The sequence below is a fragment of the Semicossyphus pulcher genome, unplaced genomic scaffold, assembly GCF_022749685.1.
Source record: "Semicossyphus pulcher isolate SPU_LCO1_2020_fin unplaced genomic scaffold, fSemPul1.0.p SCAF_10, whole genome shotgun sequence".
NCBI classification, from domain to species: Eukaryota; Metazoa; Chordata; class Actinopteri; order Labriformes; family Labridae; genus Semicossyphus; species Semicossyphus pulcher.
In genome coordinates, this window is record NW_027211604.1 from 22,764,324 (window position 1) to 22,815,043 (window position 50,720).

General features: G+C 39.3%; 3 protein-coding genes across 3 annotated transcripts; 2 read left to right on the forward strand and 1 right to left on the reverse strand.

The window, feature by feature from the left end:
• The first annotated feature begins 1,900 nt into the window (after positions 1-1,900).
• On the forward strand, positions 1,901-22,715 carry rsf1b.1 (remodeling and spacing factor 1b, tandem duplicate 1). Its single transcript, XM_069665210.1, has 16 exons — positions 1,901-2,054; positions 3,765-3,856; positions 5,047-5,139; positions 6,656-6,861; positions 7,007-7,104; positions 8,634-12,901; positions 13,019-13,300; positions 14,851-14,955; positions 15,044-15,123; positions 15,366-15,420; positions 15,508-15,620; positions 15,765-15,832; positions 16,218-16,431; positions 16,530-16,756; positions 16,947-17,126; positions 19,023-22,715. The coding sequence occupies exons 1-16, from the start codon at positions 1,901-1,903 to the stop codon at positions 19,577-19,579; spliced, it is 6,792 nt and encodes a 2,263-aa protein (XP_069521311.1). The 3' UTR covers positions 19,580-22,715.
• A 4,891-nt stretch (positions 22,716-27,606) lies between these two features.
• On the reverse strand, positions 27,607-29,309 carry LOC138604387 (aquaporin-11-like). Its single transcript, XM_069676315.1, has 3 exons — positions 28,718-29,309; positions 28,008-28,124; positions 27,607-27,713 (listed from the first exon to the last, which is right to left on the reverse strand). The coding sequence occupies exons 1-3, from the start codon at positions 29,307-29,309 to the stop codon at positions 27,607-27,609; spliced, it is 816 nt and encodes a 271-aa protein (XP_069532416.1).
• Positions 29,310-34,430: 5,121 nt separating this feature from the next.
• LOC138602053 (glycerophosphodiester phosphodiesterase domain-containing protein 5-like) lies at positions 34,431-49,571 on the forward strand. The gene is made up of 16 exons (XM_069673425.1): positions 34,431-34,503; positions 36,131-36,349; positions 37,335-37,438; positions 39,464-39,557; positions 41,107-41,166; positions 42,638-42,736; positions 42,823-42,916; positions 44,393-44,538; positions 44,997-45,079; positions 45,234-45,384; positions 45,707-45,931; positions 46,964-47,121; positions 47,212-47,359; positions 47,472-47,554; positions 47,657-47,736; positions 49,378-49,571. The coding sequence occupies exons 2-16, from the start codon at positions 36,176-36,178 to the stop codon at positions 49,455-49,457; spliced, it is 1,779 nt and encodes a 592-aa protein (XP_069529526.1). The 5' UTR covers positions 34,431-34,503; positions 36,131-36,175; the 3' UTR covers positions 49,458-49,571.
• The last annotated feature ends 1,149 nt before the right edge of the window (positions 49,572-50,720 follow it).

Below are 50,720 nucleotides of genomic sequence, written 5' to 3' on the forward strand. Positions count from 1 at the left end.
TGACTTTATAACCGCAAATCTTGGTTAATTTCCAAAGTACACTTATAAAGTTAACGAGATGTTAAATCTGATCAATATAATGTTCGTAAATAAAACTAAGAAGGGTTTCTGATTTTATATTGTTTAAATAGTACTTTATGTTGGCAGGAAATCGAGTTTGGTTTTTACTGTAACGTTATAGTAGGATGATATTTGTATGGACTACATGAGAAGAGTAATACATTTTATATAATATTAGGTATCGTACATGTTAAATCTTCCCTATTATTGTCAAGACGTCTATTGTTGTGCCGAACAGCCATCAACTTCTCCCGAAATGACACCTTTCGATGTCGAACCTAAGCGTGAAGTCGCCGAGGATCCTGTATAACTGTAGCTAACTGCAAGCTAGCTTTACCGCAAAGGCTTCTGGGCCATCGATTTCAACGTTGTGGTGCATTCTGGGTATCCTGCTTCTTCTTCTTTTTCTTTTCTTTTTTTTTACAGCGAGTTCTGTTTTGCTAATCCGAATATGCAATAAAAACAGGAGAAATAACCCAACATTACCTTGAAGAAAACTTTATATGTAATCATATTAAATGTCTTGTGTATTTCAGGAAATAATTCTAGCTTGAAACGTTTTTTTTTCTCTTACAGAGTAATCAAGAAACATTATTTCGACCCTGTTATGTAAATAGTTTTATTTTGGTCTTTGCCAGCCAACAAAACTAAATTTACTGTTCTCTTACAGACGTCTATGTCAAAAAAAATTCTGAAGCAATGTCATATTTAAATATACTGTTAAAACCATGAAACAATATCCATAAATTTTTCTTAAATAATTATCTTATATTGTGTTAATTTTTTTCTTTTTGATCACTAAATTATGTTCTCTAATTCAGTGACAATGTTTTCATGCTCTATACTTAAACTGTTTAAGAACTTGATTCATTTCAAACCCCAATCACCCAATTTACAAATATGGATAGATTAAAAAGATTGCAATCAAAATGTGATAATCAAATTCTTGGCAAATTGGCTAGAAAAATACTGCCTGATTGAAAGGGTAGTAAAAATTAACAAGATCAATAAAAAGCAGATATTGAAGAAGTACTTGATAAGTCACAATCATTTTTTATTTGTTAATTTGATTACAGCAAACAAAATACATAAACCGTAATCTGATCCAGGTCTATATAATTTTATGTCCAATTAGAATTAGTTATTATTAAGACATCTGATGATGCAAATGCGTTAAACTGTAAAAAAACCCAAAAAAAACAACAACTAAAGGTTGGGAATACATTTGGATAAAGCCGCAAAAATTTAAAATAGTTCTTAATTGTATTCACAGAATCTACTTCAGACCTGATAAAAATGGGTACACTGAACACTGACCTCTGCTGGCAAATTTAATGGTTTGGGGATGCCCAAAGATTACAATTTTTGTGTGAAATTTTGACAATATTCCCTGAGTTACAAGATAGGTCATACTGTTCATTCTGAGTCAAACCCTAATTAATGCTTACTTATCTATTGGCCAATACTAATATATTAAAAATACAGAAATGTGCTTAAGTGTTACTATTTTGCAAACATTACAAAAAAGAAAGTATCTATGGAATATGTACCAACTGTATCAGACTCAAAGCAACACAAGATAGGAAAAAAGCAATGAGTTAAAACAATAAAAAATGGGTTTTTTTCTCCTTTTTCTCTCTTTTAAAGTGATTATCTCTTTAACCTTTTGCAATATTGTCTCTATTACATTAATGCCAACAAAGCATATGGGGTTTAAATAATTAAAGACTCTTTAGACTTGAATTGGGGATTTAAAACCTGATTTCCTTCAACGCTTTATTTTGTTAACACCGGAAGTACTTTATTTGATTCCGGCTTGATTGACACTAGTGTGGAAAAGATGGCTGCTTCGGCGGCAACGGCGAGTTCTTCCCCCGGTTTGTGTCCAAATTACGCTGTGATTTGCTCCTTCCTGGAGCGGTACGGAGCGTTGCTGGATTTACCGGAGCTCACCTTTCCTCAGCTGGAGAGATACCTGCGGGACACATCCTCAGGTAGGGCACAAAACCACCCAGCTGCTGTCGGGAGGAGGAGATACTTCACCGTTGCATTAATGATAATGGTACCGTGCTAGCAGGCTAGCAGCTACGTTTGCTAGCCGTGTGTTATTGTGTGGTTTTCCAACCTTCTTGTGTACTTAAATATAAGTTAACTGCGTCCCAGAGCTACCGTTCGAGGAAGAAAATGCATCTATGCATAATTTCATAATCATTAGTGTGTAAAGGCGCCGAATTAATCGAGGTTTTCTCACACTTTTTAGCTTTTGAATTGGAGTTAATTTTTTCCAAGCAGCCTTTATCTGCCGTTGTAACGTTACTCGCAGCACAACACAGACCGAAATGTGTGTTGATATTAGTGTTTGTGAGGCCGTAAAGATGGCGATAATTCATGCAAGACGTCATGGATTTAGATTGTCTGTGGGGGAAGATGTCATTGTCTCTGGCGGGCACGTAATTGTGCACTTTATTTACAGTTAAAATATTTTGCCATGGAGTGGTTCGCATAGCTTAGGTCAAGGCACCCGTAACTTTAAAGCCATCCGGTGGCACCTTTCAAAATAAAAGCCCTTGTACGGATGAAAACATGGTCCTACCTGTGTAGAAGATGCAACGATACTCCCTCTATGCAAGAATAAGCTCTTGAATCTACAATTGTATTATTTTCACATATGAACAAGTATGTATTCCCACTTTGATCCAATTTCTCTTTAATGTTTATAAACACAAAATCGTCCTACTTCCGTTTGTGCTGCTAATTATAGCATACTTGACTTTTTCCTCCCATTTAATTGGGTAGATTTGCGCATGCGCTACTCTTTCCGAACTCTTCCTGATTGTATCTTGATATTCTCGCCTCACATTGACATCTGCTGCTCCTTCAATGTGTTTATAAAAGCCGTTTGCTAAACACACTTTCTTTTTGCATTAATTATGTTTATCGAAGGTTTATTTTATTTTCAGTGGCAAGCTTGAAGCAATATTAGTCTTTGCAGCCGTCTGCTATCGAATTATCAAAGTATTTCATGAAAAAAAAAGTTTCTCTAGCTTATCGGCAAGCTAGCGTAATTTGTATAGTCTCTCTTTTATTAAGCATCTATGCTAATCTAATGCATATCATAGAAAATATACAGTGGCTGGGGGCATTATTTTCCTCATCTGCACAGGCTTTTATTTTGAAGCGAGCGTACACAAAGGGAGACCTTTATTTCTTATTTCTTCGGTTTTAGTCAGTATTTTTGGTCATATTTTAGTACCGAGTCTCCCTGTTTTTTTCCTCGTTCAAATTTTTCATTTGTCTTGAACACTGATTTATACCTTTTTAACACTATTAATACAAACTCAACACTTTCCCTCTCATTTCAAATTAAAAGCCCTCGATTATTTCAATTGACAACCACGTTTTTTATACGTGCAGGTCTAAGGATGGAAATGTTCTTCTTTTAACAACAGGGAATATTTAAGAATCATGAAATCTGCAGTCAGTTCTGGTCATCAGTAGGAAACAGTGCAGTCCCCACACACTCTGCATGTTCTTGAGGTATTGACTAAAATAAGGCATTAGCAACATTAGAGGGCATTTTTAATAACCACAACTACGGATTCTCAGACTGCTAATGCTGTATTAGACATAATGCTGCAGCTATTATGTCTACAATGTTTGTGAGAGATGGAGTGACCACATTTTCTTTTCTGATCTTTCTTCAGTTCCAAAGCTGCTGGTTGAACTTCACGTCAAGTTGCTGAGGAAGATCGGCAAGTCAGTGTCAGCAGACAGATGGGAGAAGTATCTAATAAGGGTAAATTATTAACTTTGACCTTTTATTTTTATTTGCACATTTCTCTTTTGTTATAAAATATATATTAATGAATAGACAATGGATACAGATTTTGAAAGAAATGCTATCGGAATGCTATTTAGTGAAAAAAGAACCAATAAAAACAAACTTAAAGTTGCACTTATTTGTATTTTGGAAATATGTTTATTTCCCGGCCCTTGTGGGACATTGGAGTAAGCCATACAAACATATTGTCACCTTATAAACACGTTACATTTGACTTTCTTTCACATCCAGCAGAAACAGAACAGGATCAGCATTTATTTAGAGCTATGTTTTATGGCCTCCTGAAGAATAATGGTCCAATTTTAAGTCTTCTCCTCTGAAAAATATCCACTATTTGTTATCCACAATTCTGCAGGTAGTTGCTAACTTTGCTTACTTTTAGGTGTTGAGTGGGTGGTGTTAGGGAAGCTTTTTTGCTTCAAAGAATTGCCTGTTGGTGCAGGAAAAGGAGATGAGTTGCTGGCCAAAAAAACAAAATGATATGGGTCTATAGCTCTCTGCAGAGCTGAGAGGGATCTGCAGAGTTTGGTAATAAGAGCGTCATCTTGCACATCAGTCATTTGATCCTTCTTTAATTTGAGAAATATTGATTTGTGCTGCTTTACCACCAGCAGAAAAGCCTCTGAAATCACATCACGCCCCATCATGGGACTCTTAAACTGTCTGTTACAGGCCTGCAAGAGATTAATGTAATACTTAAGGATGCATTCATGAAATTAGTCAAAGATTCTCTTCACCACGTGGACGAAATATCAGAATCAATTCCAACCTTAAATGTTAAGTTTTGTCTGTCAGAAGGGGGATCTTAAATTTGGTAACAGTTAATGTAGCAGTTCATGATATGTCTCCACAACTTTCCTCTCATTGTTGGCATGTACAGGTTATTAAATTGATGTTGGAACTACGACAAAGATGGCAGACTCTCAACAGTTCACCTCTGACATACTCTCACTTTGTTGTCATGTGTAAAACCATAATTGACAACCAGGTTCGGACAAATGTATTGGTGCTTGCAGTTAAAAAGTTTGCAAGTTTAACCCCAGTAGATGTGTCAGTCAATACAAACTCTCTTGTACAAAAACAAAGTGAAGGATGTTTGATCAAATGCATTATTTCAGTGATTTAATTTCTCATTGTCTGTGCAGGTATGTCAGGAGTTCAACACAACGTGGGCATGGGAACTCGAACAAAAAGGATACAAGGAGATGACGGTGGAGTGCAAGACGGGGATACTTAAAGTAAGCATGATGTCATTTTGTTGTTTTAGTTTTTTAGAACACTGGTCTGGTTTGATCCCACATTTAACCAGATTTTTTTTATTGCTAAAGCAGATATTTAGTAACAGCAGGAAAAGCTCTGGTGTAATTTCCTGTTGACTATAAAGAGCACTATTTTACTCTCTCCAGTTCTGCTTATTGTCTGACTTGTGAGAGTTACATTTAATGCCTATATAGTGCCTTTTGAGTGATTTTGGACACCTCTGCCAGTTTCAGGGTCCAGATATTTGCAAGCTCACTCGTTGAGTCAATGATGCAGGGTTCAGACTAAGCGATATTACGATGTGACTGTGCCAGATTAGAAGATTATAGTGTGACAAAAACATGACGGACTACATGTTGCTTGCCGTCTTTCACGACCTGCATGATGTCATCAGGAAGGTGCTACTGTCTTACGTTTAGAAACGCTATGACCTTTCCTCTGTTTCACAGTTCCACCTCACAGCACCAACAAAGTTTTCCCTCTTTTTCTTGTCCATGTTTACATTTGAAGAACACTCTGTTCTCCTTCTGAATATACTGTATATATTGTGTTATTGGTTTGTCAGCACTTTTGCGCTTATATTATTTGTTCATGTTAATTTGGTGTTCTCCATAAAATTGTCAACATTTTTAACATTATTTAGGTGGAGACTTTAAATAACCCCACTGGGTTTTTGTCTTTCCCTGCGCTGTATATTGTTACATGTTATCTTGTCTTTTTGTGTTTTGTAAATTTGGTCAAAAATAGAAATTCTAATTCAACAATTCAAACTGATCAACGTCATGAGACACATTGTAGAATTTGTTGGGAAATGCGAGAAGGGGAAAAATAGATCTGGCACAGTAGTCATTGTCAGGTGTCCTAGATACAACAGTTGCCACCAAAGCTGCCAGCTGCTTTGATACTTGTTGTTTAACCCAATATTTGCTGGTGTCAGGTTGCTAAATGTGAGGATATGCAGCTTTTCTTTGTAACTGACGACGCTTAATGAAGAGTCGTTGGTTCTTGGACATGAAATTTAAAGATAAGTTATAATTATAGTGCCAGATAGCTCCAAAAATACAGTACAAATTAGAGAAATGCAAAAAAACCACTCAAATATAAATTAAAATATAAACTATATGGCTTAATAAACAAAAGACAAAAGACGACGAGGTGCGTCTCTAGCAGGCTGCCGCCTGGCAAACTTTGATGACCATTTTCCCCAATTTTTTGACACTTGAACAGCATGAACGATGAATTGTGTATATAATTTATACACATAATTGATGTTGATAACAATAGATAGTTGCAGCCGTATTGTGTCCTTTAATAAATGTTGCACCAGATCACCATTCACATTCCCTGCATCTTTTGGGGTCGGGCTTTTCGTAGGAAAGTGACTATCAATCCTCCGTTTTAATCAGCAACAGTAACAATTTATCACAGGACTTTATTATATAATGTTTTAACTTTTTTATATTGACACATCCTGTTACTTTCTCCTCTCTCCAGTATTTGTGCGAGTGTCAGTTTGATGACAACGTAAAGTTTAAAACTGCCATCAATGAGGAGGATCCTGATAAGATGCGGCTGCAGCCGATCGGCCGGGACAAAGACGGACAGATGTATTGGTTTCAACTGGACCAAGACGACAACGTGCGCGTTTACGTGGAGGAACAAGACGACTTAGACGGGTCGTCGTGGAAGTGCATCGTCAAGTTAGTAGCAAAATGTGATTGTGATGGGAGAAATAGGCTGCAGGCACTGTGAGATGAAATACAATTCAGATACTAATGCTCACTATAGAAGGAGGTCTGTTGTTATTTTCTGGTTTTATAATCATCCACTCTCTCCTCCCTGTAGAGATAGAAACGACCTGGCCGAGGTGGTGGCTCTGCTGAAGACGCAAATTGACCCCGAGCTGCTAAAGAGAGATCTGGAATCCAAAGACAAAACAGAAGGTAAAGTTTACATGTTAACAGATGTTGTTAATGTCTAAATATATTGTTATTCCAGAGTAGCACACAGACCAACCATAATCATCAAAAGATAGCACAGAACTTTATAAATCCTGAAGGAAATTCTAGCTTTAGATTCCTCCAAAAGTACAGAACAAAATAACAAAAAACTGAAGTGAAATATATCAAATATAGAGTGTATATAGCCATTGATGTTAATGCCATGTTTTAAAGAAAGTATTCTCAGTAACAATGAACCAAAGAGCACTTTTTTGTTTTATGTAATGCATGAACACTCAACCCCACTTTTGTTTTAGCAGTTGACACTTCAGCCTGTGGCTATAAAAGTCTATAAAAGGACCGTAAAATCAGTAATATAACTCGCACCAGAAGAGAAGACACAGCCACAGTGTTTTTGGGGGTGTCCCAGAGGGAAAAAGGTTTTCTATGTACACAAGTTATTTCAATTTGTCTTCATTTGAAACACATTCAAAACACACAAATTATAGCCTACCATCTGTTTTGGCCATGTCCAGTTTGTGATCCTGCTGGCTAGCGGGGCCGTAGTTGAGCTCAGCCTACGGTGATGTTGATTGTTGTGAGGAATCTCTCACTAGATTTAAGCGCCATCGTCTGGGTTAAATACCGTAACACAATAAAATACCTCTGCATTTTATACTGGTATATTGGTCACATCGTTATATAGGATGCTGCCCACTTTTTAGATGGAAAAAAGTATTAAAAGTGCAACTTCTACATCAAGTTTTACAGTAATTGTTAAGTCTTTTAATTTGGAAGCATTTTATACTTTTCTGTGTAAGAAGAATGAAATAAACGTGTCATTTACAGACAAACGTTACTGGCTAAATGTTTAAATAAAAACAGAAGTTGAGCTGGCTGCTCTGCAGTAGGAAGAGAAAGCAGATGCACAACAAGAAACCTGAGTTCTCTGCTGTTTTTCTTGTTCAAAAGTCTCCCTGCTGCCTTGTTAGTACTGTTGAAGGCTAACTTTCTATACAAGGTTATATTAAGGGCCAGCTGATTTCCAACCTCAGTCCTATCATGCTATTAAGGGGAGCTAATGCCATTATGGTAGAAAAAAATGCTGGGTGTTGTAGGAATGTAGAATGGGCGAAACCACAAGCTGTTTGTACAACTTTCTCCACAGCTGTGGCGCCAATTTAAAATATAATTGCTTCTATCGATGACAGAGAACACCAGCTTTGACTGACAGCGGCTTTTTCCAGGGGTGAATTGCTCCTTTAAATGCCAGAGTTTGTTGAAGTTTAGGGGTTAGGGTTAGTGCTGCAGTGTTTGTTGGTAAGCTGATCTTGTTGATAGGGTGCCGAATATTCTGACCTACGTCTTGCAGAGCTAATTATTAAGTTATGCAATTTTCAATGTGTAAACTTCTGCCCTTTTTGAAAGATAAACGACACTACAACTCTTGCCTGCGCAGCCCGTCCTCTATTTTACAGACACGTGTCATCTTTGATTTCTAGCGGTGATTTGATGTTTTATTTTCATCACAGGTGAAGTTAAAAAGACAGAGGACACATCAGATGAAGACAGCAAAGACTCCACCAAAGCTGTCTGTCCAAAAACAGAGAAAAACGAGAAAGAAAACTCGACATCAGAAACCCCTGAGGCCAAATCCTCCCTGAATGGCATCATTGAAGGTAAACCCGAAACAGACCTGCTCTCGGAAAAGCCCGCTGTGGATCACAGCGTCAGTACGAAAGTCCAGATCATCAAAGAAGAGCCGATGGAGGTTTCAGAAACGAAAACAAGCACAGCAACAAGTGAGCCCTCCTCTGAGACGCCGTGTTTATCAATAAAGTCAGAGAAGGGAGAGGAGGCCAAGAAGAGCAGCGCAGAGGAGATTCAGCAAGCTCTGAAGAACGACCAACAGGCCAAAATCCCCCTGAAGAAACGAGGGATGAAGTTCAGTGAAGACTTTGAAAAAAACAGCAGCATCATAGTGCAAAATCCATCCGTCGCTCAGCTAAAGGAAGCTCCTAAAGCGGACTCCACTCCTGAGCAGACAAAGAAAGCTCAGAGTGTTAATGATCATGTTAATGGAGAAGTTCAGCCCACGACAGAGAGAGAGCCAGAGAGTCGTTTGTGCGAGTCATTAAAAGACGCTGTGCCTGACAAAGAGCAGAAGACTGAACCAGCTGCAGGTAAATCTGTAGAAGTCAGAGAGAAAGACTCGTCAGCAGCGGAGAAGGACGGTGTGAAAGATAAAAAGGATGAAGGCTGCAGGGAAGAGAAGGTTCAAGCAGACTTGGACAAGAAAAGTCCTGATGTGCAGAGAGAAAAGGAAAGCGTTGCATCGAAAGAAAAGAAAGAAGCAAACAAGTCTCCCCCGGCACCGACCGAACTGCGACCTTTACAAAAAGACGTTAATAATGCACTCAAAGAGTCGTCTAATAATGAAAAAATTAAAGAATCTAAACCAGAAGATATAAAAGTGTCTTGTGCAGCAGACAAGACATCAAAGGAAACTGCTAAAACATTAATGACAGATGGGTCAAAGGAAGTTAAATCAAAAGATTCAGAGGGAAAGCCACCCTGTGAAGACATGGACACATCAGAGGCGAGGCACACGGAACAAAAGAAGTCTTCAGAGACAACAGAAATTAGAACAGAGAAGAAGAAAACAGAAACAAGCGTTGCTAAAGAAACAAAAACATGTGAAGCCAGTGTAGAGAAATCAGATAAATCAGACCTGACAGGGAAGCAAGGAGTCATCAAAACAACAGAGACACAGACTGCAGACAAAGATCCTGCAAAGGAATCTGTTGGAAAATCTGAATCATCGTCTGTTGTTGAAAAGACAGACAAGCTTAAAGACGGCGCTAATCAAGAGAAACAAGGACTCACACAAAGTCCTGCAGCCAATAAGACGGCAGAGAAACCATTAATCAGTGAGAAACCAGAAGAAGCATCCAACACTAAAGAGAGCGTGGAGTCTTCTGGTGTTAAAAAGCAAGACAAATCAGAAGCATGTAAACCAGTGGAGAAGAGCGAGAACATCAAAGACGCAAATAAAGACGATGCAGCCTCCGAGGCTAACGCTGAAAAGACGGAAAAGCCCAAGGACAAAGAAAAGTCTGAAGATGTAAAGAAATCTGTCAACTGTGATGACAGTACGAAACAAGATGATGGAAAGATAAGCAAATCTACATCCAGGCCTGTGCTGGAGGAGCCAACAGCTGTTAAACCTGATCTGACAAAGACACAAGAGGGCAACAATACTGAGACGAGCTCGGTTGCACATCAAATGAAAGAGAAGCAATCTAAAGCGACGGATAAACCATCCAGCCCTGTTGAGAAGACAAACGCCTCTGAAGGAGCTGTTAAGAAACTGAAGAGACCGGACACACAGCAGGAGAAGGTGTCAGAAGAACAGCCTGAGAAAGTTGATGCATCATCAGAAATCAAAAAGGATACCGAGAAGGAAAAAGAAAAGGTCTCTGACAAAGAACGACTTGAAAATGACAATAAGAAACGCTCGAGGCAAGATAAAGAAAGTAAAGACGATTCCCCGAAGGATAAACTATCGAAAATGGATGAAACAAAGGAGGAGAAAATGGCCCAAAAAGAGAGTAAAGCCTCAACTGAAGTGAAGGAATCTAGCCAAGAAAATCTGAACAAAGAACCTGTCGAGAAATCTTCAACCGAAGCTAAGAAAACAGGCAAAGAACCTGTCGAGAAATCTTCAACAGAGAGTAAGAAAACAGGCAAAGAACCTGACGAGAAATCTTCAACAGAGAGTACGAAAACAAGCAAAGAACAGGTAGAAAAATCCTCAACCGAAGCTAAGAAAACAGGCAAAGAACCTGTCGAGAAATCTTCAACAGAGAGTAAGAAAACAGGCAAAGAACCGGAAGAAAAATCCTCAATCGAAGCAAAGAAAACGGGCAAAGAACCGGAAGAAAAATCCTCAATCCAAGCAAAGAAAACAGGCAAAGAACCGGAAGAAAAATCCTCAATCCAAGCAAAGAAAACAGGCAAAGAACCGGAAGAAAAATCCTCAATCGAAGCTAAGAAAACGGGCAAAGAACCGGAAGAAAAATCCTCAATCCAAGCAAAGAAAACAGGCAAAGAACCGGAAGAAAAATCCTCAATCCAAGCAAAGAAAACAGGCAAAGAACCGGAAGAAAAATCCTCAATCGAAGCTAAGAAAACGGGCAAAGAACCGGAAGAAAAATCCTCAATCCAAGCTAAGAAAACGGGCAAAGAACCGGAAGAAAAATCCTCAATCGAAGCAAAGAAAACAGGCAAAGAACCGGAAGAAAAATCCTCAAATGAAGCTAAGAAAACAGGCAAAGAACCTGTCGAGAAATCTTCAATGGAAGCTAAGAAAACAGGCAAAGAACCTGTCGAGAAATCTTCAACAGAGAGTAAGAAAACAAGCAAAGAACAGGAAGAAAAATCCCCAACCGAAGCTAAGAAAACGGGCAAAAAAGATGAAGAAAAATCCTCAAATGAAACTAAGAAAACAGGCAAAGAACCCATCGAGAAATCTTCAACCGAGACAAAAAAAACAAGCAAAGAACAGGAAGAAAAATCCTCAACCGAAGCTAAGAAAACGGGCAAAGAACCTGTCGAGAAATCTTCAACAGAGAGTAAGAAAACAGGCAAAGAACAAGAAGAAAAATCCTCAACCAAAGCTAAGAAAATGGGCAAAGAACCTGTCGAGAAATCTTCAACAGAGAGTAAGAAAACAAGCAAAGAACAGGAAGAAAAATCCTCAACCGAAGCTAAGAAAACAGGCGAAAAACATGAAGAAAAATCTTCAAACAAAACTATGAAAACGGGCAAAGAAGCTGAAGAAAAATCCCTGACCGAAGCTAAGAAAACAAGCAAAGAACCTGAAGAAAAATCCCTAAACAAAACTGAGAACACAAGCAAACAATCTGAAGAAAAATCCTCAAATGAAGCTAAGAAAACAGGCAAAGAACCTATCGAGAAATCTTCAACAGAGACTAAGAAAACAAGCAAAAAACCTGAAGACAAATCCTCAACAGAAACAGAGAAAAGTAGCAAAGAATCTGAAGAAAAATCTTCAAACGAAGCAAAAAAACCAGCCAAACAACCTGACGAAAATTCCTCAAACGAAGCTAAGAAATTAGGCCAAGAGTCTGAAGAAAAATACTCAAACGAAACTAAGAAAACAAGCAAAAAACCTGTTGAGAAATCTTTAACTGAGACTAAGAAAACAAGCAAAAAACCCGAAGACAAATCGTCAACTGAAACAGAGAAAAGTAGCAAAAAACCCGAAGACAAATCATCAACTGAAACAGAGAAAACAAGCAAAGAACCTGAAGAAAAATCAACTGAAAAGGAGAAAACGATAAAAGAACCAGACTTTGAAAAGCCCACTGATGAGGAAAGTAAAAGTAAAAGTGAAGAGGAGGAGCCAGCGGCAAAGAAAAAGGTCACAAACGGCGAGGAAGCTTCGTCTAATGCTCGTGAGAAAAATACCCGTCGGAGGAAAAGGCTTCCAGCCCACAGAAGGAAAGCTGAGCTTCAAAGAGAGGAGAGACCAGGAGACTCTGAGTCTGATTCAAACATGGGAATGTCTCTTAGAAGATCACCGAGGATCTCCAGACCAACGCCAAAGGCTGTGGAGATCAACGACAGGAAGCTGGAGAAGTCACAGGCGGACAAGGATGAAAAGGGGGAGAAAGATAAAGAGGAGGAGGAGGAAGAAGAGGAGCAGGAGGTTAAAACTGTTCAGAAGAAACCAAGAGAGAAGAAAGCGGATCAGGAGGGTCAGCCTAAACCGAAGGTAGGATTGCTCACTACTATTGATGTCTTAGACACAGAGACAAGTAAGAAAGTAGTTAACATGTAATATTTAAACTGGTATCCTCTTTTGAATGTCAATCTGCTCTGCTTGTTCAAGGGGAGAAAGAGACGGAGGGTCCGGTGGTCCAACACAAGAACGCGTCGTAAAAAGAAAGGCTCTGAGGACGAAGAGGAAAACAGCGAGTCGTCGCCCAGTGAAGACGAGGAGACTGAGGAAGAGGACGACAGCGATGAGGACTACAAGGTGGAGCGAAGCAAAAAGAGGCGGAACCGCAACCGAGAAAGACGAAGCTCGGACTCGTCGACTTCCTCAGACGACGACCTACCTCCAAATGACGACCCCTGCAAACACTGTGGTCTTCCAAATCACCCGGAGCTGGTAGGTTGTCACAGGATCTCACAAAACATTCATCAATGTACCAACAAATATTTCACATTTTATTTTATTTCATTAAGTAGCAACAATTTTCAAAACAAGTGATTCACAGGGAGAAGAAAAGGGAAAGTCTGAATTAGTAGGAAACGAAATAACTGGATAACCAACAAAAGTTATTGAAATTAGGTAGAGCCAATGAAAAATTTATGTTTTTTTAAATGTGCATCGATTAAGCTTCTTTGGGACCTTCCCAGAGGCTGTTCTTGCAAAATCATTCACCTTTGTTTTTTTGCCTTCAAGGGCTAGTTCGCCAATTTCCAACCTCAGTCCTATCATGCTATTACAGGGAGCTAGTGCCTTTATGGTTGAAAAAAATATGCAATTTCGTTCTGTGCCTTTGGAGGACGCTATCCGCTTCTCCAATGGGCCCTGGAAAACTTCGGCCGGACTACGTAAAACGCGTCATCTGTCACAGGCCAGGGAGCTTGCTAAACTAGACTTCCTCAATCTAGGACATCCGTCTCCGATGTCATGTCTCATTCAAAATCACCAGGTTTGAAATGTAGACTGCAGACGATACACCGGGATATTCTCATCTTATTTCGCATTCTGTACCACTCTGAGTCATTGCCTGCAGTGAAATGGTCGTATTTCACTGCAGCATCTCTCGCTGGGCCGTTCCTTTCAGAGTGAGGGGCGCAATGCATGCTGGGTGTTGTAGGAATGTAGAATGGGCGAAACCCCAGGCTGTTTGTACAACTTTATCCACAGTTATGGCGTCAATTTCAAATATTGATTCTATCGATTACAGAGAACACCAGCTTTGACTGACAGTGGCTTTTTCCAGGGGTGAACTGCTCCTTTACACCTGGAAAGGCTTTCCTCAGAAGACCTGGGGCACCTCCTAGTGGACTAATTTAGATCAAAGGAATGTGTAAAATATTAAAAAATGAATTAACTTAAAAAGTTACTGGAGACAGACTACTACTGGAGTAGATTTTTGCAACATCCCCTGGCAGGAAGTTAGACAGAAAATAACCCTGCATTAATGGGGGCTTGCTGCTCAGGTGCTTTTGAGAAGATGAAATACAATCCAGGAAGAATAGTTCAAAGAGTTTAAAGGCTTATCGGGCTCCAAAACACTGAACAGCTGTTTATAATGCCATGAGATGGGGTCTTACAACTTTGGAAAGTCATCAGGGGGCCAAGCCAAAGCAGAGAAACTGCACTGTTGTCTGTCTGAACTAGGGCTGCAACTAATGATTATCTTCCGAACTAATTCATTTACAAATTGTTTTCTTGATAATTCCTTATAATAATTAATCAGACAATTTGAAAAATTGTAATCATCCCCGCTTCCTGAAGCCCAATGTGACGTCCTTATTGGCTTGTCTTGTTCGACCAACAGCCAAAATCTTATTTAAGTTATATGATGTATAACAGGAAAGCAACAAATACACATATTGGTGAAGTTGGACCCAGAAAAATGTGTGAAAATGATGTAAAGATTAGCTTCTCCTTAAGTTCATGTGCGTCATCATCTCCTCTTCCAGATCTTATTGTGTGATTCGTGTGACAGCGGGTACCACACAGCATGTCTGAGGCCTCCGCTCATGATCATCCCCGACGGAGAATGGTTCTGTCCACCCTGTCAGCACGTACGTACCAGTCAGAGCAACGAGTTACATAAAGAAAAAATGTATTAAAAAGTGATTATAGTTAGATGTTTGTTTATTCCCTCTGTAGAAGCAACTGTGTGACAAATTAGAAGAGCAGCTCACAAACCTTGACGCTGCTTTGAAGAAGAAAGAACGGGCAGAGAGAAGGTGAGACATGTTGGGCCTCAGCTGTTTATTTTTAGAGATTGCAACTAAAGTCATGTTTAATTTGTGTGTTTTTATTTTTAATTATCACAACGACAGATTCTGATAAAACTTCCTCAATTGGGCGAAACACGTTTAATACTCTCTTGAGGTGTTTTATGTTTCTGAGAGTTGATGAAGTTGTTGACTGTCACATGATAATTTCTTAGACTTGTTCCTTTCTTAACGTGTGTTATGTCCTTCAGGAAAGAGCGTCTGATTTACGTTGGAATCAGCCTTGAAAACATCATCACGCCCTCAGTAAGTACAAACTATGATTGTATATTTGTGCGAGATAAATACACTCATGTTGAGTTCATGATTGAAACTGTCTCACTCCTCCTGCAGGTGGAGGTAGAGGAGGAAAAGCCAGAGATCATAATCAAAGAGAAGAAAGAAGCAAAGCGGAGTAAGAGCTGGGGTCGGAGGTCAACGAGGACGAAGAAATCCATCAGCTACAGGTCAGAGACATACTTTCTCTTATTGAAGTAGCTTATGCTAATTAGCTTGCATATCATTCTGCAGTTTTCTGAGCTGCTGATAAAAGCTCTAAAAGAGATCTACCACCTATTCAATTCTATCTCTTATTTTTGTTTGTGTTACAGGTTTGATGAATTCGATGAGGCAATTGAGGAGGCAATTGAGGAAGACATCAAAGAAGCAGAGGGTGGAGGTAGGTCGATATGAGTTCTGTCTCTTGAGAAGTGCTACACTTAGCTTATTGCAGAGACTTGCAGGAACAGGTTTATACCAAAACATGCATCTCTGAAGCCTAGCAATAATAGAAACCCAAACTGTAAAAAAGACAATAAGTATCCCAACACCAAATCCAGAAAGGTTTGGAAGAAGGCGGTTATCTGCTATCCCTTGGGTTGAGCCAGGCTAGCTATGTCGACCAATATCAGTCTGCTAGCTCCAGTTCCAGAGTACAGACAGTAAAGTTGTATCAATCGCCAAATCTTATTGAAAAAAGCAATAAACACATTTCCTAAAATGTCAAATATGTCAGAACATTTTGTCAGACTTTAAAGGAATGGATGCTGGATTGTTTTTCACAGGAGCTGGTCGGGGTAAAGACATGGCCAACATCACAGGCCACAGAGGGAAGGACATGTCCACCATCCTTCAAGCGGACGAGGGCAAAGAGAACGGCCGTCCACCACGACCCAGCATCGGGCAGCGCAGGAAAAAACGCCGGCGACTCAACGACCTGGACAGCGACAGCACGGTGGACGAGGAGGAGAGTGAGGAAGAGTTTCGAATCAGTGAAAGGTAAACTCCACAGACCGAAGAGAGAGGCCAAATTGACTTATTTAAATTCTGAACTCTGTCAAAGATGTATAAACATTTATCTCCATGGCTTGATGCAGCTCAGAGGAAGAGTTTGTGGTGTCAGAAAACGAATCGGAGGCTGAAACGGAGGCGGAGTCGAACAACAGCGACTTTGGCAGCAACAGCAGTGGTAAGCATCGTTCTTCTTCTTCACGGAGGCGGAACCAGCCGAAACGACGACGAAGCTCCAGAAAGCGGCGGAGACCGAGAGGGTACTCGGATGATGAAGAGGAGGAGTCGGATGAGGAGGAAGAAGACGAAATAGGTATAGAGATTATATTAGCTGGTTACCTTTACACACTGTACTGTCTCCTCTCTGCTCTACATATCTGTTAACCACGTAGAGATATTGCAAAAGATTTGTTTCTTTATTCTGAGATTCACAATTTTCACAAGTCCTTTTTGCAGAATATCCTCATGTCTGTAACCCTTCTTGTTCGTCTGTGTGTGTCCAGTTACTGAAGGCTCCAGTGAGTACAGCGACAGCGACCTGGACATGAGTCGACGGCGGTCCCGGCGGAGTCAGAAGAAGCAGGTGAACTACTGCGAGACGTCCGAGTCTGAAGGCTCTCAGGCAGAAACCAACAAGGCCAAAGTGAAACCCAGGCGTCGGCAGGACAGCTCCGAGAGCGAAGGTCAGTTAGAAACACTCTGTGCATGTTTAGAATTGGCTGTGGCCCTTTTGTCCTTTTGCTTGATCCTACAATGCTCGTTATAGTATTGACCAAATATAACATCCCATCTGCTCTAAAGTGTCCTGAAGATACTATGAACATGAAGCTCATCTGGATAAACTTATCATAGCTGCTTGCTAAGTTGTGAAATAAATGATTAACCTTTTCAGCACCGTGGACAGCGACAGTGATCCCTTTTTATAATGAATGAATGGCAGGGTCACTACAGGCCTTTCTCAGAGCACTCCCTGCACCCTCTCCCTACGCACTTCCACTGCTTTTGGACAGCACATGGAGTGTGGAGTGGGAGTGGGTAGTTAAACCCTCCACCAGCAAGTCTGCAAAGATGTTGACTTACTGAACAGGTGCAACACTGTGTTATGATCGTCATGAGATGAGAGGCATAAAATAAAGTTCAGTTTTATTACCAGTACAAACGAGAACTGCTTTAATTGAGATAAAAATGAAATAATAAACTGACGTCAGCGTCTTAAAGTAAACATCTTATGAAGAATTTAATGAGTGTTTTCTTGTCTAGAAACGATACAAGTGAGGAGTGTTTATAGTAACAGGGACGGCTGTAAAAACCCAGCAGGTCATTAACATGAGTTTGTAAAATAAATATTTTAGGCCACCAAGGAAGCTTGGGATGAAATTTATGTTCCTCATGATGTGGAGTGATTTTAATGACTCTGCCACTCTGGTATTTACACAGCTTTTGTTATTTGTGTGATAATGAAACCATGGTTACACACATTTCCCGTCTCCGCCGGAGTGAGGGGAGTTCGTCTCAAAGCTCTGTGCTGTATTTAATCCCTTCATCGAAACGAAGGGTGCTCTGTTCAGCTGTGAGAGTGACATCAAACAGAATTCACACCGCAACAGAGTGCGAGTGGGGGAGGGTCCGGTTTGAGAGAGGCCCTACATGTCTTGTTTGTCAACTTAGAAATGTCAATATTTGCCATTAAAGTTGCACTTTACATTTCTTCAGCTTCTATTTTTGAACAATGTAATTATTTACATTGTAAGTATTTATAATTGTGTCTTTGTTGGTCATAAAATAAAGCCTAGCTACATATTATACTAGTATATATCACACAAGACATTTACAATGTTTTTTGTAGACTCTACTCTATCATTTTAAATTGATTATTAATATGAATCTGAAATAAGCAGTATGCATCTCCTCTACCCACCACTTGTGTCACATAAAGGGAGGCGGTGAGTCAAACATTTAATTCAGCCGTGTGAAATCATCTGACAAATCCTATTAGAGATAAAAGAGTGCAGGCGGCTGTAGGCTGTTTTTTTCTTTGTACACGTTGAAGACATTTAATTAGATTAAAACGATTCTCTGCTCAGCTTTTATCAGCTGTTTAATTGCTTAAAAAACAAAATATGCAAACAAGAGTCAATGTTTGCAAATATAGTGTGCATAGATGTCATATGTATATAGCTAATAATAGTTGGGTTGGCATATTTGTTGTTGTTTTCATGATCAATGCTTGCTTGTTTGAACAATCTTATACAAGGGGCGGTTGTAGAAGAATAAAAACTAAATCATACATCAAGATGTATAACCTCCAAAAAATACACTTAAACAAAACAGTACAAAATAAATAATTATATCAACAATTTGAATAAAATTCACCTGGTAAGGGAATTCAAAGGAATTGCAATGTCAAAGTTTTAAAGGTTTTAATGTGACTAAAGTGTCAAATAAATAAATATCCTTTTATCTGATTATTAACATTTACAGATTTATTTGTAAAATAATGATCCATTTTTTTCTATAGATGTGAGGTTTTTGATGACAATAACAGCAGCTAAAAGTGTCTCTTTTTTTCTGTTACCCAGCGAGTTTCTCCAAGGACTCAGAGGAGGATTCGAAGGATCGGAGGGTAAAGAGGAGAGGCGACTCCTCAGAGGAAGATTCCCGGCAGCGGCACAGACGTCTTGCACTAAAACGCCGGAGAGCCTCTGAAGACGACGACTCAGATGACGACTCGGATGAATCATCAGAGGAGGACCGACCCGTCCGCAAAAGGGTGAATCGGATCGACTCGGACGATGACGAAGAGGAAGAGGAAGAGGAAGAGGAGACACCGAAGGAGAAAAAGGCAGCTGAAAAAGCAGACGAGGAGTCAAAGGGAACAAACACAGCAGACTGCAATCCCACCAACGGACAGAACCCGATAAAGAGCCTCGAGGGCCTCATCAGCCGGCCTGCTGCCGCCGCTCCAGGCCTCGTCCCACATCTGGAAACACCCAAAAACACGAGTGCCACACCAGCTGCTGCCATCGCTCCGAACGGTCTGGTGGGCCAGGAGATGGCAGCGCAGGACGATGACGAAGACGACCTGTTAGGAGTCACAGACCTAGTGGACTACGTCTGCAATAACGAAGATTTGTAAAAACAAAATGGTGTACTGTTTCATTTTTTTGTGGTATTGTATTTTTATATTGCTTAACTTTATTATTCCCTCTCCCCACCAACACTTCCGTCGTCTTTTTATTGTGTCATCTGGAGTTTGAGTCTCGGCGACCTCTGCTACAGTAACACCTGGATCCTTCAGTCACCAGTCCAATGCTGTCCCTGTGGGATGTTGCAGCGAATAAGTGCACCAAACTCTCCTTTGTTCGGTAATAATCCATTTACCTGCAAACCAATCGCATCATCCAGCTCCACTGCCAAACCACCGCCTTCCTCAGAAAATGTGTCATTCACATCTCTCCTGTTTTTTGTTTGTTTTTCTCCAAATTTTATCACCTTCACTCATCTATGTTGGTGGAAAATTGGCACTGAAATTGTTAATTGTTTGGGAAATTGTTTAAGATGCCTGTTTGAATGATAAAAGACTGGGACTTTTAACATTTCTTAGGGGTAAAAATAAGTCATTCCATTATTGATTTGACGTTCTGGGAATCTGTTAAAATCGAATTTTGGTTTTAAGTTTTCTCCCTTAAAGGAATTGATTGACATTTTGGGAAAAACAAGATTGATACAACTCTCATATGCACATGTATACAAACCTACAGCCAGCTCATTGTTAGCTTAGCACAGAGATGGATTTACTTAATAAGCTAAAGTGAGGGAGCGTCTTCTACAGGAAAAGCAGAGACGAAGCATCAGGATCAGAAAACCATGCTAATGTCTGTCACTAGCTACCGTTGCTATGACTGCTACTTGGTATTCCCGAAAAAGCACTAGTTAATGGATGCTAAGTGCAATAGCGATCGCTGTGCCATGTTTCATTACTATTCTGTCCTTTTCCTAGCCTTTTGAGATTATTATTTCAAAACAGTAACACCAAAATATTAGCACTATCGCTAGTACTTCAGCGTTGTTATAATACTATGATAATTATTGTAGCATGAAAACTAGGCTAACTTTACATGCCTAGTCCTCCACCTACCGACTGTGGCAACTAGCTAGAATGTTATCTCTCATTTGGTAAATTCGTACAAAACTTAAAGTGTAAATATGTCAATTTGGAAACGCATCAGTCGAGATTTAAAAGCAAGTTGATTTTTACTTCATGTTTTGTCTTGATTTAACACGAGATATATAAAGTGTACAGTAATGTGCTTTAAAGGTCATTCTAAGTGCATTTTGTCACTTTTCATCAGAGCCAGGCTAGCTGTTTGCTCTGGTTACAAGTACTTTTTATAAGACATGGGAGCGGTATCAATCTTATTATCTTATCTAGATTTGCTCCAGAAGCAAATAAGAACATTTCCCAAAATGTCGACCTTTTGCTTTGAACCATTTCTGGCTTTTTTTTTATATACATAAAAAATGTAAAAGCTTTAGATGAGACTATTTATTCATGTCGAATAACCTTCTAGACTAATAACTAGTCGACCAACCTTCATTCGTCAGCCTTCCCTTTGAGGTTTCTGTTGAACAATAGAATAGCTTTTGTATATTGTATACATATATAATTATTTTAACTATGTGCGTTGCCATCAGTATCAGTGGTGAACTCCCAGTCGTTTGAGTACTTCGTCCGTTTTGGGAAACAAAATCAGAAGTAAAACTCGTCCCTCCTAATCTTGAGATGTAGTCTAGTGTCCTGTCATTACATTTATGTTACATTTTTGTGATTTTGTTTTTTTTAATAATAATAATGTATTTTTTTGTATATCTAAACTTTTATTTGTTGTCTTTTTGAGCGAAATGTAAAGTGTCTTATTTTCTTTGTACATTGTCCTTCATAGAAGGTTCAAAAACCTGCAGACTCTTACGACCTGAAATAACACTAAGCTTCAAAACACCTTTTTATTTTATTTTTTCTACTCCCCTGAATCTTCCCACAAAAATACATGTTTTTATTCACATTCTTTTATTTTTTGTGATCTTGAGTTGATGTCTGAGTCGAGGTTGCAAACTGCCAACATTTAGGATCTCAAACCTCAAGATTGTGAAGAATAAACACCTTAGTGGAATGATTAGTTTTGAAGCGATAGTCGGGATGCAGTTTTTGATTGGGGGAAATGAACAGAAAAGAAAACAAACCAATGACTTCACTGACCTCTGCTGGAACCAGTCTGTGTGTATATCTGTAGTTTTTGCTGTAATATATTTAGAGGCATTTTTTAATCATGGAAAAATATATCGGGCAATTCTTTGGGATTGCATGAGTTTCTAATAGTTTTCTTTTTTAGGGAAGTACTATTGGCACAACAGTTTTTGTAACAAAACCAGAAAACTTTGGCATGTTTATAGGATCTCCTGACTTGTTGCATCAGTGCTGAAGGACTTGTGAAGTAACAGAATATCTCGTCATTTTGCAGTGAAACTGCATAGGTAAGCATGCGCTGACCTACTAAAGGCATGTTACAGAAGCTCGGGGGGGAGAAAGGATTATCATAGAAAAAAAACTAGGACAGCTGAATCTGTTTAAGAGAGTAAACAAGGCCTGTTTGTAAAATATTTTGTAAATTAGTCTCAGCATGGTCTTCACAGAGGATAAACCACTCTATTTATCATACTGTTTTGATACCGGCCACGGCCAAAACATGACTTCCAAGACAAAACCTATATGTGCTGCTTGCAGTGCACACAACTTAGGCTTTATACACAATATTTAGCTGTTAGCTTAGATGGACAGAATATAGCAAACCCAATTCTACAAATGTAATAGAGGTGTGTGTGTTGGTGGGTCAAGTCAGAGTAAAGGACTGTGGATGTCTATGTGCTGTATGTAACCCTGTTTTTAAATTCTCCACAGAGTTAAGGAGAATGTGTTGATGCGTATCTTCGGTTATGAAATAACCTGTAGCAAGACCTGCATAGAAGAGAGGAATGATTATAAAAGCTGCGATGGGATTAAGGGAGGAAGTCGGTGCCAATGACTGAAGTGTTAACAGAGTTTCCTATTTACCTCATAATGAATCTGGGAGGAAAGACACATCCTGTCCGCTGTGTATAGATGCTAGTAGACTGGTTGTTGGTGTTTTGTCTGCTCCTTACTTTTTTTGTTAACTTTACTGTTATTTCTTATAAATCTGATCTTGTACATTTGTCATAATAAAATGGGTTTTAAGCCTGACGTCATCCTGTCTTGTTGACTTTTGATGTTGAAATCCCAGATCCTGGAAAAGTGCTTTTTCCATACTCAACCACCATTAATAGGTTCGGTCAATGTGAATCTTAAATTATTGAGTATTGGGTAATTCAATGTAGAGGCAATCTATTCCTGTCAATACATTTATTATTAGAAAGTGGAATTAATTTAGCCTTTTTTTAGATTATTATTAACAGTTACACGACTGCAGCTTTCAGTCAGAGCATTTAACATTCACGCCCTAAAAACATATAATTGTTTGGCTAATAGAGGTAGCGTTACCTTGAACAAAGTCTGAAATTGTATCAATAAGTCCTAAAGTCTACAGCCGTGCTATAAACGCTACAGATTAAAGGCTATAAACACCAGCATGCTTTCATTCTCACAATGACTATGCTATGTCTTTGTATCTAAATATATATATTTATCTCAGTTGTGACAGTGATCATTGAAAGTAATGGTCAATTAAAAAAATAAAGATGTAATTGAAATGTTTCAAAATGTTGAGTCTGTTAGCATGCTAACATTTAATGAAGGGTGATAGAACTTCATTAGTTTAACAGGCAGCTTAATGCTAACAACAGCATGCTAACATGCTCATAATCATGTTATTTATAACTTCCTTAATACATATATTTTAACTAGTGATTAAAGTAAAATAACTTACAATAAATAATTTTTACAAATTGGCCAACAATTGCCATGCTGCGATAACATGCTAATATTTATCAAAGTGCTATTAAATGTTAGTACATTTTGAACCAAAGCAAATTGTTGCAATGTGTTAAATGCTAAAACTAGCACACTATTTCTCACAACAGCGATGTTAAAGCTTACTAACTAACTATATTTATGTATTAGTAGTGACACATTGTAAAAGATAAGTAGGCTAAATTAAGCAGGAAACTAGGTCACCATGTTTACCATCTTGGTTTAGCATGTTAGCTTGTTAACATTTGCTAGTTCGTTATCAGGAATTTGGTCATCAAACAGTTTGCTCTGAGCTTGACGTATTTACGTACTCTGTTACTGACAAAGGTAAAAGTAAATTACATTTATTTTTGCGTGTATGTTTACTATGTACACCATATTACTTTAGCTTCATAGCTTGTTGTTTTGCTAACATTTAAAATGGAATGCCATTTGTAATAAATTAGGGATTTGATTATGAACCAAAGTTGGACATATGAATATTTTTTATGAGATTATGACACTAGATAATAGTTAATACAAGTCATATCTGAAGTCATTTTCAGTTTCACTCAACACCATAAATGTCAAGTATGAGATATCTTCTGGGTATCAAAGGATATGTGTGTCCACTTTTGGTGTGTCTAAAAAACTGTTATGAAAGCACCTTTGGTCTCTGACTTTGTTTTATGCTTCACTGCTGCGACAAGTTAACACCTAGAATCAAGGAAAGGTGCTTTAACAGAACACATCATAAACACGGCTTTGCTAATTTAAAGCTCATTAGGAAAGCTGCAAGGACTTTATCTGTGACTTTAGATTATGTGAAAGAGTGAGTGAGTAGTTTATGGTCCGGGAGTCAGAGGAGTAATCTGAGGTGAGCAATTTTAGGAAAGGAGGAGTGACCTGAAAAACAAACCTGTTGTTGTGAGCTCTCTTTATATTTTTAACAGTAATGTTTGAGGTCAAAAATGTATGTTTGACACATAAACACTAAAAATCATCAGATAAATGCACGTCCAAGTTGTTTGTTTTTAACCGACCCCTCACACTGACAGTGAAGGCAACAGTAATCCCGCTGGTGGTCTGATGATCTTGGATTGACCCACACAGAAGCAGACAGCTAAACCGCCCCGTCAACAGCAGCCTTAAAGCGACAAACCAGAAGCAGGAAAGAAAAGAAACTAGATTTCCACTGCAAATTATTTAAAAAATTTGCCACATAATTCCCTCAGGCTGCCTGGTGGGGTTGTCAGTGTGCATCAGTATCAGTGAAACATTATTGCAGCATGTTGCAGCTCCCTGTGAAGTCCACTTCAAAACCCTCTTGTGTTGATGTTTTCCGACTAATCTACCATGGAGTCAGTCTCATGTTTATGATGTATTATTAATGTCTTGAATGTTATCTATGCTGCTGCATGAATAGGGCAGCACTTGTTGGCATTTGGCTGACTCAGACAGCGTGAGAAGGAGGGGGAGGAGAGGGCGCAAGGGTCACGTTGTGTAACGGATACCATGCAGGCCAAAGTATCAGGCACGCTTGGACATGCACAGGATTTTATGGGCTTTTTTCTTCTTGGGATTATCCAGAGATCCTTGGAGTCACTGAAGAATACATCAGATCCATGTTTGGTGGTTTTGTTAAAAAAATTGCATCCATTTGTTTAAGTATTCTTAGTCTAACATTTCACACATGGCATAAGTATGGGAAATTGTATGTAGTTATTAGGTACATTTTGACTGCACATGTGGAATACACCAGTCTTGTTGAACAAAAAGTATAAACAGTTTATAGCCAAACCCGACTATGTGTACTGAGTAGGGTCAATTTTTTAGTATGCTGTAGAAGGGCACTACTCTTCTACAAGGCGCAGAGAAAATGGAGGAGCAGCAATCAGCTCAAGTCTGGAAAAACTAAAATTAACTGTTGTTGGTGGTGAAACGGCTCCAGAAAGAAGGGAAAGTATAACATTAGTAATAAATCTTAGTTTCCATTCCAAGATATTTGTGTGGATGGGCACCAAAAAGTGTTTGTTCTATCAGGCTAGACAGACATTAAACCAGCTGGGGAGCTAAAGTTGTTAGCCATTTTCAGACTTTTAAACTGTCTAATCTTTTGTTTTGGCACTTTTAATATTACTCAGTACCTCCTTACATCACCTTACACTTATGCAGAATTCCCATTTAGCATTTTCTATTTGCAATGAGGCAATGGACGTACAGTGGACCATCACTGGATTACTTTAATTAGTAGACTATTTAAGGAAGTATTACCCTTTGTTAACACCTCTTTAGTAGATATATGATAAATCTTTCTTTATCAACAGACATTTAAAGAAGCTGTATTTTAAACATCTTCTTAAGATGCCTACGCCTAACCTTGATACCTTTAGTGCCTTATTTGACACAATTACCAATCACATGCTAAAGTCTGGAATCCACAATCGGCAATAAAAGAAACATATTAGGCTGATGTTTAAATCCTATTAATCAAAGCGATCTCAGCTTGCACATGTTGAAGATAAATCCTTTATGCAAAAGTAAGTCATGGAGTTCCACAAGGTTCCGTCCTGGGACCACGACTATTCACCTTATTTATGCCTAAAATTGTATAAACAGAAGAAAAGACATCCATGAAACTTTTTAAATAGATGTTTTTAATCAAAATATTTTACATAAGACATAGCAAATGCATTTAAATTACAACATTATACAATGTTATGTGAAAATATATCGTAAATTTCTGAGAGACTGAATCAAAAATGTAAGCGAAATCAATGTTTATTCACATTCTTATTTAAAAGAATCATACAAGTTGTACTCTTGGAAACAAAATGCTTTATCATTACACAGAGGTATTTAAGTTGTAAATTAACTGGTTCTTGGTTCACAGAGAAATTAAAGTAGCTGCAGACTTGAAAGAGAAAAATAACTATTACAAATAACACCATATACTTTTATAGTCCATGTTAGTGATAAACAGTAATTATCAGCTTGACCGTTACACGGATGGACATGATTATGCAAACTTGACAAAAAAAAGGCAAAGACTCAACTAGCATCACCGTGTCCTAAGTGAAATGCATATTTCCTTTAACAATCTTAACATGTCGGGTGTAGATGCTCTTCGTGCGATTACAAACATTTGAACATGTAGTGCTTTGACAATGCATGTGCAAAATATGCCCACATTGACTTTACTAAATAGGACAAACCACCAAACGTTTGTGCAGTTTCCCTCCACAACTAATTTTCAGTTTAAAGCTCCTTTTCAGGAATAAAAAAAAATTAAAATAATGTAAGAATTAAAAGAACATCTTTATATTAGTTACTTTTTTGCACATAACACTAATGACTTTGCCTACGTTACATTTGGCTTACATTTGTTTGGCAAATTGACAACACTAAAGTTGTGCAAAAATAGCTAGTAGCAGTTAATGTACCCGTACATGTAAGGATAACTGTCATTGGATCACTGTTTTACAGAAGAAAACTTTAAAACGTGAGTTTTGGTGCCCATATTTTTGTGTCATTTTAAAGATGGATCCATGAGAAAGATTTGTGATAAACACTGAAGACAATAATAAAATGTGAAAGTCGACCCGAGTATTGACTTCAAGAGGTAATTTGTCTTTCACGCCAGTTGTGTCAATCACGCTATTGGTTTACAATACCTTCATAAGCTGTGTGTTAAACCTAAACTAATAGAACTAAACCCCATTGATTATAGAACAAAACTGGTCTAGTAGGAGTCAATGCTACCGTTAGCTATTAGTGTGCCATTAGTGTATTAGTGTGTTAGCAGCTGGTCGGTGTTTTGAGGTCAGTCTCAGAAGTCACACACCTCTTTGTGCTATAATTACAAAAACATTTCTACAGTGCATTTTGCTCCTAAATTGTGCTGTTAAATAACTAAACGAACAATTAGCTGTATGATTAACTCGCGTTCCAAAAATTCACAGTAAAAGTGCTTTTCAACGTGATGTATCCATCAGTGTGTTAGTTCCTTATGTGTGTGTGCCTGCTGTGTTTACTGCAGTGACTTGTGGATGCCACGTAAACCAGCAGTATTAAAGACACCAGGTGCTTCATTCAGAGTCTAATAAGATCCAGGCTTTGGCACAAACATAGACTGGTAGAAGACAGAAAAAAATAGGCTTCAAAAAAACCCCACATCACCGCTACTGTGTCTTCTGTTTTGGGGCAGCAGGGACATCCAGTCCAATGGTACTTTTTCCGGAGAGGAAAGGGATGATCTTCTCAAACAGCAGGATGCAGCTCGTCAAACCTGGGGAAACATTTGGAAAACACAGGAAGTTACTTTCTAATTGTAATGGGACTAATCAGGTATTTTGCAAAGGTATTTTAGGTATAAATCATTAAAAAAAAGTTAAGAAAATACAAATATGAGGCATAGCTACAGTGATACAAAACATAACAATATATATTTGATGGCAAAAATGCTTATTTGCTCCTTAAAAGAGAGCTAAAGCCAGAAACTCGTTAGCTTAGCTTAACATAAAGAGTTGAAATGGGGGGAAACAGCAAGCCTGGCACTGTATCAAAAGTTTTTGCTCCTTACCCAAGACTGGTCCCAGCCAGTACACAAAGCAGTACTCCAGGTAGGTGTGGCCGCTACAGGGGAACCAGACGGAGAAGGCCAGGACAGGGTTAAAAACAGCTCCTGAGATACTTCCACCTGCGCAGAGGAAGATCAACAGAGGGTTGGAGTATCATCAACTTCAGCTCAAACTGAATCTGTACTATGGAAGATTTTGTCTCTTGTGGTCTGTAACATAGGATGCTGTACCTAAAGCTCTTTGTCTGAGAGCTGGCCAGAGTAATACCTACAGAGGCACTACTAAAAGTTAGTCATTCTCTGTGGCCTTCAAGTACCCAGCCAAGAAAAACTTTCTTTCTGGTCTCTAACTTCCCCTCAAAAATGTGACAATTGCTTAATCGTTTAAGGAATTTTAAGCCATGGAAAGGGTAAAAGTCCACTTGTTTTACCATCTTAATGTGAGTTTTTGCTGGTTATCTTGCTGATATGATAAAATGTCTGGCTTTAGGACCATTTGTTTGAGAAAACGTCACCATTGGCTCTGGGAGATCAGCTGTATTTGGGTTACATGCTATTGTTAATTGTAAAGTATGTTATTGTATTTCACATTTTCTTCTCGGCATATCCAGGCTCCAGAATAGATTCTTTCCCATCTCTTCTACTTTTGTGAACATGTGGACGCGTATCTTATCAAAACAAATACCAGTTTAAACATCCACTAATTAACACACCTGCGTAAACCACAAAAGTGATGACTGCAGCGATGAAGTGAGCGCGAAGTTTTTCGTCCACTTTGTGAATATGCATGGCAGCAGCCTGGACTGTGAAAGCACAGGCCAGCTCCACGGCAGCGGCCTCCAGCAGAGTCCCACCGAGGGGGTCAAAGCATTTGAAGTCGAACCTATGGTGTCTAATGTGGACGTCGGAAAGACCCAGCGACCATACGGAGGCTGCGAAATACTGCGCCGCGACCCCAGCTCCGAACTGGCAGGCTATGATGACCACGGCCGCTCGGAGGCTGCTGATCCCGCGGCAAACGCCCTCCAGAGCCCCGCAAGGGTTACACGTCGCTCCCCGGAAAGATATCAGGTGGATAACCGTCATGGTGTAGGTGAGGGTCAGGCTGACCGCCAGGTCCAGCCGGGCCGTTTCTCCCAGAAGCTTTAGTTCATGAGTGCAGCAGCAGAGCTGGAAGGTGGACGCCGCTTCCAGCAGATAAATCCCAAATGCTCCGGGGGATAAAAGCCCTGCTGTCCGGCGGATTGCCTCGCTGACCAGCACCGCAGCCCCCAACACCGCCAAGGAAACTAACAGGTCAGTCATTTTGTCCGGCTGTCCCGATGCACAGACCGTTCGTCGTGTTGAGGGGGGAACTTTAAGTATAGCAGCCCACTTAACTTCCCTCCTTTTCGACGTCAAAGTCTAGTTGCTCCACGTTGCTGCTACAGCCGCGTCAAAGCGCTCGCTTTGAACTGAAAACACAGCGGCGTAACCTTTAAAATAAAAGCCCAAATATGAATTTCTCGAGATGGCAGTTCTAGAGCATTACATTAACTTGTTCATTTATTTATTTAAAAAATTGTTAATTAAGTGTGTATATGCCGGTAATTTTAGTCTTCATTTGCTCAAGCTTAAGAAGGTAAGCCTGCGACAATAATTTCTTTATCTTTTAACGAAATATACCATTACAGACCTAAATCAACAAATCTTATCTGCAGGTAAAACATGTCCCAAATAAATGCGGCTTTTATTGTTGTTCAAGTAAATACTGAAGTTATTTTGCCACACTGTTTTAGAAAATTACTAAGGCTATTGACCCAGTAGGTTTGGGGGATAAGATCCACATACAAAGTAATTCAGAAATCATTGAAAGGAATACACATTGAGTTTTTTGGTCTTCATTCTAACTTATTTTCTAACGACACAGTGATCCCTCTCAAAACTGTTGACAGTTTGTGACCTGGATTATCCAGAGCAACTGGGACATTGCCTGGAAACTACTTCAAATAACTTTTTCAACACGAGACAAATGAACAAACAAAATTTCATTTACATCTGTTGTTTTAGTGTAAATATCTCAAAACCTGGATGAATGAAAAAAAAAGGCTCTTGCTTTCTCACTGGCCTGTAAAGCACTGGAACATATGAACAGGAAAATTTTGTTGATACTGTTTTGTTTTTTTCTTTCGACAGAGCCAGTCTAGCTGTTTCCCCTAACTCTCCCCTGGCTGTAGCTTTGACAATAGAATAGGTGTTAAACTTCTAGTCTAACTACCGCCAAGAAAGCAAATAATTTCCCAAAATGTCAACTATTCCTTTGAGTCATCTACAAATATTCGGGAAATAATGCTGCTGTCAGATACCTGGTTTTATTTTGTAGGTTGCAAGAGGAAATGCTTCCATTCATTGTGCAATGCTGCAATGTACGGCGGTACAAAAATCCTGGGAGGGACTATAGCTGAGAGGCTCAGTTCAGGGGCAAGAAAACTCTGTACTTTACTAAAGAAAATAATTAGAGCTGAACATGCTCATAGCCATAACGGTACGGTGAACACTGAAGGGTTAGAGTTAGTAGAGTAATTTCCCAATGTGGTATTGCTACTTCTACTAAATCTGGGAGGGATGAGCTGAGCAGACAGCTTGCAACACCTATCTGAAACTCAAGGTCACAACATTAATTATGCATAACTTTAGGCCTTATTTTGAATGAAATATGTGAGTTATAAAAAATCACTACCTGTACAGTTGTCATGAATGTGGAAATGAGCTGTAGAGATCACAACTGTAAACATGTTTGTAGGCGTTTTTCACAGCGGACATGTTTACATCCAACAGGAGGAAAAGCACAGGTGTTTATAGTAGCATGAATGATGGCTGTATTCCCTTTAGCTTTTTCACTTTCATGATCCTGGTTGTGTGCATGCTGACTGCCTGTCATGGCTTTCTCAGACACCCGAATAGAACAAAAACATTGTTAAAGTTATTATTAACACCTGTGCTCTTCCCCCTGTTTGATGTAAAAATGTCCGCTGTGAAATAAGCCCATCCCAGCTGTAAAGTTGAGCATCTCAATATTGATGGTGATTGATTCACTTCTGGCACAAGCCTCAAATGGCCACTAGGGGAACTGCTGTTTTTGGCACTTCAAAGCTGGGTCGTTTCTCAGCCCCATGCTAAATACTATGGCTGCTAAACATGAGCATGCTAACATTATTATTGAGAGCATGTTAGCTTGCTGAAGTAAGCATTTAGTTCAGAGCACCGCTGTGCATAATTCCACCTTCACAGAGCCACTAGTATGGCTGTAGACTCTCTTGTACTTGTCCCATTTGCAGATGCATCACTGTACGTAGGTTATTAATTAATGGACCATATTAAATGTATATCTTTTGTTATTTGTAATTCAGCATGAGCCATTTATCTATCCTCTACTGATTAATAAAAACAAGGAATCTAATCAGATTTTATTTGTTACATGATCTGCAAACTTGACACAAATTTCCACAGTTGCATCACAACACAACTGTGGCTTTATTCATGAATGTCCAAATCTTATCTTTCAAACTTCTGAGGAAGCTATGAACACGCCTGTTTGTTCAGCATTGTTTACTTTTGAAATCATCTTGGCAAGTCCATACTGCAGCTGCAAGTAAACAGGTGGAAGCCACTTGAATATCTGCCCCTAAGTGGATGACGGAGATGTGAACAAATGGCTGAATATTTTGGATACTAAGAGTCCCAGTCCCATCATTTTTCCTTTGGAGGTTTGAGTATCAAAAGAGCCACAACATTTTAATCTGTTGTTTTGTATATCAAGGCTTGTTGCTGTATATTTTCAAGTTCTTTATTGAGCCAGAATGTCTTTTCTCTATCTTTACATTTCTTTATTTATATTTTGACCAACCTTTTAAAACCAGTTATACGATAAGCATCGCAGATTTGAGTCTCCCTTTGCCCACCCCCCACAATTTCAAATTATGTTGTGACTCTTGTGAAAGGTACTATATGGAGTTTTAGTTAAATTGTTATTAATGACACCAGTGATTGTTAAATGAACTGCAGTCAGCCTCCTGTTGTTTGCTCTCACTCTGCAGGCGTCAGCGTGCATCCTCAGGATTAGCCAAAACAGTGATGTGACATAAACATGACTGAACATTATCGACTGGCATCACAGTAGTTAAACACCTTCAATTTGTTCAGTTACATCATTAATTGTAGATAAAATCAATGGCCTTTGTCATAATGTATAATTATAGTATCCTGAATCAAGTTAGCTGCTCCGGCTTCCTCCCACAGTCCAAATAAATGCTTGTTTAGTGAATTGGTCACCCTAAATACCCTGTAGATGTGAATGTGAGTATGAATGGTTGTCTGTCTGGGATTGGCTTTAGCACCCTGCAACCCCTCTACGGATAAGCAGATAAGATAATGGATAGATGAATCACTTTAGCTAGTGAAGTTATTAAGCCAAATTGCTACACTAACCTATCCTTTAAAACAGTACATTGGCAGAGACGACCTTAGCATTCAAGCCAGCACAGTTTAGCTAGTTAGCTGTAACTTAGCTATGTAGAAAATATAAAATAAGCTAGAAAATGTACCATTTGCTACAATAGCAAGTCAGCAACAGCCTAAAGTTAGCTAACAAAGCCCTGGCAAAAAACTAGGGTCAGCCCCAATGTTCACCCTTGTTTTTGCCCAAGGCTTTTCAGGTGGTCTGCGCAAGATAACATTTTAGTGCAAGCTTCTGTTGGACTTTGTGGCTGCATATGCTGGATGTTTGTCAGTGTTAGCAGACTCCTGTTTAAGCTACCATTAGCTAATGTTAAATACTGTTGGTACTGTAGTGGAGCTGAAGAAGGACAAGGCCCTTGGAAATGCACGTCATACTTTGGATTTGGATTTTTCTAACCCTAACCCTATCCATAATTTCATCAGGGTCAAAATAGAAGTATTGAAGAAGTAGTTCAGATATTTCAGTGTGGACCAAGTATTGCAATAACCAATAGCAGCTCAGTATAGTTTGAACAGGCTGTGGTGCTGGTATTGACCGGCTCTGACATACTTTGCTTCCTCCATGAAAATGTTGAATTTTCCTGGGATGTGTGGAATTCCTGGTATTTGAGTTATGTTTTTGTAGGGAACTTCTGTCTTATATTATCAGACAGGACCAGCAGTGGGACCTGAACCAACCAAAGCCTTTAACCAGGTGTGTGCGACCTCTTTTTGTTTTGTAAATTGCATTACTCTAATGTTTGTAACACTTTGAATTAGTTGAATGTACCCTAAATTTGTCCCTTTCGAATGAGCTTTAATATTTTATTTTCCAGGGCCTATTTTACATTAAAGTGTTAATACTTTTTGGAATTTTTTTTTCTCGACGTTTGTTTCATAGATTTAAAAATGGAGTGATGACTGTATGCTTGCCTTAAAATTAATCAGTTCTTGGTAAAAAAGTAAATGTAATTAACAAAATTATTATTGCTTAAGTGTGTTTGGAAATAGGCTGTATTTCTTCTGATCTATAAGTAATTAAAAAAGCTAAAACTGTCGGATTTGTAGAAATCTAAACACAGGGCATTCCATTAAAATTCAAGTTAATAAACTCAACTGTACCACATCCTATCCTGACCTACCTTTCAGTCTTTTCTTATAAAGATGATTTATTTATTTTGATCTTTATAAAGATGTTTAAAATGTTGAGATCCACCTCACAAAATATAATTTATTGGTCAGAGCTACAAGAGAAAATTAATGTTTTATAACAAATACCTGTTGCTAGCTGTCTATATCAGCCATGTTTTGTGTTTGCTTCCTTTAGCCTTTTCTTTTACCATCATGGATAATGGAGGAAATCCTTATTTTTATATAAATGTGTCTTTACCTGGACTCACCTGACGTTGAAGTGTGTTTGCATCACTGTGGCAACAGGTGGCAGTCGGTCATACAGAGGTGAAAGGCATCAACAGGAGCTTGTGTAAAGCGCTAACAAATGTATGATATATTGACTTCCGCTACAATTTTCAAAATAAAACTACTTACGTTAAGGAATTTCGTGCGAATCTTACCTTTCCCAAAGTCGAAATGTATTTATCTGACATATTGAGCCACAATACATTCAAAGATAAATAACAATGTTTTTTTGCGTTTGATTTAAAATGTTCTCTTTGCAGTACGGCCCATATGCTGGCAGATAATGTAAAAGTTACATTACATTCAGTTACGTTAAAATGAAGCCTTCCAGAAAGCTACGCTATCTAAAATGCTATTGTTGCTTTTATAGGACTCTTATGTTCGTTTATGTGACCCAGAAATGCTGAATAAAGGCTCCTGTTTAAAAAATCTGGTAATGTATTTTCCAAGGCAAAGTATTTGTTTCCGGTGTTTGTGTACGTAACTCCTATTAGCTTGACAGAACTCATCCTCCGAGTCCACCTGCTACACGTCGGGTAACCGAGGACGAACAGCGCACTGCGGCTTCTTCTCGGCCCTTAACCAACCTGGAGGGTACCTGGAGGTAGGATAACTGACCCTACATGTTGATATCCGAATAATAAAAGCTCTCATCAGATCTACTGGATATTCTTTGTGCCATCGACGTGTAATTGGTGATGATCAGCTCCCCAATAGGTCCCGTCTTTTCTCCTAATGGAGAGTGTGCCACCAGGCCGAATTATAAAAATAAGCGATTTTGTCATTGTCATGCTTGTTGGCCAAGACAGATGACTAATCATACCCGATTAACGGTTTGTTCGAATGATTAAAATGCACACTTTAATTCGGCCAACATTCAACACCTAAATAAAGGTGCAAACTGCATCTGCAAATTGTTGATATGCCATAAAGAGAACCTTTGACGATCAAATGGTTGTATAATGTAGCAAAACAACGACAGTGACAGTCTACAATTGTGCTATGTTTAAAGACAACACTTGCCTGTTCAATAATTTAACAGAATTTGGCAGGTTTTCTTTGTCCAACAGCACCTGCATAGCAACGTGTGACACAGCTTTGTTTTTGTCAGACTGTAAACATCACTGAACATATTAATCATGCAAGTCTTAAATTGTTGCTTCATTGCAGAATATTCTTCATGTAAACAACAGGTTGTTATCTTAAGAGTTTGTTTGTGTAAATCACGAGTTTATAATCTTTTACAACAGTAGCCCTTGTGTCAGGCACTGCACAAATACAGAGGTACTGGTTCAAATGACCCCAACAGAACAGAACTACAAACTGCAGTAGTGCAGGTGTGAAAACAACAGATTTTATATTATGATTTATGCTTTATATTACTATACTATGTGTGCGCACAAATTGCCATAAAAACAGACAGTCATCAGTGTGGCAGGATTACAACTAGCTTACTTGTCCTTTGCTCTCCAGCAAAGATAATGACCTGAAACACACCTGAGTTGCACAAGAGCTGCCACATGTGAAGAGGAAACCCTTAAAGTGGAGGACAAAACAAACTCATGAGGTCTGGGCAAATCTGAAACTACCTCTCTGGGAACTCAGCAGAACAGCTAGAGAGACATTTCTGGGGATTTCCTGCATAAGAAAACAAAAACAAACCGTAGCAATAGTCTACAATAACTTTTGGAAGTTCCAAAGTTTTTGCTTTGTTTAGCCAAGTTTAAACAAATTTCCTGCTGAGACTGTTTATTGTAAGATCTCAAAGATTTAAAGACATTTTTTGGTTTTATAATTATTTTGTGCAGATGAAGCTGTTTTTGTTGTCTGCACATAAACATGATCAAATGCAGTGTCTTAATTAAAGAATATTCTTATATATATATATCTTCATATTGATACTACTGTCTTTAATGTACATATCTGATTAATAGTTTATTAAATATGTATCCTACCTCTTGCTTTTTATTCCGTATATAATGCCCGACTATTAGCATTTCTTGTAACATAACACTGCTGCAGTGTTTCATAACACTCATACTGTATATATCTTACTGTATTCTACCATTTATTTATTATTCATACATAAAGCCACTACACATGCACTTTATTAGATTAGATTCAACTTTATAGTCATTGCACAAAGTATCATTTCATTATAATGTCATAATGGAGTATTTTGGTGGTATATAATGAATAACATATAATTGTGTTGTGCTTCTATGTTTCAGGTCTGTGTGAGCAGGATGTAAGGTGTGTCAGTCTAAGTGTGAGCCATGGCGTCCACATTGTCCCAGCTGCAGTTCGGCCGGCTGCGAGGTCTTCGTGCTAAACTTGTGCGACGCTACGAGCATCAACCTCTGGTGTCGTGTCTGATCGGCCTGTACGGCTGCCGGTGGAGACGCTACGAGAGGAGCCTCACTCAGCCGGGAGAATGCTGCTGCAACAAGGTCAGAAAACAAGAAGTGAACTGTGTCTCGTCTGGTCCAGTTCGTCCGCAAAAACATTTATTTGGGGTTTTAAGGGAGAGTTTTAGTTCCCACACAGTTCTAGTGTGCTCTACAATCTTCCCGAAATAAAAGTCTGGAGAAAATGTTAAATGTTTCGGTGAAAGAATATTAACATCTTTATTATGAAACCTAACTTTGATTAACTGTCTGATAAATGTATTGGAGTAACAGTACATAGAATATTTTCTGTAAAGTACAGGCTCTATTACAGCAAAATCAATAAAAGTCAGTTTAAAGAGATACACACTCAAAGAACTTCCTACACACCAGAATCCCTTTGCAAGATGAGTTTATCTTTTACTTTGATTTATTTTGATTTATAAAGAACCTATTTTTATTGGAGTTTTAAAAAAAACAACAACTCAATTTCCATTATGCAAGACAAAAACAAGCATAATACAGACAGGAAATGATAAAGAAACACACAGAAACACAGAAAATAAAATCATAAATACAGTACAATACTAACCTCTGTTATGACCTGATTTCTTAAATGGATTATATAAAAGACTAAATAAGGGAACCGTAACACAAATCCACAAGACAAATCTAAGATGTCATTGGGTGATTAACAGAACAGGGAAGGACAAAAAAAACATTTCTCTTTTTTTTTACATGTTCCTTTTGTCTTTGCCTTATTGACAAATATTTGTAATTAAAATCTTCAAAATGAAAAAAGATAAACCAATAGTGCAGTGCAACTAGTGTTGCTGATATAAACTGCTCACAGTGACACCAGAGTTTCTTCTTCTTTTATAATCAAGTTAAACCTTTTTAAAGAGCTTTTCCTGATTAAAGTCCTCTCTCCGTAGAGGTCAAAGATCAGTCCTCCTATCTGCTTTGAAACAGGGCAATAAAAGGGGAAAAAGCACATGTTCTGTGTTAAACGGCTGTTTAAAGCTACGTGTGTTTCATGTGTTGACAGTTGGAAGGTGTCAGCTTTGCTCTGCTCGTGGCGGCTTTCTGCTTAACGCTGGTGTTTCTATACTTCTGGGGACAAGCGAAGAACGACTACAATGACTTTGACTGGTGGGTGGAGGAACACTTGGAGTTTATAGTGTAATCATCTGTAATTATTGCATACATGAACATCGCTTGTAGCTATAACCTGTAGGTTCCTGGGCCAAAAATGAGCTTTGGTACCCTGAATAACCCTCATTTTATCCCAGAGTTGCACAGGAGACACTGAACTAACAACTGCTGAGGGAGTGCATTCTGGTTTCAGAATAATGAGGGGGTTTTTTTCAGGACGTTGTGTGGTTGTTGGTTTTCTGTCCATCGGGAAATTTTGGGGAAATGTGGGTTACGCTCTTGATTTGTTCATGAAGTCAGTTCAAGTTCAAGTTACACACTGGAGCCAGGACAGGACAGCCAGTGGAACACGCACACATACACATAAACACAAAATTAGAACAATGAATTACAACTTTTCTTTTTCTATTTTTAGTTATTGTGTTTTAATATATTAATTGTATTATTTTCTGTCATATTCATCTGGGAGGGAGGGAGGGGGGGGGTATTATGCTAATTTAAAGCCTCATATTTCACTCTGTGATACCTCTAGAGTAGCTTAGCATAACTTACAGTTAAAAAAACTCACACTTACCCCTTTTCCACCAAGGCAGTTTCACGGCCGGTTCCGGGCCGGTGCTCAATTGCGAACCACTTTTTTGTGTTTCGACTGAAAATGGACCGGCTCCCGCCAGGAAAACAGGTTCCAGAGCGGCCCCAACTCTTTCCTGGTCTAGAACCACGAACCACTTACGTCAGGGGCGAGGGGCGGGGTTGCCGTGACCAAAGAGACAAACCAAACGATAGTGTCCGTTTTTCTACATTCAGTTACACAAAACAAGGAAGGTTATGGATATAAATGCGAAGCAGTGGTCGGCCGAGGAGACAAGCTGCCTCCTTGCAGTTTGGTGCTCGGTGACAGACCGGCGTGCCGACTCACCAGGGCTTTAAACTCGGTGACGGTCGTAGAGTCGATGGTGGTGGACTCGTTACACTCAGAGCTCTACTGATAAAGGTAAGTTATGTTTTTGTTTGCCTTGTTAACAGACATGCATTACTAGGCTGTGTTCGGCGTTCTACTCATTTTCAAATCGATGTTACGTTAAACCCTGTAGTTATATTTGGGTAATGTTAGCTCACTGACAGCTAGCTAGCTTGCTAGCGTTAGCATGCTACTAATGTGCTACATTTTGCCACTGGCTCATAAACTAACGTCACTTAACATTTGACTACTAGGCAAGCATTGTGTGCAATGGAAACGTTTTGTTCATTGTTCTCATTGTGTTTTTACAGAATTGTCTGCAGTCGATGATGCCGAGGCCGACGTGATGCTGCAGCCACCGCTAATGTTAGCTCGCCTGCTCCATCGAGCAGCTCTGCCACAGTTAAAATCCATGTTGTATAAAGCTTGTACACAAGTATAAACGTTATTTTAAAAAATAAAAATGAAACAAGAGACCCGTCTGTGATTCAGTGCTTTTTTTTTTTAATCAATAGAGAAACAAATAATGACAATATTGATCGCTTTAACACAAAGAGAACAGGTTTGTTAAACAGTGTAGTTTTGAGTAAGAAAAATGTCACTCGTCCCTTCTTATGTGAAGTCATTGCCAAGTTACAGCCTCTGCCTATAACGACCCTGTCAGCTCTGTCTCTTTAAAAAAAACCCACCCCTACAAGCCCACTGTCTTCTTATTGGCCAGCTCTCTGAAGCCTGCTGAGGCTGCTCTTTGTGACATCACAAAATGCAGCGTGTAGAAAAAACTGTCTGAAACCTGTCGTTCACAGCAGCCTGCAGACTGAGCTGAGAAGCCTGGGGATTACTCCATTACAGCATAATACCCCCTCTTTAAACTCTGATGTATTGTTAGCATTAAGGTGGCAATGGGACAGTTGACCATTGAGACCATAATCCCCATTCTCCTTGACACCTTGTTTGTCTCTCGCTGCACATATTCTGTTTTGGACTGTATGTCAACTTTGTTCATCGTGTCCTGTTTTTTTGTCTCTAACACCCTTCTGTTTTTTCCTATGAATGTGCAGGTTTAACTTTGGGAACCTTGGCTTCTGGTTTCCTTGGTCTGTGGTGCTGCTGGTCATCGCTGCAGGCTTCTTCACCTACATCACTGTACTCATGGTAAGACTCATATATCGGTTAGCTGTGGTAAAAGAGCCAAATGGCAAATGACACTTTATATTATATTTGCTACAGCTCTGTTCTGATGAAATGCAACTCCTCACATTTAAAGACAGTTAATATTTGGGATTTTGTAATACAATTGGGCAATTTTTTAAAGAAAACTGGCTTGTTTGTTTTGTTGCAAAGGGTTGGATCAAGCCTGTCTGCTAAGTCTGGAGCTACAGCCAAGAGGCGATTAGCTTAGTCTGGAAGTATGTGGAAAAAGAGGGAAATGGCCTAACTCTGTTCATAAATATGCCTCGAACACAACCTGAGATTACTGGATGTGATGTTGTTTACTTTGAATGTCTTTTTGTAGATTAAAAACAGACATTTTTGGTGCACAGGGAGCGATGTTCTCTCAAAATACACCCGACAATCTGATGCAATTAAATCCAAAAGCAAAGACATTAATTCTACAGTTTTTTTTTATGGAGTTTGTCAGCTTTCCAACTTACAATTCAATTCAGTTGTATGTTTACAGTTTGGGTCATAATAAACATGATGTCGTACAGGAGTTTTTTAAGATGATGTATTTTTTTTAATGAGTAGTAACAGTTAAGAAGGATAAAGGAAAACATGTCAACATGATGTGACCAATAGGCTACCGACTCATTTCTGGACTGCATTTTATTAAGAGGAGTTTCTAATGGGGTCACGAGTGAGCCTAAGAGGTGCTCAAATAGGTGTATTATTGAACTTTAGATGGTGCAAGACTAGCCGTTTCCCCCTATTTACTTACGAAAACATTTTTTTGACACAGTATATTGATTTGAAATCATTTATTTTCCGTTAAAAAATAGTCCATTACACTCACAGTGAGAGCTGCGTCCATAGCAACGGTTAACTCTGTACCCTTCTTAAAATAAGCTAAGCTAGCTGTTATTACTCACATTAAATGGAAACCTTTCCTCTGATGGTGAAGAAAGACACGGTGAACGGGACCGCAGGAATCATCGCAGCAGCTAATTGAGGTTTTCTCAACACCGGCGTATCCCGTACTGTGTTCCCTTTCCTGGTTACTTCATGTGCCGTCTTCATGTTTATAGACCTCTCAGTGGTAGCCTTCAGGTTTGGCATCCTTTAACCTTTATTGCTTTCTCTTAGCTGTCTTTGTCTCTTTTCTTTTTTTCCCCTCTACAAATAGACTGACGTCAAATTTAACGGACTTCTTTTGGCAGATTGATATGATTACAGTTCGGATTGTGTAATTAGAGCTGCATCCCTAGCAATGGTCTATATAGAATTAGCAGTCATCAGAATGCCGTAATCAACCAATCAGAATCAAGTATTTAACACAGCCCTGTAATAACCTAAGCTATCAATCTCTCACCTGTAGCTTGATGTGAGATCAATGTCCTAATCTTAACTATCAGCAAAAAGCACATTCCCCAGATGTCAAACTATTTAAACAGGATACAAGAATGTCTACTTTAGGTGTGATGAATAATCTTATCAGGCTGAATAGATACAGTCTAATGTATGTGTGTCTTGCTCTTCTGTGCAGCTGCTGGCTGTGTGTTTGCTGTCAGAAGGCCAGAAGCTTCGTTTACATTGGAGTCACAAGGTAACTGCAACTCTTCCAGGTCAAACATCTGCCTCAGAAGGAATGTGTTGATATAAAGTAAATAAGGTCTGGCAATCCCAGTATTATTGCTTTAAAGCCCCTGGAAACCCAAATCCACAAAATGCTTCTAACTATGTGGCCCGCCGCCACAGAACTGTAGCGATAACGTGTCCTGAATTTGCAATTAAACAACTCTGTGGAGATTTCCACTCCAAATCAAAGGTCGTCCATCCTCTCCTCGTTGAGGAAGAGCACTGAAACAGTGATAGGAGTCACAGGACATCAAGTCTTGGCAACCAAGTAAACAGTGGGACCAGTTTACTTCTAAAGGCAAAAGAGGGTCCGCGCCGCTTCGCTGACATTGGACGCTCTCTGTCCACACACAATCATATGCAGTTCAATATGCAATGTAAACAATCTACGTGCCATTATCTGCTGTGCGCTCTTTCAGCTCCCAGGTGATCTGTCTCCAACGAGCTGCACAATTTTGTAGTGAAATGAGGAGATATTGTCTATCTAACTCCGTACGTCCCTACTGTAAATACATTGATTGTCACTGTTCATAAAGCTTATAAAAGGTGCAGATGTAATTTGGTAATGATCGATCGTTTTGATCGCTATGTCAGTGACGTGCACACACGGCTGACGTGCTGTGAGAACTGAATTGCGAGGGGCAATATTTAACTTAACTAATTAAACAGACTGCCAATGAAGACAGTCAACACAGCAGACAGAGAGACAGACAGAAAGAAAGAGGGGGGCGGGGCAAGCAGCTGTGCAGAGAGCAGAGGTGCAGGTGTGTTGGAGTGATTGTAGCAAAGCAAAGTGATCAGATTAAAGTAGTTTGTGAATTACGACTTAATAAGGTGAAGAAGAGAGTGTGTGGAAGTAAGAAATAACCATCTAGAAAGAGGGTAATGCAGACTGAGAGTCTACATGTGATGTGCTTCTCACAGAAATCATTGATATAGAGATCAATTGGAATCAATTAATTACAAAGCCTGTAATTAATCAAATTCATTTTTTTAGCAATAGTTTTGATATGATGTGTGCATGCGCACATACCTGGGTGGCACAACAAACCCTCTACCCTGCTGCTGAAAAAAATTCTAGAGGAAACACTGCTTCCCCATGCGCCATTGTTGTGTTGACAATTGCCATGAGAACGCGGAAAGGCGGACCTGGCAGGTGTCAATCAAAACGGGATCTGCCACGCTTACACAGTCCTGAGAAATGGTCTGAACAGCCAAATGAGCCGTTTTTCAACAAGGTTTTCTAGTAGTTTTGAACGTTTATTTTCACTCAGATTTTTGTGGATACTTTACGGACAAATTATTGCATTTCATGTGTTTTTTTTGCTGTCTAGACTTAAGTCTGGATATTCCATGAAAGAGATTTAACATTTTTCACATATGTAGAAATGGCTGACGTCGTAACTGCAACTTTTATTTCCTGTTTTCCTCGTTGTCAGATTGGGATCCTGGTGAGCTTGACTTTCTCCATCGTAGCCACCGCCGTGTTGTCTGACCTCTGGAGTAAAGAATGGAAGACGTTGCAACTTTCCTTCCAGGTGACTCTCCTCATCCTCATACCTGTCCTTAACACTTGCTCTCTTTATCCACTGCTGATACCTGACTGTGCTTTGTGTCCTGACAGATCACAGCACCTTATTTACATGTGGGCGGAGTCTTGCTGATGACGGCGCTGGCTTGGCCAATTGCTCTGCATTTCTTTCGCATGAACAGCCGAGGTGAGTTTTGTGTTACGCACTTGATTTGCATTAAAGTTCAGTGCGGGTGAATCAACAAGCATTCTGTAGATCACAAAGCATGTTGGATCATATTGGCAAATATGCCTCGTCATCTCCTTGTGGAGAGTTATTTGAGATGTCATGTCAGGTCACTGTGCTAAGCTAACGCTGTAATGGCTCCAGCTTCATGTTCAAAGAAAGGTAACAAAACCCACCGTTATTTTCCAGTTTGACCAGACATAAAGGTGAAATCTTTTGTTTACTTTGATCTGTTCATCTCACTGTACGCAAGAAAAATGATCAACCTATTTGCCTTATACACCTTTTTAAAAAAACAAATCAAATATGCCCTAAAACCATATAAAAATTATGTCACTTAGTTTTAAAGCCATTTACTTTAAAACCTGTTGAACATCAAGTTGTGTTATGGTGACAGAAGTATTGAGATGTTTAATGAAGTAAAAGTAGCATTTAACAGTGTTGGAAAACTTGGTTAAAAGAAACAACGGTGCATTTAAAGTCTTAAGTACAAAAGCAATCTTCATACGGAGGAGGCGGAGGAGGAGGAGGAGGAGGAATCTTCATACTGAGGAGGACGAGGAGGAGGAGGAATCTTCATACTGAGGAGGAGGACGAGGAGGAGGACGAATCTTCATACAGAGGAGGAGGACGAATCTTCATACAGAGGAGGAGGAGGAGGAGGAGGAGGAGGAATCTTCATACTGAGGAGGAGGACGAGGAGGAGGAATCTTCATACTGAGGAGGACGAGGAGGAGGAGGAATCTTCATACAGAGGAGGAGGAGGACGATGAGGGGGAGGAATCTTCATACTGAGGAGGAGGAGGAGGAGGAGGAGGAATCTTCATACGGAGGAGGAGGAGGAGGAGGAGGAATTTTCATACAGAGGAGGAGGAGGAGGGAGGGAGGAGGAGGAGGAATCTTCATACAGAGGAGGAGGAGGAGGAGGAGGAGGAGGAGGAATCTTCATACGGAGGAGGAGGAGGAGGAATCTTCATACAGAGGAGAAGGAGGAGGAGGAGGAGGAATCTTCATACGGAGGAGGAGGAGGAATCGTCATACGGAGGAGGAGGAATCTTCATACAGAGGAGGAGGAGGAGGAATCTTCATACAGAGGAGAAGGAGGAGGAGGAGGAATCTTCATACGGAGGAGAAGGAGGAGGAGGTGGAATCTTCATACGTAGGAGGAGTAGGAGGAATCGTCATATGGAGGAGGAGGAGGAGGAGGAGGAATCCTCATACAGAGGAGGAGGAGTAGTATTAGTAATGGTAGTTGTAGGAGTAGTAGGAGTACTCGTAGGAGGAGGAGAACTAGTAGTGGTAGCTGGAGGAGGAGGATGAGTAGTAGTAGTAGGAGCAGGAGGAGTTGCCACTATGTTTTTGATGACTGTCTCAGGAAACGTTAAAGAAAACACACACAGAGTCACTACTTTGACTTCCTGTGTGTTTGTGTTTCAGTGAGGCGGGGTCTGATCTTGGGGGTCTACCTGACCGTCCTGTCGGCTCTTTACTTGGTGCCCCTCGGTTTGTACTCTCCTTGTATCAAAGAGGAGGGGACCCTGGGCCCTGCACCGGCCCTCCTTGGCCACAGAGGAGCACCCATGGTGAGCAGGAAACTATTAACTTAACGAGACAATAAAAAAAATAGCAAGCGTGGTCTTTAGTACTCTTATTTTTTTCCCACAGTGTTTCCAGTCAGTATGCCTTACTGGAGGCCGCCCTTTTCACCTGATCCTCTGTTCTACATACGATTTTAGAGCTTAGAAACAAGACTAAATCCCATGGAGAGCAGTCTCGTATGAAACACAGGCTGTGTAGGCCTGATGTTTGGACTCAGAAACTCTGCTAACATCCTTCCTGTCTCAGTTGTTTGGATCCTTAGACAATATTTCCCTTTCAATTCTGTAAGCTGGACTTAACATAATACTTGCTAAATTTACACTTGAATAATCCTTACAATTACTGACGAAGGCAAGTTACAACATGTGAATGTCCTGCTAGTGTGATGAACGTATTTCAAAATATTTATTCTCTTTTTTTTGTTTATCTTGTGTATTTTCAGCTCGCTCCGGAAAACACACTAATGTCGTTTGAGAAGGCTGCAGAAGCAGGAAGTAAAGGTTTGGAGACGGATGTCACTATCAGGTCAGTCAGCAGCTCACTATTGGCATTATTGGCCTTTTAGTAAAATCAAACATTGTTTTTATTGATACTTTGCAGCTTTGCTGTGTGTTACAGTTTTTAATAAAACAATGTTGTGACGTCACCAGTCAATGTTGTTGTCATGTTATGGCTGTAGCTTTGACGGAGTTCCCTTCCTGATGCATGACTACACTCTGCGACGGACCACCAACATCCACGAGGTCTTCCCCAACCGGACCGACCACCCTGCTGCCATGTTCACCTGGGCCGAGCTGGATAGCCTGAACGCCGGGGCCTGGTTCCTCTCTGTGAGTCACGCACTGTTAAAAATATGCTGTTGTAGTAATGTATTGAGTTAATTTGTTTGTCTTCCACCACTGACATATTCAAAAACATACATGTAAGAATGCGAATAAAAGAAGTGCGTTTGGGAAATTATAGAAGTTCAAAAAGCCACAGTAGCAGATTTAAGGTAGTAAATATATATAACGTGAGTAATGGTTGTTATTAATAATAAACTAATTCCTGATCACAACAGCTCTTCTATAAAAGCAGCCGGCAGTAGGGGAACACGTTGTCCTGCATGTTATGTCAAAGTATTGATCAAGTATTGATGGTTTCCTTTTCCAGCACGATCCGTTCGGAACAGCCGGCTCTCTGGGAGCGGAGGACCGTCTGCGGGCAGAGAAACAACCAGTGTGCAGCCTGCAGGCCTTCCTCCAGCTGGCTGCCAAGAAAGACAAACTGGTGATCTTTGACCTCTACCGTCCCCCCAGAGGTCACCCGTACAGAGACACCTGGATCCAACGCACGCTGGAGGTCATCCAGAACGAGTCCTCCTTCCGCTCCTCACAGGTGAGTGAAACGATTTACCATATCAGCTCAATATGTCTCTATACTGTCACATGTTTCTGCTGCCCCCGAGTGGCCAAAAATCCTCATTACAGCTTAGAAATGATTAATTGTCACTTGTTATTTTTGTTCAACTTATTGTGGTTTCAACTAAATATTAACTACAGAAGTAAAAGTTTACTGTACATTTTATATTCTCGTCTGTGCCACACCAAACTCAGTTAAGAAATCTTATTACATGTTCCAAAACAGTTTGACTCATCCTTGACCACATGTAACTAAAGCATATTAATACCAAAAACATACACATGATTTTTTAACAAGTACTGTACTTCAGAACAAATTTGAGTACTTGAGTTACCTTCTCATGCTACTTTGTTTACTCTTTCTTTACATTGTGAAATATACTTCTTGCATCTGACAGCTTAAGTTACTTCACTGAATAGTAGATTGACAGAATATAAAGCTTGAAAAATGCAAGAAGTAGCTTGCTTTTCCTTTTAATTAAAGACCCACTCAAGCATTGTAAACATCTCCATGTGGTGTTTTTCATGTGCTACAAGACATATCAGGGACAACATAAGCAGTCAGCTGGGCCTGTCTGCTTTTAAACTGCAGTGTAACAAGGACAGGCTGAACAACACGTTTTCAGATTGGCAGGTTTGAGACGTCACAAACTTAAGCAGCCAATCCGTTAATGGACGGGGCGACGCTATGCATATTATTATGTGTAACCTATGGCAACCACTTCGGCAATGCGCCGAATTTATTCAGTTTATAAGTTTATAAGTTTATAAGTTCCACCTCAACAAACTGCAGCTGTAAAATCCTGCAGTAAAAGCCTTGAGTTGCATGAGTTATAATAATCTAATTATGTTACAATGATGTAATATATCATAGAAAAACAGTCACAAGTGACATTTTTCTGCATCGATTACTTTAACTTTTAAACCTATAATAACTTTTTCATAGTTATACTTTAATTACTCTAACTTTAGTAATAACTCTGGATATTTCCTTAACTTCCTCCATCAGGTGCTGTGGCTGCCGTCAGACCTGCGAGCTCTCGTTCAGGAGATGGATCCTGAGCTCCAGCAGACATCAGGCAGCCGGCTTACTCTCGAGGAGCTCCAGATCAACAACATCGTCAAACTCAACCTGCACTACAGCTCCATGTCCTCTCAGCTCATCAGGTACCACTGTGTGTGTGTGTGTGTGTGTGTGTGTGTTTGTGTATTTCTATGTGTGCATTTAACTTGACTTGTCTCCTCCTGTGTGTGCAGAGAGTACGCTGCAGTGAACATCAGCACTAACCTGTACGTGATCAGCCAGCCGTGGCTCTTCTCTCTGGCCTGGTGCTCTGGAGTGCAGTCCGTCACCACCAATGCTCCTCAGCTCCTCAGCACCATGAGATCCCCCCTCCTCCTCATGGTAACGGATCAACTATAGTTCAAGCTTTTACACCACTATATCTGGACATTTGTAAATCTTACAGGAGCTGAAACCTCAACCAGGTCTCAGCTCTCTTTTTTCTGCTTCTCAGAGTCCAAATGAGTATAACCTGATGTGGATTTTCACTGATGTAGTGTCCCTTGTGCTGATCCTCATCATTTTCATCTTCCACTGGTGAATCAAACACACACACAGTTAAAAGGAAAGAAGTGCCTACCTGTGTGTATTCTGACTAAAGGGAGATAAAAGTGGTAACATGTTGTGTTTGCTCGCCAGGTGGAGAGAGCGAGGTCTGGCTTTCAGCTCAGGGAACAAAATCACAGCGGACAACGGCACATATAGCAAGTTTAAAACAGGTGAGGTTCATCATTCAGATATTTTACTTTTAAACACAAGAGGTGTTGTTTTCTTTGACTCACACACTTATTTTATACCTACAGAAAAAGTCTTTCCAGGATTAAAACTCCTTTTCTTGTAAGCCTCATCGACATTTAAGCTTTTATCCTAAAGATATGAGAGTTTTAATGTCACATTCACAAAGATCAAGAGTCGATTCAAGAGGAAACATGAATTTAAAAGCCCTTGACTCTATAAAATTCCGTATTGCTGATTGCTTACATGCTTGAAAAAATACATTTTTATTGATATTTCTAGACCAATATCATATACAGTCCAACATCACGACCTCCAGTGTGATATTGCTTTTATATAACAGTGGTAAATAGTAGTAAACAGCAACAATCAACAACAGATTATTTTTTGCTTCACCAACTCGACTAGCTCCACAACTGAACTAAACTGGACTTTTGTTGCCAAGCAACCCAAACATTCTCCTGCACTCTGTGTCTACAGGTTATCACAGATCAGCTGTTTTTTATCACGTACATGTATCTATTTGTTTTAATTAATCATCAACCAGTGAAGTAAGAGTCTGCTGTGTGATTCAGAGGCACCAGCTTGATCAGTGTAGACGTACACGGTCTGCTGTAATGTTAATTAACAGTATTCAGAACACCTGGTTGAGGCGGAGTGATACACAGAGTGAAAAGTCCCAGTGGTGTTGTACTCAATATCGGCACTCATAGTGCCTCTCGTTCAAACAGATTTCTTGTTCCGAACCTTGATAATTAATACTGCTGGCTTGATTTAAAAGTCAACTCTGAATTAAAGGTGATGTGTTGAATATTTAATGAGTCAGCTTAGAGAAGAATCATCTCCAACTGTTCTGCTATTCTTATTATTTTGCTAATTTTATAGCTGATAATTTTCAAGCAAAAAATGTGTTACTTTCAGCTTCTCAGATATGAGTTTGTTGCTTATTTTTTTGTTCAAACCAGTCGCTCCAGGAAGTTGCAAAGTTGGGTTCCTGCGAAATCATGCAAAGTCAACCAATTGCCGCAACTTTTTCTTGACCAATTGTGGCTAATTGCTGCAACTTTTCCGCAAATTTGACCAATCATCATATTTGCCCCTCGTGGGTGAAGTCATTTACGTCCCCAAACTCACTTCTTTAGTATTCAAAATATTGATCCCCTGAGGTCTGCGATGTTGTAAAACATATCATCTGTGACTGTATTAATAACGTGTTACTGATGTTTGTGTCAGCACTGATCTCAGATAGTCATTGTACAGTTAGACAGTAACCCCCCCTGTCTCATATCACTAATGTATACCGCTGCAGCAGCAGAAATAACGAGTAGAACAGCGTAAAATGTACTAAATAACATGTAGATTCTCCTTTGCCCATATGAATAGTTTTGAATGTTTATTATTACACATCTAATTTGGAGTCCTGACATTGAAATCGACCAGAATCTCTTCGGGCATGTATCCCCTATTTCTTTATATTCTATTTATTCAGTAATAAACAAACTTTATTTTTATCATGAAATTATGGACGATTCAGTCCCTTAATGCTTTTACATGAATTTTTACTTCAAGCAGTCCCATTATCGTCCTTGGTCAACTATAACTTATTTTTATATCATCATTTACAGAGTTGAGTGATATCTGGTCGGTCTCCAGCGCTAACTCCCAGGCAGAGAGGACCAACCTGGCAACCGTGACCGAGCACTGATATCTGAGAGGAGCCAACCTGGCAACACAGAGCCTCATACTGCCAAACCTGTAAGATCTCAGAAAAACACATTGTCAAGTGCACTTTGTTTTCATGAAATAAAGTGATGGAAGCATTTCATCTCTTCGTTTTTATACCACACATAATCCAGTGTTCCTCTCAGGTTGAATGTTTGTAGTGATTTTTACCTCAGATATTAAAAGGTTACCGAACAAGCAGTAACAAATTGTTTTGATACTTTGGGAAAAAATGTGTTTGCATTCTTGCAGAGAAACTGTAACCAGCCAACAGTAACAAAATCTATTACCATGCACTTCTAAAGTTCACTTATTCACAAAGTAAACATGGGATGTTTTTTCTACAGGTTGAACAAAGTGTAAAAATAACATATTTTGGTTTTATGGGGCATATTTGCAGACCTTCTGTTTTGGGAAGAAAAAAAAATCCAAGTACCATGTGCACAACATTGTAAATAAAAAAAACTAAAATATTTATAAACATTTTTTCAACGATATCATTTTAAAGGATACTTCTGGATATTATTTTCAAGTTTTGGATGTTTAATGTAGTCCTCGCGCTCCTTGTCTAGTCAAAGCAGTACAATATTTAAGAAAATAACGTCTCTGCACTCTTTGAAAAATGTCATTTATTTACGTCTACATCCGGATATGTGGTCACATCATGGATAAAACAATTCCTCCTTCATATAAACAAAGTATTCTGATTATGACTTGAAAATCAACTCTAATGGTTTATACATTTAGAAAACAAAAACAGACTTAAGAGCATAAAGTCAGTCTAAATCTACAGTCTGTGTTTACATGGGCCTGCTGTCACATCTACAGTGGATCAACACATACAAAGAAGGGGTGTTTGTGGCACACATACAGTCTGTTTCCTCGCACATACATGACTAACAATGCAAAAAAAAAAAAAATCATCAGGTAATATTTAAATAAAGTCTAAATCCAGATCGCCTCGAGGCAGTTCACAGCACAGGAGAGTCGCCGAGGTTGACGGCATGAATTGGCAAAAATAACAAAACACCTGCCGACTGAAACGACAGTTCTGATGGGCTCATTTTGCTGAGTGAAACATCACCTTTTTGTCTAAATTAAAAGATTAGATCTAAAACACATTTAAAAAAGTGAGTCTATATTTCATGCTTTGTAACAAGTCTGAGAATAAATAAGGACACGACTGAAAAAAGAAGCTACTTATAAGACAAACAAGAAGTCAAGATAATGAACTAGTCTGCTTTTT

Excerpts from the sequence above, each read along its gene's own strand:
- rsf1b.1 (XM_069665210.1), top strand. The coding sequence starts at position 1,901 with ATGGCTGCTTCGGCGGCAACGGCGAGTTCTTCCCCCGGTTTGTGTCCA. Across the intron at positions 14,956-15,043 it reads TCTGTCCACCCTGTCAGCAC|AAGCAACTGTGTGACAAATT; the intron begins GTACGTACCAGT and ends TTCCCTCTGTAG. Across the intron at positions 15,421-15,507 it reads AAAACATCATCACGCCCTCA|GTGGAGGTAGAGGAGGAAAA; the intron begins GTAAGTACAAAC and ends CTCCTCCTGCAG.
- LOC138604387 (XM_069676315.1), bottom strand. The coding sequence starts at position 29,309 with ATGACTGACCTGTTAGTTTCCTTGGCGGTGTTGGGGGCTGCGGTGCTG. Across the intron at positions 28,125-28,717 it reads CACTTTTGTGGTTTACGCAG|GTGGAAGTATCTCAGGAGCT; the intron begins GTGTGTTAATTA and ends TCCTCTGCGCAG. Across the intron at positions 27,714-28,007 it reads CTGGCTGGGACCAGTCTTGG|GTTTGACGAGCTGCATCCTG; the intron begins GTAAGGAGCAAA and ends ATGTTTCCCCAG.
- LOC138602053 (XM_069673425.1), top strand. The coding sequence starts at position 36,176 with ATGGCGTCCACATTGTCCCAGCTGCAGTTCGGCCGGCTGCGAGGTCTT. Across the intron at positions 45,080-45,233 it reads GAGACGGATGTCACTATCAG|CTTTGACGGAGTTCCCTTCC; the intron begins GTCAGTCAGCAG and ends TTATGGCTGTAG. Across the intron at positions 47,360-47,471 it reads GATCCCCCCTCCTCCTCATG|AGTCCAAATGAGTATAACCT; the intron begins GTAACGGATCAA and ends TCTGCTTCTCAG.